The following is a 50,683-nucleotide window of genomic DNA, read 5'->3' on the forward strand; positions in this document are numbered from 1 at the left end:
CCACCCAGGCATCCCGGTGGCTTTTTCTTTTTCTTTTTTTTAAGAGAGAGAGGGAGGGGCAGAGAGAGAGGAAGACAGAGGATCTGAAGCAGGGTTGGTGCTGACAGCAGAGAACCGACACGGGACTCGAACTCATGAATTGTAATCATGACCTGAGTGGAAGTTGGATGCTCACCTGACTGAGCCATGATCATTGACTGGCAAGAGTGGAATATCAGGTCAGTTCTGAGGGAAAGGAATTCTTTTGAGTCATAGTGGCTGGTACTTCATATGGGTTATTGCTGCACGCGTGCACACACACACACATACACACTGCCCCTCCCCTCGACAACCTCACGTGGAGGGTTTTGTTTCCAATTAGGCGGCAGGGAAGCGGAGACTCAGAGAGGTTAAGTCATTTGCACAAGGTCCCACAGCTGTTGAGAAAGAGACATGCACACATCTCCGTGAACCCAGAGTGGACAGGTGCTCCACCCTTTGTGGGGAAGCTGGGGGAGACCGCCCCTCAGCCAACTATACCCCTGAGCAGGGCTCATGCCGTGCACTGTGCAGAAGCAGCGTGTGTTGTGGTGCCAGAGATGTGCCAGGAGTGGGGCTCCTGGGGTTAAGCCAAGGACCTTCCCTGCAGACTTCCCCAGGAGACCAGGATGAGCATTCTTGTCCAAGAATTGACACAAGCAGGGCCTGACCACATAGGAGCCCAAGTGGCAGCTGGCTCACAGCCGTGTCCTCGGGGCATGGGGGCTTCTGGAGCCCTGGCTCTAGCGGGGAGCAGAGCAAGGTTTGGCAAGGGTGTCCTCACCCTGGTGGGGATGTCCTCACCGGGGTGGGCGGGGCCATGCAGAGTTCAGACCTGTGGAAAGCCAGATGCCTCTTGCCCTTCCCACCCCCATCCCCACTCCCCACCAGAAGCCTGAACATCTGTGGGGCCTTTGGCTCATGTCTGGAGACCAGCTTAGCTCTTCCGACTCCTTTCTACGTCCTCTTTTCTCCTAACTCCAAGAACTGTTTTCCTGTCCTAATTCTAAAGGCTTCCGAAGAGCAAGCTTCCTCCCCATCACCTTCACTGCATGCTTCTTAGAAGGGGTCATGGGTCTTACATAACTGAAGGGCTTGACATGAAAGGCTGACCGTCCTTCTGTTCACTCATCAAGTTTTCATTGAACGCCCACCCTGCCCCACTCCAGGCCCCCCGGAAGCACGCCGACCTGCCCACGTTCTTTGGTGTCCTAGCAACCAGAAGCTCTCACCTGAGCTCCGGCCAGCACAGAGGCCATTTTCTCTCTGACCGCCATGACCTGCAGCCTCCCTGGGCCTCTGAGGACCTGTCTGCACAGCTCGTGTGTCCCCTGAAAGCCACCACTTGTCCCCGTGGACACCCAGAAGCCCAGCCCAGCCTCCCCTCCTTGCAGAATGAGCTTCTCGCTCACATTCTCTGAGCTGGTCAACATCGCCATCCCGCAGTGCGGGGTGGTGAACTTCAAGGCCCTGCACCTCCTGCTCCAGGGCATCCTGGAGCACATCCACCTGGCTGAGCTCAAGAAGGTCCTCTCGGGAGACGAGGACTTTCTCCAAACCCCGCTGGCCGCGTTCATGCCCCGGGAAGCAGACGCCCAGCCCATCCTGCACCCCTTGAAGAGGCTCAGCAACGTCTTTGACCACGTGGTGAGCCGCATCGACAAGATGGAGAGCCAGCTGGCCATGCTACAGGACCTGCCATCCACTTCCCAGCTGCTGGAGGGCAGCCGGGGCAAGGGCCAGCCGGCCCAGGATCTGTGGCACCTGATAAAGCTCCGGAAGATGGTGGAAAGCAATGAAGAAGCCATCGCAAAGGTAAACCGCCTGGTCCGGAAGCTTTCTGCCCTTCCTGCTCTCCACCCAGGCGCCTTCTCCCTCTCCCTTTGTGCCCCTTGTGATGGGCTCTCCCCCACCAACCGGGGTGGGATGGGGCTTTGGAGTCAGGCAGAACCAAAGCTCCAAGCTTGCACCCTTTGTCAAGCATTGAGGAAAGAAGCCAGACACAGAAGGCCACCTGTGGTGTGAAACAGGCAGATCCATAGAGAAAGGAAGCCAACAGGTGGTTGGCAGGGGCTGGGGGAAGGGGGAAAGGGGAAAGATAGCCCAGTGGCTATGGGGTCTCCTTTTCGGGTGATGAAGAGAGTTCAGAAACACAGACCAGATTCTGCCATTCCCTCATCTCCTCACTGTCCCCTTTGCCCTTGAGGCTCTGTTTGGCTCCCTGCCCAGGGAAGGGAAGTTTGGCTCCCTCCCAGTAGAAGGAGCACTCCCCGGCTCCGGGTGAGTTAGAGGCTTACGTCTGTTAACCCCTTTCATTTTCATAGCACCCACAGGAGACAGGTGCGATGATCACCCCCAGCTTAGGTGAGGCATTGAGGCATTGAGAAGTTTAACCCACTTGGGGCCACACAGTGTTAGCAAATGTCCTCATTTGCCGGCGCAAACCTGAGCTGGGAGGGGCAGGTGAGGGGCATAAGAATGTGGGGGTGCTCAGCATGGTGCTGCTTACCCACTGGACCAGGGGGTGGGGGATGATCATGGTTTCCTCCTCCCAGGATTGCCTCAAGATTGGTACGAGACAAGGTAATGCGTCGGAAGTGCTTAGACAGAGCTCGAGGTATTCTGGGCGCCCAGGCAGCAGTCACTAGGAGCGTTGTCCAGAGACTTGAACTGAGCAGGGAAACTGGGGTCACCGTGAGCTCAGCGAAGTCAGGCACCGGGAGCCCTGAGGGACAGGGAGAGGGTGAAGTCTGGCCAAGGTAGGCTGAGAGGCAAGGCAATGCGGACCAATGTGAAATCCCATGCTAAGTAAAGCAGCCAGATGCAAAGACCACGTAGTGCATGATTCTGTGTCTCTTTTCTTCCATCTTTTCTTCTCTTTTCTTTTCTCTTTTTTCTTCTTTCTTTCTTTCTTTCTTTCTTTCTTTCTTTCTTTCTTCCTTTCTTCCTTTCTTCCTTTCTTCCTTTCTTCCTTTCTTCCTTTCTTCCTTTCTTCCTTTCTTCCCTTTCTTATCCAGGTTAGTTAACATATAGTGTAGTGTTGGTTTCAGGAGTAGAATTTAGTGATTCATCACTTACATATGACACCCAGTGCTCATTCCAACAAGTGGCCTCCTTAATGCCCATCACCCATTTAGCCCCTCCCCCTCCCCACCTCCCCTCCAGCAACCCTCAGTTTGTTCTCTGTATTTAAGAGTCTCTTACGGTTTGCCTCCCTGTTACTTTTCCCTTCTCTTCTCCTACGTTCATCTGTTTTGTTTCTCTAAAAAAATTTTTTTAAATGTTTATTTTTGAGAGAGAGAGACAGACAGACAGACAGAATGTGAGGGAGCGGGGCAGAGAGAGAGGTAGATACAGAATCTGAAGCAAGCTCCAGGCTCTGATCTCTCAGCACAGAGCCTGCTGGTGCGGGGCTCAAACTTGGGAATGGCGAGATCATGACCTGAGCTGAAGTTAGATACTTAACCGACTGAACCACCCAGGTGCCCCCATCTGTTTTGTTTCTTAAATTCCACCTATGAGTGAAACCATGAAACATCCAGAAAAGGCAAGTCCGTAGAGACAGAAAGTAGATTAGTGGTTGCCAGGGGCTGGGAGGTGGTGGTGACTATGGGAAGTGACTGCTGATGGGTATTGGGTTTCTCTTCAGGGTCATGAAAATGTTCTAGAAGTAGGTCATGGTGACAGTTGCCAACCTTGTGAATGTACCAAATGCCCCATTGAATTAATTTTGTTTCAGTATCCTGTGCATTTTACCACACACACACACACACACACACACACACACACACACACAGCAGAGGTTGGCAGAATCACTTAAAAGAAAAAAGGCGTGATCTAACTATGCCCTGTCTACAGGAGACACATTTTAGATTCCAAGACAAATAGGTTGAAAATAAAAGTTTGGAAAAAGGTACTCCATGCAAGCAGTTATCAGAAGAGCTAGAGTGGTCACACTGCTCCTATCAGACAAGACAGACTTTAAGATGAGAATTGTTGCCAGAGACAAAGAAGGCTGAATGGGTGCCCCAGTGTAGATTACAGAGGCCTCGGAGGCTGGAGAGGTGGACACAGTGTCCAAGCAGCCTGTCCCTGACTTGCCCTAGTGGGTGGAGGTTTCTAGAATGCTCAGTACCCAGAGTGACCCAGCCAGCACATGAAGGGCGCTGCTGGACAGGCTCCAGCATGGCTTCAGAGGACTATTTGTGCATCTAGGATTAGAGAACGTCCCCCTGGCCTGGCCTTGGCTGAGGTTGCTTGGGGTTACCGCAGCGACAGTCCCCACCCTACTCCCGCGAGGGGGTTGCTATGGTAACTGGTTCTGGGATGGTGCAAGCTGCTTACCTAAGTATCTGCAGCACCAGCCAGTCAGGCCCGCAGACCAAACACCATGTGGATGTCCAGGTCACGTCCCCTGCCCCTGCCTCCCCCCACCCCTTTCTCTGGGGCTGGCCGGATTGGTGTCCTGTGCTGTCCTCTACGAGCGCCTGTCAAGGTGCAAAGGCCCAAAGTGTGGAAAGAGAAGCCTGCTGGACCTGGCACCCACCCCGGACAGAGTGAATGGTGCCCAGAAAACTAGGGTCGGCACCAAGGAGGCTTCTTGAGAGAAGGTTTGCGGGGCTCTGCAGGCATGGTTAGCGCACGCCAGATTTGGGGCTCGGGCACTGCAGGCTGAGATTGCAGCGGCGGTCACCCTCACAGATAATTCTTCCTCGTGAGGGTCAGCCTGTGCGCTGTGGGATGTTAAGCAGCGTCCTCTGGCTTCCACCCTCCAGGTGCTAGAAGTGCCCCCTCGTGGTGACAACCAAAACTGCCTGCAGACTCTGCCAAATGCCCGCTGGGAGCCAACTCGCTCCCCGCCCCGCTCCTCCCGCCCCGCACCTTGAGGACTGCCGAGTTAGGAAAACTGTGCTCCCCATGCTCGCCCTGCGTATTGTCCCCGCAGCCCCCCGGGGAGGCTCTGACCCGGGGCCTCCTGCGCCTGCGGGAGCGCCAGCCCCACCTGCGGAGCTTTCCCAGAATTGCAGGCTCCAAGGCCCTGCGCGCATCTCCCCGGCCGCCGGCCCTGAACGTGAGTTTTAGAAAGTGTATGCTGGAATGAGCCAATGAGCCCAGCCAGATTCTAGAAAGCTGAGTCTGGAGGTCCTTGACTGTGTCCTTGAGATCTCGGTTATCACAGTTGTGATGATAACCCCTGGCCATTAGCCTCACAGGAGAGAAGGAGAGACCGCATCGACTGTTTATTTAGACTATTCTGGGGGCGCATGGCTGCCTCCAGTCAGTAGAGCAGGCTACTCTGGATCTCTTGGGTCATGACTTCAAGCCCCATGTTGCAGGTGGAGCCTACTGAAAAACAACAACAACCACAACAACGACAACAAAATACAGTTCTGGCTGACCCTGTTTCCATAAATAAAGTCGAGGTCCCTGTGGGGATTGCTACAACCTGTTGTTGCTTTTTCTGATTTCAAAACTCCCTTCCCATTTGACTCGCTGAAAAACTCCTGATGCAGATCCCACAAATTGAAATGATTTTAAATTTATTTATTTTTAAAAATAAAGTTGATTTATTTATTTTGAGAGAGGCAGAGACAGCGCCAGTGGGGGAGAGGCGGAGAGAGAAAGAATCCCAAGCAGGCTCCGCACAGCCAGCGCAGAGCCTGATGCAGGGCTCAAACTCACAACACTGTGACATCATGATCTGAGCCAAAACCAAGAGTCGGATGCTTAGCCCATTGAGCCAGCCAGGTGCCCCTAAAATGATTTTAAATTTAAGTTAATGTTTGAAAATTTCATAATAGGGGCGCCTGGGTGGCTCAGTCGGTTGGGCGGCCGGCTTCGGCTCAGGTCATGATCTCGCGGTCCGTGAGTTCGAGCCCTGCGTCGGGCTCTGTGCTGACAGCCCAGAGCCTGGAGCCTGTTTCAGATTCTGTGTCTCCCTCTCTCTGACCCTCCCTCGTTCATGCTCTGTCTCTCTCTGTCTCAAAAAAATAAACATTAAAAAAAAATTTCTTAATGTTTGATAATTTCATAACAAAGCTGAAAGGTGTGAAAACACTCTGGGGTCTTAGAGAATAGGGTCAAGGTTACTGCAATAACAGTAATGAACTTTCTCTGTGGCCAGCACCTCTTCAGGGTGCTGGCAAGTACCTTTGTATTGCTGTTCCCTGGGAAGGAAAGGCAGGGAAGGAAAGGCAGGGAAGGCAAGTGTTAGCCTGCCTTCCCATTTCCCAAAGCTCTGGGGTTTGCCACCTTTTCTGGGTTTGCCCTGGACTACGTGTGTGTGTGTGTGTGTGTGTGTGTGTGTGTGTGTGTGAGATGGGGGTTGGGGGGGGTGACTCCTGCTCAGGTAACTTATAACTTAGGCCCCTGGTTGCCTCCAGGGAGACAGGGGGAGAGGGAAGCATTCCTGCACTGGTGTAAGATCTAGACTTCAGAGATTTCCCTGAAAAATGTTTTCCATCTACAGCAGATAAAGACTTGTGAAACCCTTCCTATAATACCATTACCACTCCTGACAAAATTAACAACTCCCAAATACCATCCAATAGACTGTATTGAAATTTCCCCCAGTTTTTTCTAAAACAAAAATGCTATTTTTTGCATTTTTATTGAGATATACATATGTTCATGTGCATACCAAAATATTCATCCATTTAGAGTGTATGGTTCATGGAGTGCCTGGCTGGCTCAGTTGGTAGAGCATGTGACTCTGGATCTCGGGGTTGCGAGTTTGAGCCCCATGTTGGGATCACTTAAAAATAAAAATCTTTTTTTTTTTTTATTTAAAAAAAAATTTTTTTTTCAACGTTTATTTATTTTTGGGACAGAGAGAGACAGAGCATGAACGGGGGAGGGGCAGAGAGAGAGGGAGACACAGAATCGGAGACAGGCTCCAGGCTCTGAGCCATCAGCCCAGAGCCTGACGCGGGGCTCGAACTCACGGACTGCGAGATCGTGACCTGGCTGAAGTCGGACGCTTAACCGACTGCGCCACCCAGGCGCCCCAAAAATAAAAATCTTTAAAAAGTAAAGTGTACAGTTCAGGGATTTTAGTATGCTCACAGTGTTCTGCAACAATTACAATCAATTTTAGGACATTTTCTACAACCTCCCCCCAAAACCCCCTTAACCATTAGCTATCATTCTTCTTCCTGCTCCTTTTTGAGCCCCACTCTTGCACTTACTATGATGTCTTCAAGGTTGATCCATGCTGTCACATGTATCAGTACTTTATTTTTTTTTATTGCCTAATGATATTCCACTGGGTGGATAGACCACACTTTTTTCTCAATTGGTGGACATTTGGTTTTTTCCACCTGTAGGTTGTTAGGAGTAGTGGTCACTATGAACAATGGTGTATACATTGTCCTGTGAATATGTTTTCATTTGGGCATATACCTTGTGGTTTTGATTTGCATTTTTCTGGTGACTGTGCTGAGCATCTTTTTCAGGTGTCTAGCGGCCATTTATAACTCCTCCTGGGAGAAATGCCTATTCAGATTACTTGACCAATTTTAATTGGATTGTCTTTTTATTGTTGAGTTGTAAGAGTTCTTTATATATTCTGCATATATGATGCCATGTGTGTGATTTATAAATGTTGTCTATCATTCTGTGAGTTGTCTTCACTTTCTTGACAGTGTCCTTTGCTAGGCAAAGTTTTAAATTTTTCTGGAGTACAATTTTATGTATCTCTTTTGTCACGCTTTTTGATGGATTGTCGCTTATGCTTTTGGTGGCATATCTAAGAAACCATGGCCTGGCCAAGGTCTTGAAGATTTACTGCTATGTTTCCTTCTACAACATGGGAGTAAATGGTCTATAGTTTATCTCTTAAATTGAGACATAGGAGCCATTTTCAGTTAATGTTTGTATACAGTGTGAGGTAAGAGTCGTTCATTCTTTTGTATGTGGATATCCATCTGTTCAGTACTGTTTGTTGAAGACAGCTCTTCCCCTTTTGATTTGTTTTGGCATTCTTATTGTAAACGTGACTATTTCTGGACTGTCATTTCTCTTCTACTGACCTATGTATCTTTTCTTATGCCAATACCACATTGTCTTGATTACTGTAGCTTTGCAGAAAGTTTTGAAATCAGGAAGTGTGAGTCTTCCAGCTTTGCTCTTTTTTTTGTTTTTTTTTGAGATTGTTTGGCTATTCTGAGTCCCTTGCATTAACATAAGAATTTTAGGGGGGCGCCTGGGTGGCTCAGTTGGTTGAGTGTCCAACTTCGGCTCAGGTCATGATCTCACGGTTCGTGGGTTTGAGCCCTGCATCAGGCTCTGTGCTGACAGCTCAGAGCCTGGAGCCTGCTTCAGATTCTGTGTCTCCCTCTCTCTCTGCCCCTCCCCCACTCACGCTCTGTCTCCCTCTGTCTCAAAAATAAATAAACATTAAAAAATTAAAAAAAAAAAGAATTTTAGGATCCAGCTGTCAGTTTCTATGAAAGAGAACAAACTGGCATTTTTATAAGAATTAAGCTTAATCTGTAGATCAATTTGGGAATTAAGCCTTCTAATCCAAGAACATGGGGTGCTATTTATTTATCAGTCAGCTTTATTGTGATAAAATTCACATACCAGGGGCGCCTGGGTGGCTCAGTCAGTTAAGCGTCCCACTCTTGGTTTCAGCTCAGGTCATGATCTCATGGTTCATGAGTCGAGCCCTGCATCGGGCTCTGTGCTGCCAGTGCAGAGGCTGCTTGGGACTCTCTCTGTCTCCCTCTCTCTGCCTCTCCCTCCCTCTCTCTCTCTCTCTCAAAATAAATAAATAAACTTAAAAAAAAATCACGTACCCTTTAAGAGTGTACAATTCAGTGGTTCTAGTCTATCCATAGAATTGTACACCCATCACCACAGTCGATTTTAGAATATTTTCATCCCCCTAAAAGAAACCCTGTACCCTTTGTCACCAATCTATCCCCTCAGGCTCCACTGCAAACCACCCCACCCCCCAACCCTAAGCAACCACTAATCTGCTTTCTGTCTTGTAAATTTTTCTATTCTATATGCTTCATATAAACAGAATCATGCAATGTGCTGTCTTTTGTGTTTGGATTATTTTAGTTAGCGTCATGTTTCTGAGGTTCATTTTCCTTGGAATCAGTACTAGGTTCCTTTTTATGACTGAATGATATTCCATATTGTGAATATATCATGTTTTGTGTATCTGCCAGTTGATTGACATTTGGATTGTTTCTACTTGGAGCTGTTATGAATAATGCTGCTATAAACAATCATATACAGGTTTTCATTTCTCTTAGATATATACCTAGGAGTAGACCTGCTGGGTCATTTGGTAACTCTGTGTTCTATCTTATGAGGAACTGCCACACTGTTTCCTAAAGTGGCTGCACCGTATCACATTCCCACCAACAGTATGTGAAGGTTCCAATTTTTGTACATCCTCACCAACACTTACTATAGCTGACTTTTGATTGTAACCATCTTAGTGGGTATGAAGTGGTATCTCATTGTGGTTTTGATTTGTTTTTCCCTGATGACTGATGATGTTGAACATCTTTCCTCATGTGCTTAGTGGCCATTTGTATATCATCTTTGGAGAAATGCCTATTGAGATTTTTGAATAATATTGGCCTCATAGAATAAGTCTGGAATTCTTCGACTTTTTTGGAAAAGACTATAAAGAATTGGTATTAATTCTCCTTTAAATGTTTGATAGAAGTGAGTGGTGAAGCCGTCTCAGCCTGGGTCTCTTTTTTTTTTTTAAGTTTTGTTTTTTTTTTTTTTTTTTTGAGAGAGAGAGAGCACAGGAGGGTCAGAGAGAAAGAGAGAGAGAGAGAGAAAATCTCAAGCAGACTTTGCACTGCCAATGCAGAACCTGATGAGGGTCTCGAACTCATAAACTGTGAGATCATGACCTGAGCTGAAACCAAGAGCCGATGCTTAACTGACCGAGCCACCCAGGCATCTCTCTCTCTCTTTTTTTTAAATCACTGTTTCAAATCTCTTCACTTGTCTTAGATCTATTCAAATTTTCTCTTCTTTCTTTCTTTCTTTTTTTTTTTTTTTAAATTTTTTTTTTTCAACGTTTATTTATTTTTGGGACAGAGAGAGACAGAGCATGAATGGGGGAGGGGCAGAGAGAGAGGGAGACACAGAACCGGAAACAGGCTCCAGGCTCTGAGCCATCAGCCCAGAGCCCGACGCGGGGCTCGAACTCACGGACCGCGAGATCGTGACCTGGCTGAAGTCGGACGCTTAACCGACTGCGCCACCCAGGCGCCCCTTTCTTTTTTTTTTTTATTGAGAGAAAGAGGGCTCAACTGAGTAAGGGCAGAAAAGAGAGAGGGAGAGAGAAAGAATCCCACGAGGGGCAGGGAGGGGGAGAGAGAGACAGAGAGAGAGAGAGAGAGAGAGAGAGAGAGAGAGAAATGGGACTCACCTGAAGCAGGGCTCATGTTCCCTTGAAGTAGGGCTTGAGCTCACCTGATGTGGGACTTGAACTCATGAACCATGAGATCACGACCTGAGCCAAAGTCAACTGAGCCACCCAGGTAACTAACTTGTAGGCCTACAGTTGTTCACAGTAGTCCTTCTTAATTCTTTTTATTTCTTTTAAGTTTATTTATTTATTTTGAGAGAGAAAGAGAAAGCATGAGCAAAGGAGGGGTAGAGAGAGAGGAATGCGAGAGAATCCCAAGCAGTGGGATTCTGCACTGTCTGTGCGGAGCCTCACACGGGGCTCAAACTCAAGAACCACGAGACCACGACCTGAGCTGAAATCAAGAGTCAGATGCTTAACTGACTGAGCCACCCAGGTGCCTCTCTTTTTATTTCTGTAGGGTAATGTTCCCTCCTGCATTTCTGATTTCTTCTCCTTTTTTCTTGGTCAGTCTCGCTTAAGATCTGCTAACTTTGTTGATGTTTTCAAAGAACCAGCTTTTAGTTTCATTGATTTCCTCTCTTATTTTTCTATTCTCTATCTCATTAGTTCCCACTTTATTCTTTATTGCTTCACTGTTTCTAGTTGCTTCAGGTTTTTTTGCGTTGCTTTTTTCCAGTGTCTGAAGGCTAGTTTCAGCTGCATCCCATAAGTTCTAGTGTGTTCTGTTTGTTTTAATTCATCTCAAACTGGATTTTGATTTCCCTGGTGATCTCTTCTTTGACCCATTGCTTATTCAGAAGAGTGTTGTTTGGTTTCCATTTATTGGCAAGTTTCTAATACTTTCTTCTATTATTGATGTATTTGAATCCATTGCAGTCAGAGTACACATTTTGCATGATTTCAGTCCTTTAAAAAATGTGTTGACACTTGTGTTATGGACTAGCATATGGTCTCTCCTATAGAATGTTCTGTGTATGCTTGGGAAGAATGTGTATTCTGCCATTGTTGACTGGAGTGCCCTATAGATGTCTGTTATGTCTAGTTGGTTTATAGTGTTGTGCAAATCTAATTCCTTGCTGATTCTCTTTAGTTTTATTCATTATTGAAAATGGGGTATTGAAAGCTCAACTATTCTTTTTTTATGTTTATTTATTTATTTTTGAGAGAGAGAGAGAGAGAGAGAGAGGGAGGGAGAGAGAGGGAGGGAGAGAGAGAGGTGGTGAGCAGGGGAGAGGCGGAGAGAGAGGAGGAGAGAGAGAATCCCAAGCAGGTTTCTCTCTGTTAGTGCAGAGCCTAACATGGGGCTCATCCCACTACCATGAGATGCTGAGCTGATACCAAGAGTCAGCACTTAAGCAACTAAGCCACCCAGATGCCCCTAATGTCTGCCTTTAATTTTTTTTAATGTTTTATTTTGTTTTTTTGAGAGACAGAGTGCGAACAGGAAAGGGGCAGAGAGAGAGAGGGAGACACAGAATCCAAAGCAGACTCCAGGCTCTGAGCTGTCAGCACAGAGCCCGATGCAGGGCTTGAACCCACAAACGTGAGATCATGACCTGAGCCAAAGTTGGACCCTCAACTGACTGAGCCACCCAGGTGCCCCTAATATCTGCCTTTTAAATGGGAGTTTAATCCATTTACATTTAATGTAATTACTGATAAGAAGGATTTCTGCCATTTTGCTGTTTGTTATTTTTGTTAGCTGAATGCCTATCTATGCACTGGGCTCTTTAAATACATCATCACATTTTTGTTTCATCATCACATTTTTTATATTCATTTTATGATTGAGGATCCTAAAACCTGGAAGGATGCAATAACAGCCCCAATGAGTGATGGAGCTGAGCTATGATCCCAGCACTCACTGTTCCCATCAGCTCTTGCCTGGAAGTTTCCTCACTGGTCCTCTGGCTTTCTCCCTTACCTCCGGGAGCCAATCTACATATGCAGCCAGAGGGACCCTTTTAAAATGTATATCCAATCATAACTCCCTTGCTGATGTCCCACCAAAGGGCATGAGATGCTTCCTAATGAGGGACTCCTGGTTACTGAATGCATTGAAATATAGAGTTGCCTCCTTCCCACCTGGACCACCTGGGAGCTCAGCACTGTTGACTTTGGTGTCATATGCTAGCCTCTGAGTATGTTCCAGCCTGGGCCTTGGTAGAGCCAAGAGGACTTCTTAGACCATGGGCATCACCAAAGAGCTTCTGCACTTTACATACCTTTCCCCCCAGCCACACCCAACTTCACATTTTCCCCTCTTCTTCCCCTTCAGTCCATGAAGATTCTGCAGGATTTGCTCACTGACATTTATGCACTCAAAGTCTCCACTGAAACTCTCAGAAAGGATATGGACAAACTGAAGGACATACTTGAAAAGGTAGACCCTCTCTAGCATCCTCCATGCTGTCTGGCCATGCTGCTTGGACCTCAGATGGTTGGGGGGGACAAGGTAAATCTAGGGAGCCTGTTCTTAGTCAAAGAACACAGCCCTGAGAGCGGGAGAAGGGGTTTGACATTGACCAGCCACTTAGCCCATCCCACTAAACTCTTCATGGCTCCCAACTAGCCCGTGCCACTAAACTGTCCGTGGCTCCCACCATGCTCCTCGCTCTGCTGTGTTAGGAGACCGTTTGTAAGTTACAGAAACCTAGTTCATCCTGGCTTAGGCAAAATAAGAGAATGTAGTGTCTCATTTACTAAAATGTCCAGAGTTGCCTTCAGGTACAACCAGATCTAGGTGCTCATGCCACATCAACATCTGTCACTGATGCTCTCCTCTGGACTGGCTTCATTCTCAGACAGGTACTCCCTAAGTCTTGGTAACTCCAGGCTTATATTCCACCAACTTAGCAGGAAGATTACAGCTTTCCCTATTCTATAAAGCTCTGTCCACGCTGCAAAGTGGAATAAACCTAGCATAGGCATACAGTCTATCTCCCCTTGGAGTCACAAGGACATCAATCCAGGTGTATACTAACTCCTTACCATGATGTGGAAGGACACAGCATCCCTGAAGCTTGAGGTCACAGCTGGTGAGTCAGAGCTGGGCTCAGAGGCCAGGTCTCCACTCCTGCAGGCTGGTATTGTGACTGAGGTTTTACGACTTGCCCCCAGATAGCATGGTTTAGTGTATTATTCCCAACTCACAGGTCACTGTACACATTTGATTGTTATGGCACCTGTGAAAACTCAGTCTGAGTAGCTCCCATCTGAGAAGAAAGGGCATCACGAAGCGCTAAAAAGGTTTCTTTGACCAATCTATGGAGAAAAATAAATGCCTCCTCAGCCTACTACCTCTTGGAGATTCTTAATGTACTTTTGCCCATTAAAGGCTCTGAGAAGTTCTGCAGTACAGAAACCCATTGAATCCTTTTAAGCCCAGCATTTTCCAAACTTACTTTCCCAGGGAACCCTCTTCTACCCCTTTCCCACTCCCCGGGAAGCACTTGCTTTGGGATCTGTTCTTCCTTCTCCAATTCTGTCACCTAGAGCTAAGTCCTTGTCTTTGAGCTGTGGGAGAAGCAGGGCCAGGACCAGAACCTGCAGGCCCACAGAACTTGGCTCATTTGACAGATGCACCCAGAAAGAATGGATACTTTCTTGGAGGATCTGAGAGGACAGACCCAGAAGATAAGTGTGCTGCAGCGGAAAGTGGTGAGGGCCTCGGTGCTGTCCTCCCTCCTGAGTCCCCTGACCTCCAGGCCCAGGGGGCTGGGGGGGGGAGGGGTAAGGAGGAGAACACAATCAGGAAAGGCAAGTATGGACCAAGGAGCCACCTGAGGGCCTCGCCCATCATTCCCAACCCTGTCCCCCAGGTTTCTCTCCAGAGCAAGATCCTCGCCATCCCCAAAGCTGAGGACATGGTGCTCTGGAGCAGCCTCCATGAAGCCATGTTCAGCCCCGTGAGTGAAGGGGGAGACGGAGGGGCAGCAGCTGAGGGTGCAGGAGCGGGCAGGGGGACCGCTGAGCTGGCCTGGAGCAGCCCTGGCCAGCCTCACCCCTGCCCACGGGGAACTTTAACACAAGGAACCAGTTCACTAGGGTTTGATGATTCGGAGCTGTTGCAGATTGTGGATCAGCCCCCAAAGACAGATCATCCCCAGACCACGGAGTACCCTGAAGCTGTTCGTCGTGTCCCAGTCTCAGGGGTCACCGAGCGCCCCAGGTTACCGGAGTCTGCCTGGCATTACGAAATCCTGGAGGAGCTACAGGAGGAGGAATCTGCCCAAGCTGTTCTACTCGCCGGGGCCCAGGGGCCGGGGCAGCCTCAAGTGCCCGAGCCTGGGTCTGCGCCCGAGCCTGAGCCTGGGCCCGAGCCTGGGTCTGCGCCCAATCCTGGGCGTGGGCCTGGGCCCATACGGAGGCCACAGCCTAAGCCCACTCCTGCACCAGGGCCTGTGGTGGGGCCTAGTCTGACACCTGGATTCCCACTAGCACCTGGGCCTGCCCTCAGACCTGGGGCCGCCCTTGCCCCTGAGGCTGTCTCTGGGCCTGCACCTGCCCCAGGGTTTCAGCCCACACCACCAGCAGGCTGGCGTCTTCCCAGAGGCTGGTCCAGAGCTAGCAGTTGGCCTTCCGGGGTCTCGGGCTTCTTGCAGCTTGGCCCAGACCCATCAGGCCTCCTGCCTGCACAGTCCCAGGGATTCAGGGCCCCCCCACCAGCCACGGAGTTTGGCTCCGCTTGGCCCTGTCCTCTGTGGTCACGGTCCAGCCACGCACAGGTACGTCTGCTGCCGGCTGTCTCAGAAAATCAAGAAGAATATTTATCCCACGACATGCCAGCTCCTCAGGCCAGGACCCCCAGGGCTGAGGACCCCAAAGCAGCACCCCCCAAGGCTCCCCCATCTGCCCTTCAGCGGTTGAAGACCACCGCCACCATTGCGGCTGCCGCCGCCGCCTCCTACGCAAAGGCCGCCACATTGGCAGCCCGGCAAGCTGAGGCCGCCACCAAGGCCATCAAAAATGCCCCGGCCACCAAGTTGGCCACCATAGCAACATCCGTGGCTGCATCTGGGCCCCTAGGGGTTTTCGCAGACATCCTGGGCGCGGGATCTTCCCGTGGGGCCTTGGCCTCTGTGTCCTTGGCTGAGGACACCAAGGCAGAAGACTTGCAGGGTTACAGCGAAGACTTCTATCCCCCATACTCTGCTGCCAGCATCTCCCCCGGTAGGGCCTTGTCCCAGGCCATGCTGGCTGCCCAGAATGCCGTGACCACCGAGGACAAGAAGGAGGCTGTCAGGTACTCCATGGGCCACATAGCCCAGATGCCCATTAGACACGACTCCCTGAAAGAAGATTTTGTACAGCTGTCGTCCAGCCTTCAGCAGCACTTGACTTCTCTAGGTAGGCTCTGCCTGGCTCCGGGGGACGTGGCAGGGGCTCAGGCCCTCCCAGTGGCCTCCGAGAAGTCCCTCGTCGCCTTCATTTAGCTCCCCCAGCAAAATCCGTATTAACCGTTAGCCATTCTTTCCTTTGGCTTCAGCATTAGCCTCTTATTGGTCTATTCTTTTACCATGAATGTACAGTGAGGTCTTATCATAGGGGAGAGGGGTGGTTAGGGTCTAAAGTTGGCCCCGAAGAAGGAGAATCCCACATCACAATTACTCTGGAAAACTTCCTTTCGACAGCCCATGTGATACAGCACTACTGTACGATGTGTTGATAAGTCTGGACCAGCCAGAATGTGCGAGAGCACAGAACAGGCCCCAGATGAAGTGGTCGGTTTGAGGTTAGGAGCCACTGCCAGGCAAACAAGTGTGTCCTTAAAGACCACAGAAGCTTTGTGGGTGGCAGTGGTACCTGTAGATTTGTGCTCCCATTTTACGCCCATGCTGGACAGAGGCTCACTGAGGGGACTGGAGGGCAGGGTAGCCTCATTTACTGCTTCTCAACCTTGTGGTTCCCTCAGCATCCCCAGGAGACTTGTTAAAGCACAGACTGCTGGGCCCCACCCCTGGGGTTTCTGACTCAGTGGTCTGAGCAGGGCCCAAGAATTTGCATTTCTGACCCATTCCAGCAGCTGATTTTTTTTTTTAATGTTTATTTGTTTTTGAGCGAGCGAGAGAGAAAGAGCACTTGTGTGCACAGCACAAGAAGCAGGGGAGGGGCAGAGAAAGGGAGGGGACTGAGGATCCGAAGTGGGCTCTGCTCTGAGAGCAGAGAGCCCCTTATGGAATTGTGAGATCATGACCCAAGCCCAAGTTGGATGCTTAACTGACTGAGCCTCCCAGGTGACCCCCAGCATCTGATTCTGATGCTGCTGGCTCAGAGGACCCACTATGAGGCCTGTTGCCCTATCCTATTTGAAGATTTTTTTTTAAAGTAATCTCTGGGGTGCCTGGGTGGCTCAGTCGGTTGAGCGTCTGACTTCGGCTCAGGTCATGATCTCACGGTTTGTGAGTTCGAGCCTCGCGTCGGGCTTTGTACTGATAGCTCAGAGCCTGCTTCTGCTTCTGTGTCTCCCTCTCTATCTACCCCTCAGCCACTTGCAGTCTGTCTCTGTCTCTCTCAAAAATAAATTAAAAATTTTTTTTAATTAAAAAGAAAAAAGAAGTAATCTCTATACCCAATGTGGGGCTCAAATTCATAACCCTGAGATCAAGAGTCTGACTTGATCCGCTGACTGAGCTAGCCAGGCATCCCAGCTCAGGGCCTTTTCTGAGACTGGAATAAACTCCAGAAAGGCCTCCCTAGGCCTGTGCTGTCTAATATAATACCAGGAGGCACTTGTGGCTGTTGGACACTTGAGATGGGGCAAGTTCAAGTGCAGGTGTACTCCAAGTGTGAAGTGCATGTCAGATATTGAAACCTTGATGAAAACAGGAATGTAAAACATCTCAATAATTTTGTATCATATATTCAAATGATACTTTTATATCATATATATTGAGTTAAATAAAATATCAAAATTAATTTTATCTGCTCCTTTTAATATTTTTTTTAATGTATTTAGGGGCACCTGGGTGACTCAGTCAGTTAAGCATCCAACTTCGGCTCAGGTCATAATCTTCAGGTTCGTGAGTTTGAGCCCCATGTTGGGCTCTGTGCTGACAATTCAGAGGCTGCTTTGGATTCTGTCTCCCTCTCTCTGCCCCTCCCCTGCTCATGCTCTGTCTCTCTCTCTCTCTCAAAAATAAACATTAAAAAAAAAATTTTTAAATACAGTTTATTTATGTTGAGAAAGAGAGAGTGGACGAGGGACAGAGAGAGGGAGAAGAGAGAGTCAGAGTCCCGAGCAGGCTCTACACTATCAGCACAGAGCCCAATTCAGGGCTCAAACTCCCAAACCATGAGATCATGACCTGAGCCTAAGTCAGATGCTTAACTGACTGAACCACCCAGGTGCCCCATTTTAAGATTTTTTTTAAAAGACTGTAGCTACTCGGGGCGCCTGGGTGGCTCAGTCGGTTAAGCATCTGACTTCGGCTCAAGTTATGATCTCATGGTTCATGAGTTCAAGCCCCACATCAGGCTTTGCACTGACAGTACAGAGCCTGCTTGGGATTCTCTCCCTCTCTCTCTCTGCCCCTCCCCCACTTGTTCATGCTCTCTCTCTCTCCCTCCCAATGAATAAACTTAAAAAGAAAAAAAGAAAAGAAAAGAATGACTACTAGAAAAGGTAAATGACCTGGAAGGCCCCAGGCTCACAGTATCTTCTGGTGGCCAGTGCCACCTCGGACGTCTCCTGGCAGAAGCAAGTGGAGCCCTAGATGAAGGGTCTTTCCCCATCTCTGCCCCTAACAGCCACCCCCTCCTTTGCCCTCAGCTAATCTGGGAGCCTCTTCTAAGCTCGGCACGACAGTGGACGTACTGCAGGAAAAGATTGGGAACCTCCAGAGATCCAGGATGAAGGTCAGTGCCCCGGGGCAGAAAGACACTAGGGGATGGTGGCTTGAGGCAGGCTGACAGCTGAGTTGCTGACCCAGGACCAGAATTTGTTGTATAGCTAAAAGGCGGCCTGGGGGAGTGAGTGGGGCAAAGGAGACAGACCTGGCAGGTGCAGGAGTCCCAGTGGGTCGTGGCTATGTGGTCCCCCACCAACGAGGGTTCTCGGCACTGGCCTGGTACACTCTTCAAGCCCCTTCCCTGCCATGGTGACCTTCAATGCCGAGGGCTTCATGTCTGTGTCTCCCCCCTTTTAGGAGGAGGAACTTGAAAGAATTTGGGGCCACCAAATAGAGATAATAAAGGATCACCACCTCGTGCTGGACAGGGCAGTGGAAAAGCTCCAGACTCGCCTGGGTGACTTGAAGGTCTGTTTGGTTTTCTTAAATATTTTATTTTTTATTTTTGAGACAGAGAAAGAGCATGCACACAAGAGATGGGGAGGGGCAGGGAGAGAGGGGAACTGAGGATCCGAAGCATGCTCTGCACTGACAGCAAAGAACCCGACGCAGGGCTGGAACTCATGGACTGTGAGATCATAACCTGAGCCAAAGTCAGATTCTCAACTGACTGAGCCACCCAGGCATCCCAAGTCTGGGGATTTGGGTGGGCAGGTAGGGGGAGGATTCCATACTAGGACGTTTGGACCCTCCTTTCAAGGGTTCACAGCTACACCCAAGGCAGGGGAACCAGGGACCCTGCACTGGCATTTCATCTTGCATTAATTATACTTCAATTGAAACCAACAAATCTGGGCCCCCCCCACCTCCGCCCCCAAACATATAAGCAAGAGGGCTTGGGAAACATCTGTGTTGTTGACCACTGGGTCACCCGCCCCCGGAAAGGTGCCTGGAGCACAGCCAACACTCAACATGTGCTGAAGGCATCAGCGAATGAGTGAGGGGATTTCTTGCACCAACTGTTAGGTTCATAACATTTCCCCTAACTCAGCTCAGCACCGGTGGGTCTTCCCAGAATGGCAGGTTTACTGACATGACAATTGTGCACACAGACACCAAGCACCTAGTGGGGGCCCCCTTGGACACCCTCTCCCACGGGCCTGGAGGGTCTGACTCAACTGGCCTGATGACCCTGGCCCCAAGGTCCTCAGGGCCAGTCCCATCCGTGCCTTGTCTCCAAGGTGTCCCCAGGCTTTGGAGGAGGGCCCGAAGTCCTTCCCAGCAGGAAGACAGGACCTTCCCCCAGAATGAAAGAGACAAACCCCAAACAGAACCACCCAATATATTTTCCATGGGGGCTTCTGATCCAAGTCAGGGGGCTATTGGTGGGGTGCACTAGGATGTAGGGGGTGCAAGAAAAAGGCACATCTCCCCCCCCAACCCCCGCCCCCATGCAGGTACCAGGCTAGGACACACACAGGGCAACTTGGTGGGGAAAAGAACTTCTGGAAAGGGAGCCAGTTCCCAGCCCGGGTGAGGGCGGTGGGTATCTGGGGTTGCAGGCTCAGACCTTTGTGAATACCGAGGTCAGGAACGACTTCATCTCCTGCCAACTCTGGACCCTTACTTATCACTGCCCTCCGGAGAGGCTGGGCCGCCACGCCCTGCGGACAAATCGATGGAGACCGGAGCCCGTCCGTTCGGCACGTCTGCTGAGTGGCCAGCACCCTGCCCTGCCCTGTGCACAGTGTCTGCCTCCAAGTAGCTGTCACTTGAGGGAAACTCCAGAGGACAAGGCCTGACCGAACGGTGCCAAATGGAACAAGGCAGCCTTTGTCCTTCCTGCCCCTGTGCCAACAGGAATTAGTTACTTATAAAAGTTAACCCTGGAAAGACGAGGAGCAGACTTAGTATACAACACATGCTTCGCTAAATATTTCCTTTTTTTTCAAGTTGTTATTTATTTATTTGCTTGTTTATTTAGGGAGAGTGAGCACGAATGGTGGAGGTGGCAGAGAGGGGGAGAGAGAATCCCAGGCGGGCTCCACACCACCGGTGCAGAGCCCCATGTGGGGCTTGAACTCCTGAACCAGGAGATCATGGCTTGAGCCGAAGTCGGACGCTTAACCGACTGAGCCACCCGGGCGCCCCAAAATGCCCACGTCTTAAGTCTAAGAGCTCAGTCCACGTCTGCCTGTTCATGCAGCCACACCGCCACCACGCAAGCAGGAGGGAGATGTTTCCATCCCCTTGCTGTGCGTCTTTCCGAGAGTTTTCCCCTGAGAACCAAGCGAGAACATATGTGGGGGCAGAACTCTTTCTCACGGGCTTTGTAGAAAACGTGATTTGCCTTTTGCAAGTGGATGAGTGTCTTTTATAAGCCAGAGGCTGCATTCCAGAACCCCTCCTGGAAGAGACCATCATATTCTGAGTTGTGGCTCGGTGCAGGAGGAGACCGAAAAGACGGCCAGTGAGTATACCACTTACTGGGTGTATTCGTTTTCTGTGGCTGCTGTAACAAATGATCGCAAACTGGGTAGCTTGAAACGCTAGGTACGTATTCTGTCACAGCCCTGGAGGCCAAAAGCCAGAACGCAAGGTGTTGGCAGGGCCTTGCTCAGACTGAGGATCCTTGCCTCGACCAGTTTCTGGTGGCTCCGGGGGTTCCTTGTCTTGTAGCCACATCACTCCAGTCTCTGCCTCTGTTGTCACATGGCCTCTTCCCTCTATGTGTCTGTCTTCACGTCACGTCTTTATAAGGACACCAGTCAATGGATTTAGGGCCTGCCGTGATCCAGTATCATCTCATCTTTTTTTTTTTTTTTTATGTTTTATTATTTTATCTTTGAGAGAGAAAGAGAGACAGAGTGTGAGCACGGGAGGGGCCGAGAGGGAGGGAGACACAGAATCTGAAGCAGGCTCCAGGTTCTCAGCTGTCAGCACAGAGCCTGATGGGGGCTTGAACTCACAAGCAGTGAGATCATGACCTGAGCTGAAGTCGGACACTCAACCATCAGAGCCACCCAGGCACCCCAGGTATCACCTCATCTTAACCAATTACATCTGCAAAGACCCTATTTCCAAACAAGGCCACGTTCAGGGGTTCTGGGCAGGCACGAATTTTGGGGAGGACATTAATCAACTCAGTACACAGGTGATCCTAGCAGTAGAAGTTAGAAGGTCCCAGCTAATCACTCCTCTTTATTCCCAGATTTTAATTAGAAAGAGCCAAGTGGAGATCTAAATATTAACATCAGGCCTGATGACTCCAAAAGGTCAGGGATCCCTGCTGCTGTGGGGTTAGAGGAAGCAATGACTTGAGGCCAAAACAGGACCTTCCTTCCACACCTGCATTTCCCATTCTAGACTTTGGGACCCATCTTTGGGGAAGGTGGACATGGTGGAACTTGGCATTTATTAGAATTAGGTTCAGGGCACCCCGATGGCTCAGTTGGTTAAGCATCCAGCTTTGGCTCAGGTCAAGATCTCACAGTTCATGAGTTTGAGCCCCATGTCAGGCTCTGTGCGGACGGCTCAGAGCCTGGAGCCTGCTTTGATTCTGTGTCTCCTTCTCTCTCTGCCCCTCCCCCACTGTGCTCTGTCTCTTTCTCTCAAAAATAAATAAATGTAAAAAAAAATTTTTTTTTAGATTGTCCATGCTCAAATTAAAAACCTCGAAATGCACAAGGTGGACAAAAGTGTGATGGAGCAGGAGCTGAAAGAGGTGAGTGAGCAGAGACTCCTCTCCCCTCCCGCCCCTGCATCCTGAACCCAGCTCTCCCACCCAGGGCAATGGAGTCATCTAGACAAGACGAGACCAGGCAGAGAGCTTCCCAGGTTCCTTCCACCTGTATCGTATAGAAGGGCTGGGGAAGCTTCCCCAAAGTTGTCCCATCAACTCCTATTTTCAGTGACTCAGGGTGAATGACGGTTTGTTACTTGCACTTAAAAATCAGGCAGCAGCTTCTCCATCACGGGAAAACCTTGGCTTACACCTGATAGCTGTGTCTGAGCCAATTAGACCCCGAGGTTGAATTTCAGCCAAGGCCAGGTGTTCAGGGTCCCAAACTCGAAAACACGGACCAGAGTGGTCTGATCCCGCCCCCCTCCAGCTTTCTTCTTCTGCCACCCCAGCATCGCTGCCGCTCTGAGTCCCCTCTGTCCCCAGAAAGCCGACAGGAGCACCCTGGCAGGCAAGGCGAGCCGAGCTGACCTGGAGACGGTGGCGATGGAGCTGAACGAGATGATTCAGAGCATGCTTTTCAGGGTCGTGACCCACGAGAATGACTGGAAGAAGACTGCGGAAAAGCTGAGCAAGGACCTGAGCACCAAGGTGAGTACCCCTTAGCAGTCGTCTCCTGCTGTGTAACAAGTGACCCTGAAATGTGACAGCTTGAAACGACAAACGCTCTACAGTTGCCGAGGGTCAGGAATTGGGGAGCGGCTTAACTGAGTGACTCGGGCTCTCCCATGAGGCTGCAGTCGAGATGCTGTTGGCGAGACACCTCACTCCCTCACCACACGGACTTCTCACAGAGTGGCAGCCAACGTCCCCAGGGCGGGTGGCCCAGGAGAGCGCAATGGAAGCTCTGTCAGCTTCTATGACTTAGCCACGGCGCATCAGCTCTGTAGTGGCCTCGTTCCACAGGCCAGCCCTACCCCTTGTGAAAGGGTGTGAGCAGGGACGATCTTGGAGACTGACTGCCATACTCTCATGCCTGGGCAAGCAAGGGGGCAGGGTGGGATGGGGTGGGGTGTCTGCTGATAATTTATTTATCCATGCATCCTTTACTGACCACCTGTGATAAATGTTGCTAACGAGTCACAGCCCCTGCCTTGATTTGTACCATCCAGTGGAGAGACAGGCACAGTCAGACCAACAGTTATACTTCTGTGTGGTTCCTGCAGCAGGGGCTCAGAATCAGGCAGCCCCTCTGAGCAGCAGTGTGCCCCGAGTGCTACGACCTCACTGAGCCTCAGATTTCTCATCTACAAAACAAGGATTTGTTCATTCATCAGCTATGCGCTGGGCACGTATGACGCTCGTCACTGGGGATATAACAACAATCAAAACAGATATGGGATGTGTTTCTCATGGAGATGCCCTTGTCTTTCTTTGTTTTCCAAATGTTTATTTATTTGTTTTTGAGAGAGAGAGAGCGCGAGCAGGGCAGTGGCAGAGAGAGAGAGAGAGAGAGAGAGAGAGAGAGAGAGAGACATAAAATCCGAAGCAGGCTCCGGGTTCCAGGCTGACAGCACAGAGCCTGATACAGGGCTCGAACTCACGGACCGTGAGATCATGACCAGAGCCAAAGTCGGACGCTTAACCGACTGAGCCACCCAGGCGCCCCTGGAAACACATTTGTCTTAAAAATCACACAAATCAATGCAGAATTGCAGCCGGAGGAACTATGGTCATCTACAGAACAACTGACCTATTTTTCTTCAGTAATTCAATGATAGGGTGGGAAAAAAAGTGGAGACAGAGAGACTGTTCTAGATGAAAAGTGTCTCCAGAGACAAAACAACCCAGTGCAGTCCATGAGGAGTCCTGGCTTGTGTCCTGGTTCAATTGAGCCAAGTCTACAAAAGGGCTGGGAATGAGAACAGTCAGGAATTACTGTTCATGCATTGGGTATCACGTAGGAAAATGTCCTCACGAGTACGGCAGTATTCATGAGTGAGGTGTCATGGTCTTTGTAAGTTTTCAAAAGATACCCCATCAAAAGAATAAGGCAGATGTAGCAATCTGTTAAGAATGATGAACTCCGGATGGTGGGTGTATGGGGGTTAATGATTCTGGTCTTTTCACTTTTCTGGGTGTTTCGATTTCTTCCTAATAGAACGCTTTGTAAATTTTTGTTTTAAGTGCTTTTTCTTTTCTTCCTGTGTTTTTAATTGTGGCAGAACTCACACAACCTAAAATTAACCATTTGAAGTGACTAAATCCGTGGCATTCAGTACATTTATAGTGTTGTGCAAACACCTCCCCTATTTCAGATATTTCCATCCCCCACAAAGAAGCCTGTGCCCATTTATACAGACACTTTCCAGCCCGCCCTGCCCCCAGTCCCTGCCAACCCCTGGGCTACTTTCTGTCTCTGTGGCTTTGCCTATTCTGGACATTTCATGTAAGTGGAATCATACATCCTGTGACCTTTTGTGACTGGCTTCTTGACCTCAGCATCATGGTTTCAAGGTTCATTTACGGATCAGACTCCCCATTCTTTATCATGGTTGAACAATATTCCATCAGCCGGATAGACCACATTCTATTTATTCATTCATCTGTTGATGGACACTCGGGTTGTCTCTACCTTTGACTATTATGAATAATGCTTCTGTGAACATACACGTACAAGTTTTTAAATCTTTTTTCAGAAAGTTTATTTATTTTGAGAGAGAGAGAGTGTGTGAGCATGTGAGCAGGGAAGAGGGAGAGAGAGAGAGAGAGAGAGAGAGAGAGAGAAAGGATCCCAAGTGGTTTCACACTGTCAACGCAGAGCCTGATGTGGGGCTAGAACTCAAACTGTGAGATCATGACCTGAGCTGAAATCAAGGGTTGGACACTCTACTGACTGAGCCAGCCAGTCAGCTGCCCCTGGAACGAACACCTTAAAAATTCAAAAGTCCCCCCATGGAAAGCAGTCTGGCAATTTCTCAGAAAGTTAGATATAGAGTCCTATACAACCCAGCACTTCCTACCCCTGTAGCCAACAGAAATGAAAACAGGTCCACGCAAAAGCTCGTACAGAAATGTTCAAAGAAGCATTACTCATAATAGCCAGCGGGTGAATGGATAAACAAATTGTGGTCTCTCTGTACAGTGGGCACAATGAGATATTATTCAGCCATAAAAAGAAATGAAGCCCTGATTCATGGTATAACCCATGAACCTTGAAAACATGGTGCTGAGTGAAAGCCAAACACCAAAGGCAACAGAGGATGTGACTCCATTTATACGAAGTATCCTAAACAGGCAAATCCACAGACATGAACGGGATCAGTGGTTGCCTACACCTGAGGGTTTGGGGGAAACGAGGGGCCATCGCTAATGGGTACAGGGTTTCTTTGGGGAGTAATTAGGATGTTCCAGAACTGGTCACACTCATGGTCACACAACTCTGTAGATACACTAAAAGCCGTTGTAAGTATACTTCATACTCAGTGAATATGTGTCGCATGTGTGAATCTCAGGTCTGGGGACCGCTGGGAGAAATGTGTCTTGGGCCTGAGGGCCTCAGTTGAGCAGTAGTGCTGATTTTATCTTTTGGAGGCAGTAACTGGCAGTATTTCTTTGCCTTGGCTACTGGGGAGCTCACTTTGCAGCTCCATTCCGGCAACGGTGTGCGTTAGGGGTATGAACCGTAACCTGAGCTTGATCGTGTCCCCTTTGCTTGACCCCCTCGCTTTTGCTGTTCACTTATTTATTTATTTTTTTTTATTAAATTTTTTTTTAACATTTTATTTATTTTTGAGACAGGGAGAGACAGAGCATGAACAGGGGAGGGTCAGAGAGAGGGAGACACAGAATCCGAAACGGGCTCCAGGCCCTGAGCTGTCAGCACAGAGCCTGACGCGGGGCTCGAACTCACAGACCACGAGATCATGACCTGAGCCGAAGTCGGCCGCTTAACCGACTGAGCCACCCAGGCGCCCCTCGCTTTTGCTGTTTAATCTTGTTACCCAACATTGGGTAACTTTGCTGCAGATCCTTTTCTTGAGCAAGGTGGGGTGTGAATTAGTTGACTAAACCCTCTTTTCTTCCCTTTGGCCGTGTGCAGCTGGCCCACAGTGATTTGGATGACCTGAAGAAAGACGTGGATGAGGTCTGGAAAATAGTCAGGAAGCTGCTGATTGAAGGCCTCCGATTTGACCCTGACAGTGCTGCTGGCTTTAGGAAGTGAGCTCCTCCTGGGTGGGGGTGCACCTCCCAGAGGCTGGGGACAATACTCTCTCTCCAGAGAGGAAATGAGATGGGTATCCCAGAGGATTCTGGAAGGAAGGATTCCAGACCTGTGGACCCAGGGAGAAGGAGTGGGGCTTCCCAGCTTGGGGGTTGAGGGTGGGATGGGGCTGAGGGCACCCCCGAGGGGGGCATCTCTGGTCTTGGCTGGCAGAGGGGCTCCAGGAATGTATCTGCTCCAAAGCCCTTTTGCTGTGAATGAGGAGACTGAAGCTCACGGACGGTAGGGGCCATGCAGGGCCTCACAGGGAGCCTGGGTGGATCTGGGACTGGAGCCTGTCACTATTTCCCCCACCCCATCTAGAGAGAGTCCTAAGCAGAGGAAATCAATGTTGGGGGGGGGGGGTCTCCTGTCCTAAGATGACCCCTCATCCTTCCAAATATCCCCTGTGAAGGGCAGCTTTCCAGAAGGACCCTGGTTTTAAAGACCTCCATTATGTTTGGGCCAGACACATAAGCTGCACACGCTTTGTCCCCCACTGCTGCAGGTGGCCACAGGTGGGGATCCACAGGGGCCAGCAGGGCAGACTTGAGCTGGGCCAGGCCAGCGGGAGTGGGTTGTGGAGGGAAGTCCTGACCCTGTGGTACAGACAGGCCTTCCCCACGGGGCAGCAGCTGATAGCCGGGTGTCTTCCAGGAAACTGTTTGAGCGGGTGAAATGCATCTCCTGCGACCGGCCCGTGGAGATGATGACCGGCCCGTGAGTACCGCCACCAGGGGGCGTCTGTGCCCAACCCCTCTCTTCTGGATTCCCCAGAATCGCCCAGCCCTACCTGCTCTGGGGGGGGTGGTAGGTACATGATTTAGATGTTCATCTGGCCCTATACACCATTCTGTACACATCATGTCCTTTGCTCCCTGTCCTGGGCAGGAGCACCGGCATCCCCTCCTTTGCCAGCCCTGCCTGGTGTCCCGTGTGTGCCAGGGTCAAGGTCAGCTCCAAAAGCAAAAGGATGGAAGGAAAGTGGGGAAAAGCTGAACTTTGTGGGACTTTGTTGCATGTATTTTTAGAGTCTAAAACTTTTGTTTATTGAGGTGAGATTCACATAACATAAACGATCTTCAAGTGAACAATTCAGGGGCTGTCTGGATGACTCAGTTGGCTAAGCATCCAACTTTGGCTCAGGTCATGATCTCATGGTCTGTGGGATCAAGCCCCGTGTTGGGCTGACAGTGTGGAGCCTGCTTGGAATTCTCTCTCTCCCTCTCTGTTTCTCTCTGCCCCTCCCCCTCTCCCATTCTCTCTCTATTTAAATAAATAAACATTTCTTTAAAAAGATACCTTAGGGGGCGCCTGGGTGGCTCAGTTGGTTGGGCGGCCGACTTTGGCTCAGGTCATGATCTCGCAGTCCATGAGTTCGATCCCCGCATCGGGCTCTGTGCTGACAGCTCAGAGCCTGGACCTTGTTTCAGATTCTGTGTCTCCCTCTCTCTCTGACCCTCCCCCGTTCATGCTCTGTCTCTCTCTGTCTCAAAAATAAATAAACGTAAAAAATAAAAAATAAAAATAATAAAAATTAAAAAAAAATAAAAAGATACCTTAGGGGCACCTGGGTGGCTCAGTTGGTTAGGCATCCGACTTCGGCTCGGGTCATGATCTCACAGTCCGTGAGTTCGAGCCCTGCGTCGGGCTCTGTGCTGACAGCTCAGAACCTGGAGCCTGCTTCGGTTTCTGTGTCCCTCTCTCTCTGCCCCTCCCCCACTCGCCTCTGTCTCTCTCTCTCTCTCTCTCTCTCTCTCTCTCAATCTCTCAAAAATAAAACATTAAAAAATTTTTTTTAAGATTTTTTTTTAAAAGATACCTTATAAAATATAAGATGTTATTGTGGCTTAAATAATATGGTAAAGTATATGAATGTTTTCGGTGCAACCTGGTGAATTTGTATGTGTGTATACACCTTTATAACCACCTCTCAGATCAAAGTGTACAACAGTTCCCGCTGCCCAGAAAGCTGATATTTTACTTTGTTTTCATTTTTGTTGTTGTTTAGGTAAAATACACATAGCGCAAATCAATCATTTTAGAGTGAACAGGCCAGTGGCATTTAGTGCATTGACAATATTGTGTAACCACCACTCCGGTGGGCATTTCCACCAACTTCTCTGTTTCAAGGATTTACCTATTCTGGTTTTTAGTTTTATAATCAGAACGGTTGTTCTTTATGACATTTCAAAGATCACTGGGGCTCTTCAGAGCCCTTGTGCAGTGGCCCCATGCTGCAGATGTCTCTAGAAAGTAGGCTGGGTTTGAGGTGCCTGGGTGGCTCAGGGTGGTAAAGCATCCGGCTCTTGGTCTCAGCTCAGGTCACGATCTCACAGTTTGTAGGTTCAAGCCCTGCGTCAGGCTCTGCGTTGACATCATGGAGCCTGCGTGAGATCCTCTGTCTCCCTCACTCTCTGCCCCTTCCCTGTTTATACATGCTCACGCTCTCTCTCTCTCTCTCTCTCTCAAAGTCAATAAATAAACTTGATGGCTGGGTTTAAGGGAGGGCTTCCTGGAGGAGGGAGCCCAGGGCCATCTGCTGGCCACTTGCACCTCCCACTTAACTCTTGTCCCCCAACAGGCAACTCATCACCATCCGCAAAGCCCACCTCCTCTCGCGGCTGCGCCCCGCCAGTGCCAACAGCTATGAGTACCTGCAGCGGCAACGGATGAGGTGAGCGGGCTGGGGGTCTGCCCCATAGAGGGGGTCCTCAGGGGCCCGGGAGCCCTGCAGACACATCAGCTCCAGTCCCGGGATCCAAAGGCGGTCCCAGGGCATTGTCAGCCATCTGCAAGGGAGCCGTTTTGGGACAGCCGTGGCTGGGGCAGCAGATGGCCTGGGAGAGAATCGCAGAGAGGGATGGGCTTATTTACTGGGCATCTATTATGGGCCGAGACGACTGGGGAAGGGTTCTCATTTAAGTGTCATGACTCTTATGAGCTAGGATTGAGGTGCCTGCTTCCAGCTGGAGGAAATAAGCGAGGACCGTGGCCTCAGGCTTGGTGTGGCCAGGCGGGCACTGCGCTGAGCGCTTGGGCATACCTGACCTCAGTGAATCCTCAAGCCTTCCCTTTGAGGTGTATTCTGTCATCACCCCACTTCATAGTTGAAGAAACTGAGGCTCAGATAACTTAGCCACCTGCCCATGTGGGGAAATGATGGCTGAACAACTATCACAGCCACGTAAAGGGGAGGGCCATGGGGGGGCCTGTGCCTGACACCCCCCACCTTCCCGTGCCTGATTCCTTCTTGAGATCAAAGGTTCAAAGCCTTCCATTGGCAGGCCAGACTGGGGTCCCAGGGGTAGGTGGGGTCTGGGGGAGCACAGGACTCGATTTTTCCCCTCTGCCCCAACTGTGCCTGTCCATATCCACTCGCCAGCCCATAGTGGCCCCTCAAACTCAAGCTGGAAGAAATTCCAATCTTGTCTTGCTATTGGTCAGGCCCTTGGGCCCACCCTGCTGCTCCTCTGGGGCAGAGGGGTCTCCCAACAGCTGCTGTCCTACCTGTCCTACCCCAGGGAACACCAGCAGCTACAGCAGCTTCAGGATCTTGAAGACCAGGACAGGAGTCTGGATGCGTTGGGACCCCAGCAGGACTGGGGCGACGGCCCCAGCAATGATGCTAACCTCAAGTTCAAGTCCTATGACTTGTCAACATTCTACCCCTACGGGGACCCTGAGGTGTTGGACTACGACACAGTGAGTGCGGCAGAAGCCCGGGGCATGGGCGATCCCCGGGGGAGGCTGTGCTCTGCCAGGCCTCTGTGTGTCCTAGAGAGGCAGGCAAGGACTCTCCCTGACCTGGGGCCCGGGCCATCTAACAGGCCGAGGTGGACATTCTGGGAGTGGACGGGATCCTGTACAAGGGCCGAATGATCAACCAGGATGGGGCACGGCCTTCGACGGGCATGGAGAAGGAGCTGGCAGGTGAGGGGTATCAGGCCTTCCGGGGAGCCCCCACCCTCAATGTCCTGGCTTTGCTGGGCAGCATGAGGAGGTGCAGGTGGGGCTCAGAGCTGGCCCCATCCCTGACTTGGGGATCTTCAAGTGGCAGGAGGCCTTCACACGGCTACTTGAAAAAACGGAGCCCTACTATATGCCAGGTGCTGCACCGGGCACCGGAGAGGCAGTGGGGAGCAAAGAAAGATGGGCTGCCCGGGGTCTCCACATGAGTGGGAGAAACAGAATGTAAGCAAATAACCTGAAGGGGAGGATCCATTGTTAGCCATAGCAATGAATAGCTGACCAGAGGGGAGCGCCCTGGTGACGAAGGATGCTGGCCTAGGGAGGGGTGCCAGATGGCCTCCCCAAGAAGGATGCTGGGCTGGGGATGGGAGGGTTGTAAGGAGAATGCCAGTCCAAGGAGAGGCATCTGATGAGGGAATAGGGTAAGCTGGATGAAGGGGTCGGGTGGGAAGAAAGTGGTCCAGGTGGGGGGGAATAGCGGGTGCAAAGGCCCGCGGTGGGGAGAAGCCAGGCACAACTGGAGTCAGGAAGGTGAGTCTCCCTGTGGTATGGAGACTGGGAAGGGGTTGGGTATGATGAAGAGATATGCATAGACCCTGGAGGCCTGTGTCCTAATGTCCCAGGTAGGTGAGGATTGGGTTAGGTGGGGACACATGAATCAGTCACTCTGATTGCTGCAGCATCAAAGCCCCTGCTCCAGCTGGCTCCTACCCGGGACCCCAGGCCTCAGCTCCAGCCATGGGCCGGCAGTGCTAGAAGGGGTACCTCCTCTGCACCACTCTTCAGGGTTTTCTCCTTCCGGAAGAGCCATACACTTCTCCGTTGTAGAGGGACCCTGGAGTCCCAAAGTGGCTGGAGGGTTAAATTCTGCCCATGGTTTTCTTCCTCACCCTGCTTTGTCCCCATTGACTTGAGGACTAAATACCAGGTATGCAAGAAAAGGAAATGGGACTGTTTTATTGGGAATGCTGGGCAAAGAAGAGCCCGCATTAGTGTCCTGGGACACATGCAACAGATGGCCGCAAACTGGGGGGCTTAAAGACAAAAGAAGTTCTCAGAGTTCAGGAGCCTGGAAGTCCAAAATCAAGCTGTCACAGTGCTGTGTTCACAACCAGGGCTCCGGGACAGGCTTCTACCTGCGTCTTCCAGCTCCTAGTGGCTCCACACGTAACTTGGCTCATGGCCGTGTCCCTCCAGCGTCTGCCTCCGTCTTCTTGTGGCCTAATCCCTGTGTTTTCTCCTTTTCTCCTGGAAGGACATTTGTCATCGGGTTTAGGGCCCACCTTAACCTGGGATGAGCTCATGTCGAGATCCTTAATTACATCTGCGAAGACCCTTTCTCCGAATAAGGTTACATTCCTAGGTTCTGGGGAGCGTATCTCTTTGGGGACCACCATTCAACACACTACAGGTCCCTGCGCTGGCCCAGGAGGTCAGGACACCATCTGAGCCCTGCATTCCCCCGGCATGGGTCCGGCTCCCCCTGGACAAGCCTCAACCCCCCAGCAGTGGCTGCTGTTGGGAGGGGACTCAGGCTAAGCTTCAGGGGTCACTGGGCAGGGTAATAACCATGGTGGCTAATATTTAATGAGCCCCGAGTTCTTGCCAGGCCTGCACCGTCTCCTTTCAGCCGGCAACAACCCAGTGAGGCATTGCACCAACGAGCAGGTGAGGGCCGCTTGCTGGAAGGTGGGGGAGCCCTTATCTCCACTCAGGCACTAGACAGGGCCCCTCTCCACCTACCTCCCCTGGGCTGTCACCCAGAGGGTAGGGCTTCTCTCCCCATGGCTCAGTCATTCTTGAGACCCACGCAGCAAAGTAGGACTGAATCAAAGGACACCTCAACTGCTTTGTTCTGCTTGGGGACAACAAAGTCTAACTACTTTTAGAAGCTGCTTCGAAACCCGCCTGTGGCCAGATCTTTTGACCAGATTGCTCTTATCACTCATTTATTTACTCAAAAGAACATTCTAATCCAAAACAGACTCAGTATCTAAACCTAAATGAGCCAGTGTGAGCCCTGCCCAGGCCCAGCCTGGCCCCAGATGCATTAGTCTGTTCATATCACTGTCCAGCGTGCCCTGCCATTTACTCAGTTCTTTGCCAGCTGGGGGCCACTGAAGGGCATCTGGCCGGCCTGTGCCCTCCAGGTGCTTGCACTGAGTCAGGAGCTCAGGCCGGGGCAGAGGAACACCCAGTCAGTCCCCAGTGAGCCGTGTCCCCATAGGAGGGTGGTGGACGTGCCAAGGCTAGTGGTTCTCAGGCTTGACTTTTGAAGAAGTGCCCTGGAAGGAAGGCTAAGTTCAGGCAGGACTCAGGACGTAGGAGGAGGCAGGCAGGGGGGCGTCACCAGCCTCAGCCCTCCTCACCAGCTTTGGGTGAACTGCCTAAAACACACACAGTGACCGGGCCCCTCCCCAGCTCAGAACCTGTTGGTAGGAGTTTCCTATGGATGCTGTAACAGATTACCCCAACCGAGTGGCTTAAAACAACCCACATTTATTTTATCTTAGTTCAGGAGATCAGCAATCTGAAATGAGTATCACAGGGCTAAAATCAAGGGATCAGCGGGTCTAGTTCCTTCTGAGGCTCTAGGGGAGACCATTTCCTTACCGTTTCCACCTCATTCCTTGTCTTGTAGCCCCTTCCTCCAGCTCAAAATGTGTCTCGCCGTCCTTACCTCCCCTTCTCTGAGTCTGACCCTCCAGCCTTCCTCTTTAGAACCTCGTGATTCCATTGGGTCACCTGGATCATTCAGAACGCTCTCTGTCTTGAGATCCTTAACTTGATCACATCTGCCAAGTCCCCCTCTGCCAAGTCAGGTGACAGTCACAGGTTTTGGGGATTGGAACAGGGACATCTCAGGGGCATTGCCCCCAGAGTCAGGCTCCTTGGCTGATCTGTGGGGGGGGGGGGGCTTGTCCCCTGTATGCCCCTCCCTTCAGCATCTCAGAACTGTTTGCTTGTCTCTCAGTGAGCCCAGCTGTCTCCCACCTCTGCCCAGGCTGTGCATCTGCCTCCAAGCCCTGGAGAATCTGTCTCATCTGCCAGAGCTCAGGGTCCCCTCCTGTTGAGAGCCTCACGGCTCCTCAGCTTCTGGCTTATGCAGAGGTGGAAAAGCCACAGAAGAGGGCCCAGAAGGAGCAGGTGTTGGGGTCAGATGGCGAGTTTGAATTCTGACCTACAGAATCCAGGGCATCAGTAAGACCTCAGGGAGAGTGCTGGGTCAGAACCCTGTTTCCAAGCCTCGCTGAGTCTCGATTTCGAACCTGTGCCCTGGGCCCACGTCCCTCACCTTGGAGGGAAGCAATATGACAGTCTCACTGGTTGGCTGGTTGGCTGGTCCAGCCTGAGACCTGGGGATGGATCCAGGTGCCACCAGGTGATCAGAACGGGGGCCTGAGAGCGCCCCTTGATTGGGCATCTGCTTTTATGCAGAACCCACAAAACACATTGGAGTTAGTTCTTAGTACAGGCTCAAGAAACAGTAGATACAGACCTTAAGACATAGTTAGGAATGCAAGAGGTTTGGGGGTGGGGTGGTTAACAAAGAGGAGGGAGGAAAGGGAGGAGGCAAGCAGAGACCCCCAGTGGCCAGGCCCTGTGCTCCCGTCTTTGGCCTGAGGTGCTAACAGCCCCTGAGGTGCTAACAGCTGGAGGCTCTTGGCTCCCTGTACCCCTGCAGCTGAACAGTGAGTTGTTTTTTCTTCCTTCCTTCCTTCCTTCCTTCCTTCCTTCCTTCCTTCCTTCCTTCCTTCCTTGTCTTTCTTTCTTTCTTTCTTTCTTTCTTTCTTTCTTTCTTTCTTTCTTTCTTTCCTTTCTTTCCTTCCTTCCTTCCTTCCTTCCTTCCTTCCTTCCTTCCTTCCTTCCTTCCTTCCTTCCTTCTCTCTCTCTCTCTTCCTTCTTTCATATAATTTATTGTCAAGTTGGCTAACATACAGTGTGTATAGCATGCTCTTGGTTTCCAGAGTAGGTTCCCATGATTCATTGCTTTACGTACAATACCCAGTGTTCATCCCAACAAGTGCCCTCCTCAATGCCCATCACCCATTTTCCCCTTTCTCCTGCCACCCCCTCCCATCAACTCTCAGTTTGTTCTCTGTATTTAAGAGTCTCTTATGAGTTTGCCTCCCTCCCTGTTTGAAACTATTTTTCCCCTTCCCTTCCCCCATGGTTTTCTGGTAAGTTTCTCAGGTTCCACATATGAGTAAAAACGTATGGTATCTGTCTTTCTCTGACTGACTTAATTTCACTCAGCATAAGACCCTCCAGTTCCATCCACATTGCTGCAAATGGAAGGATTTCATTCTTTCTCATTGCCAAGTAGTATTCCATTGTATAGAAAAACCACACCTTCTTTACCAATTCATCAGTTGATGGACATTTGGGCTCTTTCCATGGTTTGGCTGTTGTTGAAAGCCTGCTATAAAGTGAGTCCTTTTTCTTTCTTTCTTTCTTTCTTTCTTTCTTTCTTTCTTTCTTTCTTTCTTTTCTTTTCTTTTCTTTTCTTTTCTTTTCTTTTCTTTTCTTTTTTTTGACCTGGGTTATTTCTTATTTATTTATTTATTTTAATAATAAATTTATTGTCAAATTGTTTTCATACAACACCCAGTGCTCATCCCAACAGGTGCCCTCCTCAATGCCCATCACCCACTTTCCCCTCCCTCCCACCCCCCCATCAGCCCTCAGTTTATTCTCAGTTTTTAAGAGTGTCTTATGGTTTGGCTCCCTCCCTCTCTTTTTTTTTTTTTCCTTCCCCTCCCCCATGGTCTTCTGTTAAGTTTCTCAGGATCCACATAAGAGTGAAAACATATGGTATAAAGTGAATTCTTTCTTAAAAGGGAGGTCCACAGAGCACATCCTGCTGCCACACGGCCCTGGTCATTCATTTGGTCATTCCTGCGTCCTTCTTGGTGTCAGGCATATTTTAGATACCACTGGGGAGACCCAATGTGGTCAAAATACAGTTACTGCCCCCTTAGAGTTCTTACCCCATGAAGGACCATAGGATATAAATAAATAAAAAGTTCACTGAGTAAGATGAAACACGGAAGTTGGGGAGAGAATGGCCAGGGAGGAGTCCCTGGTGAGCTCACGAAGCAGGAATTGTCAGGACAGCCAGGAAGGACACAGGTGTCCAGGCAGAAGGAACAATCTGGTGTCCATCGTGGGAAGGAGCTTGGTGCCTGTAACTCGTCCTGAGAGCCAGGCCCGGGCCCTCCCCTCACCCGCATCCTCACCCCCAGGGTCCCTCTTCTTGTGCACCCTTTGGTCTGGGTGGCCCGTCATGGGGACTCTTGGCTGGATAGGGAGAAGGAGATGTGTTGGGTTCAAAAGTGAAGGACGGAGCCAGAGCCTAGAGGCCAAATGTTGTACAATCCCTGGTCTGTGAAAGGTCCAGAACAGGAATATCCCAGAGACAAGAAGTGGATTCGTGCCTGCCAGCGGTTGGGGGAGGGAGGAAGGGAAATGAATATTTCATGGGCACAGGGTTTCCTTCTGGTGGGATGAAATGTTCTGGAACTAGCTAGAGGTGGTTGTCGCACACCATTGTGAATGAGCGTTAATGTCACTGAATTGTTGGCTTTAAATGGTTAATTTTGTGGGACGCCTGGCTGGCTCAGTCAGTGGAGCGTGTGACTCTTGATCTCGGGGTTGTGATTTTGAGCTCCACATTGGGCCCAGAGGTTACTTACTGTGTGTTGTGTGAATTTTATCTCGAAAAAAAAAAAAAATTCACACACACAAGGTGAGGGATGAGAGGGTGGGGGTGGGGGCATGATGGCCGTGGTCTGGCCCCAGGGAGAACATCTACGCCTCAAGAAACTCTGGGTGGGAGGAGGGATCTTCCACGAAAGAGAGGCTGAGGGGCAGGTGTGTGCAGAAGGTGGGCAGGTCTGGGAAACGGTGAAAGGGCCTTTGCAGGACAAGTGGGGAGTCTGGGGTCAGGCGGAACTCTGCAAGAGTCCTCACCCATTCCTCTGTCTTCTCCTTTCTTTTCCCCTAAGCTGTGAAGGTTCCGCATCCCCCAACTCGAAGCCTGTATGATCGTGAACGCCCGAGTGCCTTGTTTGGTGCCATCTACCCCCGTGAGTACCTGCCCTCCGAACACCCTGGCCCAGCTGGGGTCCTGGCAGGGTCTCTGGGGCTCACCCGTCCCAGCCTGGGGTGCTCCTGACCCACCTCATCCGTCTCTCACCTGCTCTGTGTATGCCAGGTCCAAGAAGTCCCCTCAGGTGTCCCTTCCCCCTGCCAAGCACCCCGCTCCCTGGCCATGGCTTCAAGCCATCCTGGGCTCCTGGTTTACCCTTCAGCGGGGCTTCCTGGCCAAGCACCATCCAGGGGGCCGAGACCAGGTGTCTATCCCCTAGCTGCAGGGGTGGGATGAGGGGCCCATTCACCATCCTGGGCCTCTCTGCCTGGGGCCCCATGAGCTGGGCTGGGGGAATTCCTCTGATTGCCATCACCACATACCAGGTACCTGCGGATGCTTTACAGCCGGTGCTGCGCACTCTCCCTTCTCATCCACGCCGTCCTCGGCCCAGTTGGGTGGGTGTGCACTACTCTCCCAGCTCACAGTGCGGAGCTGAGGCACCGCAACCCTGACCCTGGATTCCACGTTCATGTGCACTTGAGCATCTGACTGTGGCGTCATTTATCTGGAGTCATCCCCGTGGGAACTTTAGGGTGTGTCTGGGACGGGGTGAGCCATGGGAAAGCACTTCCGGTCTTGTCTACTTAATGGGTATGACCCATCAGGCCAGCCGCCCCCCTCCCCACCCCACCCCCCCCCCCCCCCCCACCCCCCGCCTGCCCCATGATTGTTGCTGGGACACAGCATCGTCTCTCCTGACTCTCTCAGGCCTGCACCCCCGCAAGAGTGTGTGCTCAGCCACCTCGGGCTCCCAGCCTCCAATGCCAGCTCGGCCTCCATCGCTGCCGCCCCTGCCCCTGCTGCCACCACTGACGCCATCCCAGGGGGACCCCCAGCAGGTCCCGCGGCCTGCCCGGCACACACGACCTCTGCGCCTCGAGTCCCGAGCCAGCACGCAGCCTGCCAACCCGTGAGCCCTGCGTCCCTCACCCCTCCCTTCATCCCTTCTCTCCCCCTGCTGGCAGAGACTGGACCCTGAGCTGAGCCTGAGGAGGGTGCAGGGGACCTGGACATGGGTGAAAGGCCTCCATAAGGGACTGATTTTGACTCAGTGGCTGTTTTTGTTTGTGTTTTTTTTTTTAAGTTTATTTATTTGAGAGAGAGACAGAGAGTGAGCGAGGAAGCGGGGCAGAGAGAGAGAATCCCAAGCAGGCTCCACGGTCAGCTCAGAGCCTGACACGGGGCTTGATCTCATGACCGCGAGATCATGACCTGAGCTGAAATCAAGACTCGGACGCCCCTTAACTCTATACATACACACACAACACAATCCTTTTTTATCCTGCACTTCGTGGAGAACACAGCTCTCTAGATTGAATTTTCCACTGAGCCAACATAATTCCTTGACCAGTCTTCAATACAACAGCTAACATGCTTTTAAAAACAATCACTTTCCTTTTTTATTTTGCTGAAATGATTCTATCAGAATCAGTTCCTAGTACAGCTACTGCCGTCATATGTTTTCTTTGGGGGCCGTTATTTCTGACCAGACCACTTTTCTCATGGGAGCCAAATATTACTGTGTGCCTCCTTTTGTATTTCATGCTGATCCTTCCCACCAGTCATTGTAGTCATGCATTGGATATTTTTAAAACCTGATTGTTGATGTTTATGTTTTGGCCAGTCCTCGAGGAATTGGGAGCAGAGGCCCCTGGAACGCCCTGGGCTGCCCTTTCCCCAGGGCCAGAATCCCGCTCGCCTGTTTGACGTCCTTCTGTTTCTTCCGGGGGGTGACTGCCCATACTCTTGGTGGAGCGAGGAGCAGACTGGGAGGTCATGATGACCTGATCTGGCAATTTAGTGGGCAGCCCAGGACCGCAGAGGGCGCATACCTGCCTTCCAGCATTGTACACGCCCGGCTTGCTTGCCCTCCTTGCCTCTCCCCTTCTCTTCCTCTCCCTGTCCACTCCATGGCTCTGGCTAGTTGTGCCCACTATGCTTTTCATACTTCTGACACGTCTTCCACATTTCACAATCTCTCCCTGTATGGTTTTGGGGCATGACTCCCCCACCCCACCCCACCATGCACTGGAGGCCCTGGGGAGGGCGGCTGAGTGGGCAAGGGAGTGGGGGGAGGGAGCTGCCCAGGGGTCTGCTCTGGGGGAGCCAGAGTGCTGGCATGGAGTGGGAGCCCTGGACCTGGAGGCCATCAGAGTCTGGGAATGCTGCCTGCCTACCCCCTTCGTGATGGTCTCCCGGCCGTGTCCCCAGCTCCTCACCTGTGACCACTCCCAGCCCCTGACTTCTCTTTTCTTTCTCCAAGGACTGAGTCTAAATGAGGCCAAGCTTTTCCTGACCCGGGTGACTTACCTGTCCCAGACACCTTGGGGGGCACCGGCTGGTGCAGTCCTGGACCCTGCACCCACCCCCGTATCACAGATGAGTATTTTTGGCACGTTCTCCCCATAATAAAATCTTTCACTTTTTTGACCGTGGATGAGGGTGACTGGCCTGGCACCCCCTGCAGAGGGGGCCTTGTCTGCCCCACGTGGGTGGGTGGACCTGCTGGTCCCTACTCAGGCCCCCACCCCAGGGTCAACCTCCCAGAGCCGCTGGCCAGAACCACCCTGGCTGAGTCCCAGCAGAGAATCAACAGCAAAGCTTCTCGCCTCTGCCACATTTCCCACCACGGCAAAGTGTCCTGAGCCTGCCCTAGCCCTGTGTTCTGGGAAGATCGGAGGTCTGGGGGCAGGGGTAGTGATGTGATTGGCCCGGGTTTGCTCAGGGAGGCCTCAGCTCTCCAGCGCCCGGCCAGGAGCTGTCCTCTTTGGGTGTTGCTCACGGGTAGGAGGTCCCCAACTTCCATCACCTCCCACGTCAGGAAAGAGAGGTGCAGCCCGGACTCAGGCAAAGCGTCCCATGCCAGGCTTGTCCCCTGCAGCCCTGACCCTCAGGCACCCACACAGGCAGGATTCTCAGACCCTCCTCTCCATCCCCGCTGGCCCCCGCAAGGCTGTCTTCCCAGCCATTTCTCAGATTTACAGAGGGAATCGTGCCTGAGTTGGTTCCTGTAGCTCAGGCATTGAGGAGTGAGGCCCAAGGAGGTCACGGTGTACCCATTTGCCCCCGACAGGCTCCTTGGTGTTTTGGAAGGTGGGGATACCCAACAGCAGCCAGCCGGGAGCGATGCCAGAGGATGACAGTCCTGTCCCCCATAGGGGTTGTGGGGGAACAAGCCAGCTTTTGGTCTGGTCCCAGATGGGAGCTGCAGGCAGAATCCTTGCCCCTCCCCTCTTCCAACCCCAGAGGGTGGGGCCTGCAGGGAACTGGGAGGGAGGTGCTCAGGAAGTAGCCACCCCAGGCCAGCAGGGAAAGGTGCCTGGGGAGCAGACAGAACCAAGATGGGGGTCAGCAGAGTGGGAATCTCAGGAGGTCCTGGGTTTAGCCTCCTCCTCTGCCAGGGGGACATGGTTCCTGGCCTGGGATGCAGCGGCCGTGCCGGGCTGGACCAGGAGGAAGGGAACCAACCGTGCCAGTCATGCGGGCTGGCCTGGTGTGGGGCTGCAAAATGAGTTGGGCAGGAGGGGGAGAGAGAGGCCTCTTGCCAAGCGGAGGGTCCTGCTTTGAGGGGCTGCTGGAAAGGAGATGCTGACTGACGACCACCCTGCACCCCCAACACGGCCCACAGCCCACCGCTGCAGGTGAAAGGGTCACTGAACATTTCTACCTTCCAAAGACGACGAACTCCGTAACTCTAAGGTATAAACAACCAACGAGAGACGGTTCCCAAGGCAAGTCGCCAACAGCGGAGAGCTGAGGTGCTGGAAGGGCAGGCCTTCTGCGCCGGGACCTCCTCCACTAAAATCAGCGCCCACTGGTGTCCCTGGCTTGACCCCCGACTCGCTGCGGTTCTAGGGGCTGTAGGCAGAGAACCACCAAACCAACACACAACCGCCAGAGAAAGGCTTCTTTTCGCAGTCCCCCTCATCTTGCTCGTGGCTTCCCCAGGATCCACGGAAAACGACCCCACCAACACGTGCAGCTCTTATCCCCCAGAAGAGGAGAAACGGCCCCCGAGAGCAGAGCAGATCGCTGCCATTGGGTTCCCAGCACCTCGTGCTGTGCCCCCGACACGCCCTCGGCCAGCCTGGGAGTGGGTCTGAGAGGACCCAGCGCCCCCCTCCCCTAAAGGAGCTGAGTTCTCCTAAGGCTCCTATGAAACACATATCGCCCAAACATAAGCTGTGGCTAAGCAATCAGAGACCTTCCCAAAGGCAGGAATTGCAAAGAACCTCGCATCAAGAGATCTCCTTTTGTCCGGCACAGGCGGCCTCCCCAGCACTGGCCCGGGAAGTAACCAGCCTCAAAGCACTCATCTGTCCTCAGAGGAGTCCTGATGTAAACGCCCCCTCAGAGACCTCCAGGGCCGTGGCAGCCCTGCCCACTGCCGGGCTCGGGGGCCGGCCTTGGGGACAGCATGCTTTCCTGCGGCCGGCCACAACGTGTTCTTAGAGAACCCCGGGAAGACCCCGGGAACATCCCTTTCATCCGAGAGAATCCGAAGAACAAGCCCCTTTTTTCAGCTGTCTCAAGGAGGAGCCCTGCCTGCCCACAGAAAGCGTTTTAGCGTCTCCATCTACCAGGTGCCCCCCTCCGTCCCCGCGGAGCAGGGCTTTTACTTCTGAAGCTCTTCCTGGTGAAAAACAAGATCCCCTCCAGATCCCGATTTGGAGACAGGAACTGGACACACGTCTGTGGCCAGTGGAGGGGGCTGACTGACGACAGGCAGGCTGGCTGGGTCCCCCCTCTGATGGTCAGCTTCAGCCCGTTGTGACCTCGCGGGAACCCGGGCCAGCTGTTTATTTCCAAGATCGGCCAGAAGTGAGACTTTTTGTGCAGACTCCAGTGATTAAATGTCGGCAGGCCATCCTGAGAGAGATGGAGCATCGTTTGAGCCAAGCTGCACATGTCAGGGGACTATGGGTTTGCAAAGCCCCAAATTAGCATGCCCAGGCGCTTTAACGGCAGACCGGAAAGATGCACCCACTGCTCATCACCTGGGGAGGCTAGACCATCCCACGTGCTGCCACGTCCACTCTTCAGGAATGAGATACTCGGAGCTCAAATTGTCCTTTCAAGCAACTTCAAGGATGCAGACAGGGTTTTTTAGAGCAGAACTTTGGAAACAGTCATTTGAGCTCAAGTCTGGCAGGCAGGTAGGGGGTGACCATGCCCAGAAGACGCTGGGCTTTTAGGTGACAAGGCCAGGTCCAAGGAGGTGCCAAGGTGGACAGCCAAGGATGGCCGTGTCTGTTCCCTTCCACTCATGCACCCAGTACCTTTGCTTTTCAGCCAACTTACACTTTGAACATGTTAACAGACGGTTACGGACTCGTTCGACTTTGCTTCTGAGCTTCCAGGCTTGGGAAAGTTGAAGAAGGTTCCAGGTTCTCTGTTCCCACCTCTGGCTTCCCTTTGAGTTTGGCCCACTTTTACAGCCTTTCCCTTGCCCGGGGGGATGTTCAGACCAGGGGATCCTGGCACACCTGGCAGGGCCTCTGCATTGCTGGAAAGTACTAGAGCCCCCGGCCCTAGCTCCAACCCTGCTCTCTGCCCCCTCCTGTCCAGGTACCCACCTTGGCTGAGGCACTTAGGGAGAATCAAACTCCTGGGCTCTCCTCCAGAACAGTTGTCTCAAGCACCCAGGGGACCTTCACGCCCCACAAACTTGGGGGTCACAAGGCTGGTGGCTCCCAGTTGCTGTGAGGGGGGGCGCGCTGAGGCTCCGCATCCCAATCACCTGAGAGCTGTTTTAGTAACAGCTGTGACGCTCTGTTAAGTTCACCCTTTCAACATGTACGATTAAGTAATTTTTATTCCCAAGCCGATCAACCAATAGCCTGGGGAATGTTTAAAATTATACCGTCGAGCCTTCCCCCCCGAGACTCTGATGCCGTGGGGTCTGGGAGTCTATGGTTTGTCTTTTTACGGAGCTCCCAGGAGGCTCTACTGTGCAGCCAACCATGGGAACCACAGGTCTAGGAGACATTCTGCCATGTCTACAGACGTTTTTGGTTGTCACAACTGGGAGATGCTGCTGGCGTCTAGCGGGTAGAGGCCAAAATGCTGGTCAATATCCCACAGGGCACAAGACACCCCCAGCAGACAGTGAGCCAGCCCCAAATGTCCACGGTGCCCAGGTTGGAAAGCCACGGCCTACAGGAACTCCCAGTCCTTTCTGGCCTGAGGTGACCACCTGCGACCTCCAGGCACAGCCCATGGCAGTCCCCCAGGAACAGAAAAATGCACCTCACCTCCAATAGATCAGCACTGAGTAGAGATGTCGTGGAGGAACATTTCTCAACGTGGAGCTCGAGGTCCTGCACCTCTAACAATCTCCCAGGTGGTGCTGCTGGTCTGGGGACCAGACTGCGTAGCCGCCCAGGGTAGAGCCTCCTAAGTCTCCAGGAGTGCGAATTCTAGATGGAGCCCTGGCTCTCTGGTGCCTCTGACACAGTCATCATTCCCTGGGGCAGCCCAGGCGCACTCACCCCTCCGCAGCAGGTAACCCACAAACACATACTTGTCTCTGCATTTCTCCCACCACTTGAGGGGGGTGTGGCAGTTATCTGAGAATTTTCCCTCATCAAAAAGAACGGAGCAGCAGTGGTAGCGAAGATTCAGGAGGGCCCAAGATGTCCTCGCTCTTATCCATCCCGCCCCTCCCTACCCTCCCCACACGCACCCCAGAAACAGCTGTGCCCCCGCCTCTGGACTTCAAGAGGAAGGCCCTTAGAAGGGTGGGTTTCAAGATGAGGACACAACTCCGAGACCTAAGCAGCAGCTTGGGCGGGGGCCCAGTGGTCAGTCTTCAGTGACACCCAGAGGGTACAGTCAACCAGGAGCCTGTCCAGGGTCCAGCAGGGTGGAGACAAAGCTGGGGAGGCCAGGGAGCAGCAGTGGCGACACCAGCACAGGAGCATCCTCATCCCTGGGCGCAAGGGCAGGACTGCGGTGAGGAGTGCAGAGACATCAAACAGGAGACCTTCTGCAACCGAAGACACTCTCCAACCCAGTCATCATCCGCAGAAGGGGGCACCTGAGGGGCTGGGCGCCAGGTGGGCCATCCTAGGTTAGGGAGTGAGATCTGCCTCTACTGAGGATTGGGCAGAGACCGTGGCCTCCCTCCTTCCCCAAAGCCCAGTCCCTCACAAGGGGTGCGAGGCTGAGGCTGCCCTGGGAACCGTATCCCCCAGCGTGGGCAGCTGTGGGGCGAGGGGGAGGGGACAGAGTGGGGCATCCCTGGCTTCTCCCTTGGGGTGAGAGCAGGTGTCTGTCCCAGCCCAGCTCAGGAGCAGCCCGGGATCCCATCTGCTCTCCCTGGTTTGCCGGTCTCCTTAGTGACAAAAGGTCTGAGTTGCAGGTTGGACTCTGCCCTGGGCTTGTCCTGTTCCTGTCACGAGCCCCCACTGGCTCTGCGCAGAAGCCTGCTATCTGACCACGGGCGCTGTGGTCTGCGGCTCCCCAGGGGAGGGCCCTGCCCTACCAGGCATGTTTGCTGGAGGTTGGGCTTGGAGTGTCCAGCCTGCAGCCTGCAGCCAGCCCTTGGGGCCCTAAAGACACACAAAAAAAAGGTCCTTATGTGAAACCCAAGCAGACTGGAAGGAGTTGTTAGCCCTGGAGGTCAGGATCAGTCCAGCCGGACAGGGGAAGGATGGGCAGGAGGGCTGGGATTCTGGGAACACTGGCCAGAAATGAACTTCCTGGGAAGAACCTTGGATGGGCAGGAAGATTCCAGAGCCACGTTATGGTTGAAAAGACAGCAAGAGACAGCAGCAGTGTGGAGCCAGGCAGGACTGGGGGGGGGGGGGGGGGGGGGGGTCTGGGCTCTGTCAGTGCCCTGCCTCTCCACATGGAGCCAGCTGGCAGCAAAGCTTAGGATACGAGGCAAGACCACAAAGCCTGGTGGTAGTTTGAACTCTTTTCTTCTCTTTTGTTAAAAGGGGGAAGGGAAAGGGTGTGAGGTACCCCCGGGCTCTGGGGGAGGCATGCAGGCAGCCCCAGCAGGCAAGCGCTGGGGAATGGGTGGGAAGAGTCCTGGAGTTTCCCACAATTCTTTTCTCTGCAGGGAACAGCAAGGCTGGCTGAAAAGGGGGTGGGAGAGAGGGGCGGGGCCCTGGGGAGAGGGGTGGCGGGCAAGGGGTTTGGGGGCTCACTCTAACATGCAAAGTCCAGCTGCCCCGTAAACTAGGTTGCGTCTTGAGGAGCGACATACATATAAATACATACACAGCTACACACACACATGCGGAGAAGGCTCTGCATTCCCGAGGGTGGGGATCTAGGCCTGCTGGCCCCCAAGGAGCTCCAAGGCAGGAGCCAGCCAAGTCTCCGCTGCTGTGGCGATTCTCCGCAGCCCCCTGGGGTGGGGCAGGGCGAGCGAGTCCTCTGGGGAAGGCCGCTTGTTCTCTGAAGTTCCGTCCACCAGCACCAAGACGACTCTGAACCACATCCATGCAAGCTGGGTGCCGCGGGCCTGCGCCTCCGTGTTCGCGCGCGGGCGGCCTGTGTGCTGGCACCAGGGTCCGGTCTCTCCCCTCCAGGGCTCCGGGGAACGGGGGTGCAGACAGAGGAGGGTGAAGGGGGCCCGCGGAGACATCCTCTCCCCCGCCCCACAGGGTCCTGGCCTCCGGGAGGGGGGAGGGGCCTCCCTTATCTCTCGGCCTCCATGGCGGGGTGGGCCCTCGGTTCTGAGGCGGCCTGTTGGGGGGCCAAGGGCGGCCAGTCTGACGCTGGGGAAGGGGGTGCCGGAGTCCACAGGGGCGGCTGCTGTGGCTGGTGGTGCTGTGGCCCCCCTGGGGGCGAGGCCGCGGTCGGCCAGCTGGGTGCCGCGAAGCTGCCGGTGGCGGCGTGGGGGAAGTGCGGCGGGGGGGACGTGGCCGTGGCGGCCATTGGGCTGCCACTGCCGCCACCGTGGAAACTCTCGGAAGCCTTGAGACGGGAGAACATGGTGAGGGCATCGGGGAAGTTGGGGGGCGTGGCGGGGGTGTTGGCAGGAGTGCACATCTGTTGGGGGGAAGAACAGAGTGGGGGGTGAGCACCCCTTTCCAGGAGCCCCCGGCCTCCCACTGCCTCCTAGGGGCAGACACACACCCAGCCACCGTTGGGAGCTTCTGTGCCTCTTCCCTGGATGCATCTGGCTCCGTAGGACAGGCCCCTAGCTGGGGGCTCCAGACCCACGGGCCATGTCCCCGGAGGACCCTCTCGTGTGATCCAGCGGCCTCTCCACTGCGGAGAGCCACGGCGGCTTCCTTCCCCTGCCCCGTACCAGGAGCACCCCCTAGCACCCCGGGGACTGGAGGGACACTTACCATCTGGTGGTGGTGGTGGCTATAGGGGATGTTGGTCTCCTGGAAAAAGGCGCTGAGGGCCGTCTGTGGGAAGAAAGGGCCCAAGCTTAATTACCCTCCGGCCCCCCACCCCCACCCCCTCCATGGACCTGCGCCACCCTCGTTCCCAGGATCTCTGGGGCTTGGAGTGGCCCTGAGCCTGGCTACCGAGGGAGAGAAGTGAGTGTAAGCAGTGTGTCTGTCACAACTCAACGCCTGCCACCTCCCAAGGAGGCGCCACAGGCTCCCAGGCAGGTCTGGCAGGCGGTGAAGACCCTCACACGGCCTGCCTCCCCCAGCCTGCACTGTGACCTCGGGAGGGGAGCAGGCAGCACCCCTTCCTGGTGTCACAGGGAAAGGCCTTTAGCAGAGATCAGCTGTTGATTTGGGAGATTCGAGCCAGACACTCACCAACTCCATGGGTGGCAGCTCCCTAATCTGAGCCTCAATCTCCTCATCTAGGAGCCAGGGAACAGCAAAAGTTCCCAGATGTTAAGTCTGTGACCCACCTGTCCCTCTCCTCGGCTGGCCACAGGAGCCTGCCATGACCTGGGCCTCAGTGTTTCCAACTGCACCCCAAGGAGACCTGACCAGGTGGCTTCCACATTCCCGTCCCTTGCCGCAGTAACCTCTTAAGACCCCAGTTCCAGCTGAGAGAGCCAGAATTAAGTAGGATGGCCTGGGTTTTGCACTCGCTGGCCCCCTCACCCAAGCCTCTCTCAGAATGTTCTGAAGGTGTCAGAGCAGGGGGATGGCAGACATGCGGTCGGGCACCTGGGGTGGTGCGAAGGGGAACGGGAGGGGGCAGAGTGTCAGACAAAGGCCCGGGGAGAGGGGGCTCCAGGAGCCCTGAGGGAGGTGCTGCATTTGGTCTGTCCTGGCTGGGGCCCTGCAGGAGGGGCACTGAGAAGAATAAGGGAACCAGCTGCTCTTGCGAAAGTGCTGGGTGAGGGAGTGTGTGAAGGGTCTGCCGGGCCCTGCCCAGGCCCAGGCCCAGGCCCAGGCCCAGGCCCAGCCCCAGCTGCCCTCCATCACCAGCCCCCACCCCCTCCCGGCTCACCACCCTCCCCAGCCCAGCCCGGACCCAATCCCTTCCCCCGCCTCCAACACAGCCAGAAACCCAAGCTGGCTCCCAGGGCTTGCCCTGGGGTTTTGTTATTTTTTTACATTCAAATGAATTTTTCTGGGAATTTCCTGCTGTAGATGCCCTACCCCAGTGTCCCCAGACAGGGTGTGGGAACAGGCTGGGGTGGGTGCTGGTCTCTAAGCGCCTCCTCAGGACTCCTTCCCACCCAGGAGCCCCAGGGGACACACCCCAACTACTCCTTCCCAACAGCAAATCCAAAGGCCATTTGAGTGAGGATTCTAGCACCGCTGCTGCCTTAAAGCACCACCACTTAAACACACAGGTCCCCTCCCCCAGCAGCCTCCTGTCCTCATTAACACCTGAATCACAGAGATGTGACCCAAAAACACTGTGAGCCTGCGGGGGAGGGTACAGAAAGAGTAGCCCCGGGGAGCCCCTCACTCACTCTCACGCAAGGACCTAAGGTTTGGGGGTTCACAGCCCATTTTCACCTTAAGTAAACCTCCCTAGTATCCATATCCCCCACTTTACAGATGTGAAACGGAAACTCCGCGAGCCCGAAGCATATGGCTCCTACCTCAGGAGGCCACCAAATCTGCAGGCAGCTCCGGCCCCTCTTGGGGACAGGGTCTCCCCCAGGCATTTCAATCCTCAAAGCAACATTTTTAATTCGCGTGGTGGAGCGACACCAACCCGTGCTGAGTGACAGCCCAGCTGGTGCCAGGCTCCCTGCGCTGGGCTGAGAGTCCAGACAGGCCAGGCCCTTCCACCAGACACCTGCCCGCCCAGCCCCAAGCAGGGAGGGAGCCATGTGTGCAGATGTGGGACTCAAGCAAACTGCCGTGAATGTGGTTTTGCAAGTTTTGCCACATCTAGCCCTTGAGACAAACAGGCTGTTTAGGGAGCTTCCTGCAGGGTGGGGCTGCAGGCCCTGGGGCCGGTGGGCACAAGGGAGTGGCCACTGGCTCTAGAGATCAACTCCCACGCAGGAGGGAGGGAGGGAGGAAACTGAGGCCAGAGGAGGAAAGGGAATTGCCCAGAAAGAGCAACCTCCCACATCGTGTGAAGACCACACAGGGTCGGCGGTCCCTGCTGAGAGCGCGGGTAGAAAGGTGTGAGCAAAGATTTCCCCCGGCTGGATAGGCCACTGCTTCCCCAGGCTGTCCAAACCTTTGGGCTGGAATTCTGATCCCCCATCCCATTCTTAAGAAGCTGAGTCCTAGAGTCCTCAGTGTATCCCCTGCAGGCCCGAACACCTTTCCTGGGATGGCTCCCCATCAGGAAACCAGGCTCCCGGCAGGCAGGGCACAGACACCGTCTGAGCTGTGTGTGACCTTACACCTGTGAGGGGTGGAGCTCAAGGACTCTGGCCTCTTCCCTAGATACCACCCTGGGTTATTTCTGGGGCAGTTGAGCTAGGCAAAGCCAGGTGGCCTCTTGGCAGCACAAGCTGTGGGCACTAGTGTTCTGTGGGTCAGGGAGGCCTGGTGGGTGGGGTCCTGACTGGGGCAGCCCCACCTCCTACCCAGCTGACCGAAAAGCCACCGAACCGTGTAAACCACGCCGTGCACTGTGCAGGTAAATTCATCTGCCAGCACAGAGGAGGCCACCCGAACACGCCTCTAGGGCGGGGTGCACAGAGGCACACTCGTAGCTGTAGTGTGGGGCTCCCAGCACAGCACCCGTACACTCGTGTGTGTACACGCGTGGGCACCATCTGCAAAACGGCGACGTGTGTGTACACGGAGCACACAGCCCGCACCCGCGCGCCGGGTGGACTGCGTGTTTACACACACACGCCGACATGCCCACACGTAGCGTGGCGCGTGCGTAAATACAAATGCACATGTACGTGGACACACGCGCCGCCGAGCTGCCCACTGGGCACGCAGACCCTCAAACCCACTCGTGCGGGGCGGCTCTGCCCACGGGCCCCAGAGCTCCCCGTCCCACCAGGCGGCTCCCGAGGTGGGGGCGGCGCGCGCCCAACTCGGCCCCAGCCCGGGGCGTCCTCCTTCCGGCCGCCCGCCGACTGTCCGTCCGGGCCGCGGCGACGCCCCGCCCTGGCCGTTACCCGAACAAAAGAGGGGGGACCCCGCATCCCGACCGCCGGGGGACTCGGGGGGGCGGGGATCTCGGGGCCCGGTGGGGGCGGGCCGCCCCTCCCGCCCACCCCGCGCGGGCGGCGTTTCCGGGGACCGCGTAGACGCGGCCGCACCGCCCGGCCGGACCCGCACGCCGCGTGTGCGCGCTGCGGCCCGGCCAACGGGGCGCGCGGACGCCAGGACACCGGGCCGAGTGCGCGGCCCCGGCCCGGGCGGAGCGCGCACCAGCACGTGTCCACACCGACCCAAACACGCGTGGCTGGCGGGACGGACCCCCGGCCCCCGGTCCCGGCCCGGCCGCGCACCTCGAACTGCCAGTGGGCCGCCTGCAGCAGCTGCTTCGCCTGGTCGGCCGCGCAGCCCGCCGTCAGCACGAACTGGTTGATCATGACCTGGTGCTTGAGCTCGTCCATGTTCACGGACATGGCGCCGCCGCCGTGCTGCCCGCTGCCTCCCGCCGCCGCTCTCCTCCGCCTCACGCGTCCACCATTAGCGAGCCGGCTCCGGCTAATACAAATATTTACTGTGCGGCTGTGACTCACCGAGCCTCGCCTGGCTCGGGGCCGCGGGGGCATGCTGGGAGATGTAGTCCCGCGCCGCCTGGCCGGCCGGGGGGCGCGAAGAGGTGTGTCTGGACTCTGCCCCTGCTGTGTGCGGAAGCAGGCGGCCGTGTCTGCGGGCCGTCACGCTCTCAGGGGTCCAGCAGGCGGGCCCGCTGGCGTCTTTGCCCGGTATGCCTGGCATCCCTCTGTTGAGTGGGCGCACACTTGGGGGTGGGGGTCCCCTAGGAATTTTGGCACAAATCGGCAGCTCTAGGACACACAGACCCGAAAGCCTGGCACACAATAGGCGCCAAAAAATACTCCTTCCTTGGATGAATGAATCTGCCCTTAAGGGCTCTGCAGAAAGTCACCGCCTCCAGGAAGCCTTCCAGTCCCCCACCCCAACACCCAGAGCAACAAGTTCACGTCGCCCACTCCTGATGCGGGTCCCTCCCCGGCTTGGCGCTCAGCCACACACACACTACGTCTGGGGATGGGATGGCGCGGACAAAACACGAGGTGGACAGACCCTGGTGCCTCCGGGTTCCCTCCCCGCGGGGCTCCCACTTTCCCACGCAAAATCTCGTGCGCTCTGCCGGAAATCTCGGCTTTGGAAAGCGGGCGCAAGGACCCGGCGGAGCCAGTTCCGGGGCGGCCCCGAACTTCTATTCCCAGAATGCCCCGGTTTATTTGCATCGTTTTGTCCCGAATGACGTCAAGTGAGTGAGGCCGCGCCTTGGCCAATGGGCGGCCTCAGAGTGTTAGGACCTGGCCATATAAGGTAAACAAAGCTGGCCACCCAATGAGGCTGCAGCGGGGGCGGGCGCTGGGCCGGGGCCGGCGGGGGCGCGTCACGTGGCGGGCGGGGGCGGGACTGGAGCGAGCGGGAGAAGGGGGGAGTTGCGGGTAGTGTTTACAGTTCCGCACGCGCCGCTTCCGGGTGACGTCTAGGATCGGGTGTGTGGGACCAGGGCGTGCTCGCAAAGGGATCCCGGGCGGGGAGGCGAGGATGAGTCTGGCGCGGTTACCCCCCGCTCTGACTGACCTTGGCCCGGTTCCTAGAGCTTCCTGGGCTCCAATTTCATCCGTTGGGCAACCGTTGTTTGGGCCCTTACTCTGCCCTGCCCTGAGCCAGCCGGGGTTACAGTGGAGAGCAAACCCGACAAGGGTCTCCTGGTGGCGAGGGTGGGTTGCGGCTGTGTGTCAAAAATCCCAAGGAACGGATGTACAATTGTGGAAATGTAGAAGTGTGAAAAGTGCCTTCTGGAAGCTGATACAGGCCCTGGGGTGTTAGGGTTAAAAGTCATTGAGAGGTTTTACTAGATCTGATCAGTTGTCCACTTTAGGCTCAGTGTGGCGTCCAGATGGTGGCCGAAGGGTCCAGTCTGG

At 53.4% G+C, this 50,683-nt stretch overlaps 2 protein-coding genes across 2 annotated transcripts; one reads left to right on the forward strand and one right to left on the reverse strand.

Moving 5' to 3' along the window:
• Window positions 1–1,285: 1,285 nt before the first annotated feature.
• Window positions 1,286–40,334, forward strand: CE3H16orf96 (chromosome E3 C16orf96 homolog). The gene is made up of 20 exons (XM_030301546.1): window positions 1,286–1,833; window positions 12,648–12,752; window positions 13,949–14,029; window positions 14,191–14,281; window positions 14,402–14,646; window positions 14,810–14,941; window positions 15,097–15,718; window positions 18,141–18,226; window positions 18,517–18,627; window positions 21,809–21,883; window positions 22,328–22,492; window positions 25,944–26,062; window positions 26,763–26,825; window positions 28,690–28,782; window positions 29,630–29,810; window positions 29,936–30,038; window positions 36,086–36,166; window positions 36,940–37,141; window positions 39,633–39,724; window positions 40,180–40,334. Exons 1-20 carry the CDS (start codon window positions 1,414–1,416, stop codon window positions 40,332–40,334), a joined length of 3,222 nt encoding a protein of 1,073 aa, XP_030157406.1. The 5' UTR covers window positions 1,286–1,413.
• A 209-nt stretch (window positions 40,335–40,543) lies between these two features.
• On the reverse strand, window positions 40,544–49,313 carry UBALD1 (UBA like domain containing 1). Its single transcript, XM_030300812.1, has 3 exons — window positions 49,058–49,313; window positions 45,543–45,605; window positions 40,544–45,237 (listed from the first exon to the last, which is right to left on the reverse strand). Exons 1-3 carry the CDS (start codon window positions 49,175–49,177, stop codon window positions 44,884–44,886), a joined length of 537 nt encoding a protein of 178 aa, XP_030156672.1. The 5' UTR covers window positions 49,178–49,313; the 3' UTR covers window positions 40,544–44,883.
• Between the last annotated feature and the right edge of the window lie 1,370 nt (window positions 49,314–50,683).

The sequence above is a fragment of the Lynx canadensis genome, chromosome E3 (genome assembly GCF_007474595.2).
Source record: "Lynx canadensis isolate LIC74 chromosome E3, mLynCan4.pri.v2, whole genome shotgun sequence".
In the NCBI taxonomy this organism is placed as follows: domain Eukaryota; kingdom Metazoa; phylum Chordata; class Mammalia; order Carnivora; family Felidae; genus Lynx; species Lynx canadensis.

Bases quoted from the DNA above. Each gene is read 5' to 3' on its own strand.
- CE3H16orf96 (XM_030301546.1), top strand. From the start codon at position 1,414: ATGAGCTTCTCGCTCACATTCTCTGAGCTGGTCAACATCGCCATCCCG. The intron at 18,227-18,516 runs GTCAGTGCCCCG...CCCCCCTTTTAG, and splicing joins TCCAGAGATCCAGGATGAAG to GAGGAGGAACTTGAAAGAAT. The intron at 18,628-21,808 runs GTCTGTTTGGTT...ATTTTTTTTTAG, and splicing joins CTCGCCTGGGTGACTTGAAG to ATTGTCCATGCTCAAATTAA.
- UBALD1 (XM_030300812.1), bottom strand. From the start codon at position 49,177: ATGTCCGTGAACATGGACGAGCTCAAGCACCAGGTCATGATCAACCAG. The intron at 45,606-49,057 runs GTGCGCGGCCGG...TTCTTCCCACAG, and splicing joins CGGCCCACTGGCAGTTCGAG to ACGGCCCTCAGCGCCTTTTT. The intron at 45,238-45,542 runs GTAAGTGTCCCT...TCCCCCCAACAG, and splicing joins GCCACCACCACCACCAGATG to ATGTGCACTCCTGCCAACAC.